Source organism: Diadema antillarum, unplaced genomic scaffold (assembly GCF_040938485.1).
Source record: "Diadema antillarum isolate AM-2024a unplaced genomic scaffold, OU_Dant_1.0 seq00000946_RagTag, whole genome shotgun sequence".
Lineage (NCBI taxonomy): Eukaryota > Metazoa > Echinodermata > Echinoidea > Diadematoida > Diadematidae > Diadema > Diadema antillarum.
In genome coordinates this window covers 1,141,011-1,213,099 of record NW_027271795.1, presented here as the reverse complement: position 1 = coordinate 1,213,099, position 72,089 = coordinate 1,141,011, and positions in this window count along the sequence as shown.

Sequence of the window (72,089 nt, the reverse complement as noted above, 5' to 3'; positions counted from 1 at the left end):
GTGTATTATACCAGCACGAACGGACGGACGGCAATAGAGGTAAAGAATAAAGTATTGTTTCCTTCACAAACTGAAATACCTTTAATAAATATTGCATTTATAAGCGCTGTCATAAACCTTCGCATATCAAACCCGATTCTGAAATAGATATGCATGCATCCCAATCATAAAAACAAATCATTTGCAATATGATAATTGATGAAATGTCGAAAATAATCTATCATATCAGGTGATTGACTAATGATACCAAAAGTATCTTCCTCTTCACATACTAGTACATATAATGTTACAGAAAACTAAAGAAATACAATGTCAATTGCGAACATAGAAAAAAAAACAACAACAGCAACAACACCGATGTGGAGCCACAGATGCAAATGCCGAAGAGACCACACTATACTGACTTATCAGAAGAATGTTCTATAATAGGTGTTACAAAAAACAGTTCCCATTTTTTATCTTTTTTAATTCAAGAACTATAAATCAGATTACATTGACATTGATATAAGCAACAGCTGAATAGTGTACAATTTTGTTGGAGGCAATTTAAAAATGATAGCATGAATCAGTTTCAATAAATTCAAGATTCATTTCTAAGTTTCAGATTTTGCTCTGTTTTCAACCCTCTGCACAAAATGTTGATTTTGCCCAGGGGTCAAATGGTGTGTAGGGAGTGTGTGGTTAACACCCTGACGATGCTCCTGAACAATGGCCAGGATTGCAATACTCTATTACATATTAGCGAGAAATACCACTATCACAGCTAGTCTTTATTCATACTGAAATGTAGTGTATGTAAGCACATTAAAACATGATCTTATTCTTTTCATGTACATGCATTTTAACATTTGCCATGAATTTAGACTAGCAGTGCCCAGGGCAATCTGTCATGAATCCGATAAAGCATTCGGGTACCCTGGAGCAAAAGTCCAGAAGTCTAGTCAGCAAGGCTCTGAAAAGTCGGTAGGGCCTATTCGTAGCATTCATGTCTATTGTTCAGGGTCATTGTGAGCACACACTCACATACACATCATAGGCTCTTGTGTAATGGTCAATTTTGTACAGAGGACTCAAATTTGACCAAAATCTGGAACTTAACTTTAAAATTAATCAAGTATTTAATAAGATTGATTCATGCTCTAATATTCAAATAACCTCCAACTAAATAGTACACTATTCAGCTATTACTCATTTCAATGTCAGTGTTATCTGATACATAGCTTTCGAACTATTAAGGATCAAAAGTGGGAAATGTTTTTTGTAAAACCGTATACAGTATATGATAACACTTGCCATTTTAAGTAATAATTCAACAACAAATCTATACTTATTATAAAAACCTAAAATTATGTCGGCTAATGATCAATATAAACATAAAACACTCAATACAGTGTTGTCGGCTAACCATTACGCCTGTTGCGCAGTCCGTCACCGCGTCATGGTCATGGTGCTTGGCCGTATATGGCCGCGCACAGAGTACAGTCTGAAAAGGTAAAGGCCGTGTCACACCTTTCCGGGCAAGCCTTGCGTGCGACTTGCAAAGAACAATTTTGACTACCCGGAGGTCCCCGTAGATGATCCGCACATGACAGTACCTAGCATGTATCTCAACCGTAGTCGCCCGGAGGTGCGCAAGCATATTTTTTTTACCCGCAACCGTTTTTAGGCCCTGTCACACCTTTCCGGGCGGCGGTTTTTTTTTAAAGACGGCACAGATTGGGGCATGGCGCGTATCAAACCTATGGGAAAAACGTTGGGTTAGAGTTTAGGGTTAGGGTTTGGGTTAGGGTTAGGGTTAGGGTTAGGGTTAGGGTTAAGGTTGGGGTTAGGGTTAGGGTTAGGGTTAGGGTTTGATGGTTAGGGTTGGGATTAGGCTTAGGGTTAGGGTCCCCAATGTTAGTGTTAGGGTCCCCAATCTGTGCCGTCTTTTAGACGGCACAGACGGCACAGATTGGGGCATGGCGCGTATGAAACCTATGGGAAACACGTTGGGTTAGGGTTAGGGTTTAGGGTTAGGGTTAGGGTTAGGGTTAGGGTTAGGGTTAGGGTTAGGGTTAGCGTTAGGGTTAGGGTTAAGGTCCCCAATCTGTGCCGTCTAAAAAAAACACGCCGCCCGGAACGGTGTGACACGGCCTTAAGTGTGCCAGCACGGACGGATAGAATCGCAGGTAAGTAGTGAGGTAAAATAAACATTTCTTTCACAAGCTGTAAATGGCTTCATACGTTTTACTTTTGTAATAAGTGTAATCCTATATATCAGCTTATTATAACACATCAATCATGAAAAAAAAATAGTTTAAGTTTTAGATATGTATTTATTTGTTTACCTGTGCGGATGCAAAAGAGTGCCAAACTGTATCATAAAATTTATCATCATTCTCAGAATTAAAACCAAATGTTGGATTAGACATAAGTACAACGAAAAACATATCGGAATTGGCAAAAGTTCCACTTAGACCTATACATGGAGACTGCAGTTACGTGGGAATGTACAGACCTGGAAGAAGAAGAGAAAGCAAAACGCAAATTTACAAACAAACGTGAAACACACACAAATCACGGGAACGCAGACGAGACACAACCAACATGGGCACACACGGCCATAGCCAGCATCTGCTGTGCCTAGATAAAACTCAGTCAGTGTTTTTTTAAAGGTTTTTTTTTTATGTAGGGGGAGGGGGTCAGGAGGGAGATAGATAGAAAGAGAGTGAGAGAGACGAAGAGGTGGAGCTACAGCGTCTAATGAAAATTAATCACCTCCGTGGTATTCATACGTTGCACCACTGTATCATAAAAGATAGTATATAAAGTTTGACAGTATGTCAAAAAAAAATTGGTGTGTTCAACTAATATTGCAGCATTAAAGGACAAGTTCACTTTCATATACACATGGATTAAGGGAAAGCAGCAATATTTGTAGAACACATCAGTGAAAGTTAGGGGAAAATCGAATAATCTGTTCAAAAGTTATGAATTTTTAAAGTATCTGCATAGGCCATGCTGGAGAGAAGACTACTAGAACGTACGATGTCACTTGCGTAGAACGATATAAGGAAGATATAAAGACAACTTCCCCAAATTTTACTCTTTGAAAAAGGTACACATGTCATATCCTCGACTCATCACTGACGTATGTTAAGGGTAGTATTATTCCCATTGCCTTCTGAAAGAGGGAAGTCAAGTGTTCTTTTATTATGCGAGAAAAGTGAAAATATATGTTGAATTTTACTGATACCAGGGAGGTGAGCACCTCCCTGCTTATACTTTCTTTCTAGCGTTGTACACATGTGACATCACAAGCCGTAGTAGTCTTCTCATCTAGCAGTGACTGAGCAGAAACTTCGAAAATGCTTAACTTTGAAACAGATTGTCCGCTTTCACACAATCTACATGTCTGTGAAGGTGAACTTGTCCTTTAACTCGTTATACGTGTGTATTACGGTTTCATTTCCCTCTAAGTTTGTAATTTGGATAAAAAAGATTGTATGCATATACATTATGCCAGGAACCATACAAATCTACAAATGTCTTGAAGAAGTTGGCAGAAATACTTTTTTTTCCTTTTTCTTGTTTTAAGATAAATAATAATTCATAAATTTGACTTTGTTGTTCCACTGTTGATCAGATAATAGTCCTAATCCCTAATCCTAATTGAATCCCTAATCGAATTTCATCCTCATGCCGTCTATTTACCTTAATTTCTATTCGTGTTTGTATATAGGCCCTACTTATAAGCACATAAGCAACCCCCAATTTCTAAAGTGGACAATACCGCATCAAATTCAGTCAAAATTCTGTCAGGTCCACTCTTAAAGAATCAATCGCAGGCTCTTAATGTAAGACAAGTTTACGTGTCAATTTTTTGTTTTGTTTTCTAATTCAGTTCCTAGATTGGTAACACGACATTAGATTTTGCTCCCGCGACAATTGCTCTGGTCTTATTTTCTCTAGGGACTTAGGGTAAGGGTTATATTCGTGGGTAGAATTTATATTTGGCTTCGCGTGCACAGTGGCTTAGCGGGGATTTGATGGGGGGGGGGGGGCAGTTAGTATGATGCGAGGGAGCGGAGCGAGCGAGGGGGCGAGAGGGGAGGGTGAGGGAGGGGGTGTCCCCCCTCCCGCAGTGAGAACTTTTTGCATTTTGATGTTGTTAATGGTGCAATTTAGTACATGTTTTGGCATGTTTTGTTTTTCTACTTGGAAACAGTCCCCCTGGTAGCATTGTTTTGATGTAAAGCATATTTTAACAATATGCCTACTTGATATCAAGTTCAAGTTCAAGTTCAAGTTGATTTATTTCACTTCCAAGAAACAAATAAGAAATACAAATAAACGCTCATATACACAGACGTCATGAAATCAGTACCACAATGCGATGAACAGAATGACATTGTAAGAAAGATATAGGTAAATTATCAACAGAGATACAAATAACTGTTACGTCACTGTGGTAAGTGCATAAACGATATTGCTGGAAATGGAGGGGACTGCTAAAAAGCAGAGCTTGTAGAATGCAGTCCCCTCATAGAGAAAAAAAAACAACAACAACAACAACAAATTTCCCTAAGCGGTAGCAAAAAAAAAGACAGACATTCTACACACATACATGCACACATATCGGTATACGGACGCACATTAACAAACACATGGCGGCTCTCTTGTAAGGAAAGACTGATGAGAGGATAGAAAAATATAGTAGTGAAGAAGGTAGTAAATCCGAGGTGGACAAGGGGGGGGGGGGGGGGGGTAGGAGGGGAGAGGAGAGGAAAATGGTGGGTCATAACCAGGGCACTGGAGGCACAGAAGCACGGGCTCGCTGATGAAGAAAGTGTAGTGAGAATTACGAAGCAACAACAACTTTGAAAATCAAAAGTAAAAAAAAGAAAAATGATTTATGCTGCGTACGAAGTTTTTAGATGATTCTTTAACTTTAAAGAAAATGTATAAAAACTTAAAGCTTCTTTTATATTATTATCCAGAGAATTCCAGAATTTTGGTCCAGAAAAGGAGAATAAAGATTTTGCAAAAACCGTCCTAGTCAAAGGCAAATGATATTCATGGGATTGACGGGTTGGATATGCATGAACAGTTTCATTCTTTAAAAACATGGAATCAAACACAAGGGGGAGAGAATGGTTGGTGAGTTTATACATGAATTGTCCTAATTGCAAACGATAAAGATCATGAATTTTCAAAATATTATTTTCGTGGAATAAATTATTAGTATGACTTCTCCACGATTCGTGACAAATGATGCGAAGAGCTTTTTTCTGTAATAATAATATTCTTTCTGTAGAAGTACAAAAAGTGTTTCCCCATGCGAGTATCCCATAATTTAAGTAAGGTAGTATCAAAGTAGAATATAACATAAAAAGTACATTTTTGGGAAGATAAGATTTAACTTTGTTTACAACACCTATATTCCTTGAAATAACACGACATACAGAATCAATATGCGAACCCCAGGTAAGTTTATTGTCCAGGATCAAACCTAAGAATTCGATGGAGGAAACTTCTTTTATGACCGTGTCTTCCAGGAAATTATTTCTCGGTAAATTTTCCAGCGAGTTACTGAACAACATGCATTTAGTTTTTTGCAAATTTGTTGATAATTTGTTCGCTCTTATCCACTGAAGTAACTTCATTAATTCACTATGTGAGAGTATCAATTAATCGATCAGAATCAGAATCAGAATCAGATAAAGACACATTGGTATCATCCGCAAATAATAAGAAAGAGAGGATGTTTGAAAAATTTAACATATCATTAACATAGAGAAAAAATAAAAGGGGACCTAGTAAGCTTCCTTGAGGAACACCACAGTTAACATTTTGTGTAGTCGATGCATGTCCGTTGATAAATACAAACTGTTTTCGATTAGTAAGGTAACTCCTGAACCACTCCAAGGCCTTTCCTCTGATACCATAATGTGATAATTTGTGTAGTAGTATGCTGTGGTCTATGGTGTCAAAGGCCTTGGAGAGGTCCAGGAAAACTCCAATAGTATGATGAAATGTGTCTATCGCTTTTGAAACCCTATCAAGGAAGGTAAGGATTGCATGAGATGTGCAATGCTTTTGCCGAAATCCGAATTGATAATCAGAAATAATTTTATGGGTGTCTAAGAACTTCAAAAGCCTGGTGTAAACAACTCTTTCTAATATTTTCGAATTTAGCAAGGATATTGGTCTATAATTGGAGACATCTTCCCTTTCCCCTTTTTTATGGACGGGAATTACTTTGGAGACTTTCATAGCCTCAGGGACAACACCATTACTTATAGACAAATTAAATACATATACAAGTGGATCAACAATATAATCAATAATACTTTCTAAAAGGACATTATCAATGCCGTCATATCCAGAGCTTTTTCAAATTCTGAACTATATCTAATAATTCATTTCTATGCAAAGGCACGAAAAACAATGAGCTTGGATTGGGGACTTCTAAATAATCTTGAAAATTCAGATGACTATGTGGAATATTTTGGGCAAGATTATTTCCTATTTGTGAAAAATACTGGTTAAAAATATCAACTATTGAAGAAACATCATCAACAAATACATCACCATGTTTGATTGATGTAATACGGGGTTTGGCCTTATTTTTGTTGATAGCCATATTGATAACTTTCCAAGTATTTTGAATATCATGTTTAAACAAACTTATCTGAGTAGTGAAATATTTCCGTTTCTCATAACGTAATATTTGTGTGAGGACGTTTTTATATGAAGTGTATTTATCATGAGATTGCTGGGTACGTTTAATTTTGTCAGCATAATACAAATTATTCTTTCGATTACTGATCGCAGTAAGGACTTAGATACCCATGGAAGTCTAGGGAATCTTTTATAATTTCTGGATTTCTTTTTAACAACAGGAACATGCTTATCCATAACCGAAATTAAAGTACTCATAAACAAGTCATAAGCCTCATTTGTATCTTCGGTATTATATACAAAAGACCAATCCACATTACCGTGGATCATTTCATATCATTTGTAATTAATTTATGGTATTTGTGCTTACAATGAATATCATGAACATCGTGTGTTTAGCAATCAAACAGAAAGAAGAGCATGAACACGAGTTCCCATTGCTGGCGATTTTATGTAACGAGGTGGGGGGGGGGGGGGACACGGAATACAAATGGAAATATTAACCGAAGGAGCATGTACTCGACCATTATGGCCGCAAGTAGGATCTTTCGTCTATTTTTTTTTTTGGGGGGGGGGGCGCTCAAGGGGGCAAAAAACAATAACCAAGTTCGCGTTTGAAAGTTAGGGTAACTTTGGATAATGGATAGAAATGGCTAATTTTGAAACTATTTATGAAGTCCATTTTAATGCAGCAAGGAAAAAAAAAAGAAAAGGAAAAGATTAATGCAAGGATATAATTATATTCATTGTATGTCCACGCATGGTACACCTCTAGCGTGTTTTTTTTTTGTCCTGTTAAAAACATGCAATTGATATACAATGTATACGGTCAAATGATACCTGCTCTAATATTGCGATCGTCCGGCGTGCGTCGATCCGACTTGATTTTTTTTTAAATATTAAAAAAAGATAAATGCTAACAGAAGTAAAAAGGAGGAACGCATGTAAAGTACTTGTCCACTATTCTCGATGGTTTCTTCTTGCATCACAAATTTATGTAGTCTTACTTTGGAAAAAGCTGAAAGGAAGCGGCTTCACATGTGCAACACGTATCTCTATTTTCCCCTTTTTTCGGGGGGGGGGGGGGCGACCACTCCCATCGCTATCCCCCCCCCCCCACCACCACCACCACCACCTCCTTGACTACGCCGGTGAGCGTGCAGATAATTCATAGGAATAATATTTTCGCTGTAGCAAACGACTGTCATGGAACCCCTAGATTATGTGCGCAACATTGCAAAAAAAAAAAAAAAAACCTTTATAAAGGCAGTGGACTGGACTAACATATCATCAAGTGGGTGATATCAAACTCACTGATTTTCAATGAATGGAATAAGATTGAAGTGAGGGAGTATGGTAATGTTGAGATTGGGATGCGCTACTAAGCAGGGTTAGGTATAACAAGGATACAAAACAGTAATATATACGCTAACAGAGGAGGACTGTTAACTGCCAGAATCGGCCAGAATGTCTGGAGAGTAATTGAACAATCATTAGGCCATAAAGCAGTTACTTTGCTTTTTTAAATCTAATTTGATATCATCTACACTTAATGCAATTTTTTTCTTTGTCCTTCAAATTGACGTGGTTGTATTTGAGCTTTCGCACATGTGTCCTTTTGTTTTCAATTGGATTAAAAAATTTGGTTGGAATTGAAACTTGAGGCTACAATTAAGGTAGATTTGTTTATATGGGTATAGAAACCGTAGAGCTTATAGTCCGCAAGATATAGAGGTTCGAATCCCTGTCATTTGATAGACATGGAAGGAACTATAATGGCAAATCTCGCCCTTATCACGTAATCAACGGATCACCACAATACTAGTAGGCCTATAGTTACAAGTATAGTTTTTGCTAAGGTGTCATCCCGAGTGCCGGCTGCCTAGCAAGCACGGTCTTGAATACGGAATAAGCTGCATACATGTAGGCCTACTTATATAGCTAAGCCATATGATAATAATTATAACACAAAATCATATACAGCTGTATACATAAATAAGGATTACTTACAGTCAACTGTCAAGAGAGTGGAGTTTGCAAAGTAGTGAAGATTCCTCAGTGTCACGTTACAGTGGTAGCGACCCTCATCTGCGTCCTCCAAGTCGGTGATGACGAGGCTGAAATTCTTGTCGATGTCGAACCGTTCCTCCATGCTCTCAAAGGTTCCATCAAAGAATCTAGCTTTGGTCGTCCGCGGTTGCTGATCTGAAGTGCCTTGCTTGATCCACACTACAGCGAGAGGCTCTTCCTGGATGTTGCAAGACAGGCGGATGTCTTCCCCTTTCCATCCCTGGACCCGGGGGGCAGTGCCTACCACTGAGGTTAGATGATGGGAAATGTGAACAAAGCAGTGAACGCATGTACGCACAATAACCACAAATAATAAGAGTATAGCAATAGAGTTACATAATAGTGAATACATGCATGAAAATAAGAAATGAAATTTTGACTCTTGAGTGGGACCCTATGTCATGCCTTTTAATGAAAAACCTGTCATGAATGAAATGAAAAACCTGAAAATAAAGTTGAACTTGAACTTGAACTTGTCTTTTAGTCGCTTCTCTTTATTTTGTTTAGCTTGCGAGTCCACATGGATGGCATAGCTAAACTATACGTGTAGATCTGTTCTTCCATGGACTAGGTCCTACATTTATTCTTAAGTTTATAACAACCGACATGTCTTTCAAATCGAAACACCTCCAACAGCCATATTCACACATTGCCCATTTGAATATGCTTTAAATGCAATATACAAAGAACCCCTACCCCTTTCCCTCTGGGCCGCTAATACACTGTATTAATCTGTTATCAAAAATGATAATCATGTTCACAGAACAAGCGATTCATTTTATAAAAATGATTGATTTTGAATAGTTCTACAACACAGTGGCAAGATATATTTTTCTCCTTATGGTCGAACCCTCATCCCCGTTTACAAGGTCATGATAACAAATGCTTACAGCTAATCGTCAAGGCATTGGAATTTAAGAGAATTCCATAGTTCCTCAACGTCACGTGACAATGGTAGATACCCGTATCTGCCACCGCCGAGTCGGTGATGACGAGGCTGAAGTTTCCGTCGATGTCGAACCGTTCGTCTATTCTCTCAAAGCTTCCATCAAAGAATCTAGCCTTGACCGTCCGCGGTTGCTGACCTGCAATGCTTTCCTTGACCCAAACTACAGCAAGAGGGTCTTCCTGGATGTCACATGGCAAAATGATGTATTCCCCTCTCCATCCCTGAACACGGGGGGAAGTGCCTACCTCTGTAGCTACACGGTGGAAAATGAGTAAAGCCAAGTCCCGATATACTGCACAATTCAATTCAATTCAATTCATTTATTTATTTTTCATACTTCTCATTTATGAACATTACAACAGAAATCAGTCAAGTTCTTTTACCTTGTGAACAAAGTGCAGAAAACAAACAATATACATGGTGATAACACAGTAATTACATGTAATGATAACTGGTCAAAATCGAAATCGAAATGGGGTTGAACAAAGAGAAGTATGACGGGACCTACATGAAAGCTAGATTGTTTGGCTGTAAGCCTCGAGTAATCAGTGTTTGTGAAAATGAAACGAAGAACGGATAGAAGATAAGACCAGATAATATAATGATGCCAAATAAGAGCCGGGTATGCCTATGCGATTAAAAGAAGAAGAAGAAGAAGAAGAAGAAGAAGAAGAAGAAGAAGAAGAAGAAGAAGAAGAATGTGAACCATTATTGTGACCGAGCTATCAATGGCTTCCGGAGAAGAACATGATTTGCGTAATCATATGGCCTACTTTGGTATATATATATATATATATATATATATATATATATACTATATCGCCAGGATATGATCAGTAAGACACTAAGAGTATCATGTAAAGCTATTAAGCCAATTGGTGCCTGCCGTCAAGCTCTGGATAGAAAGTTAGAGAGAGGAAGAGGGAAAGAGGAAGAGAGGGAAACGAAGTAAAGTGTGGAATTGCTAATGATGAATTCGGGGAGCCTGATGGCAAGACCCAACATGGAATCTGCAGCGTGTTGACAAAAAAATGTTTGATCGGACAATAACATACCACAATATTACATAGGACATTACAACTATTCAGTGTCTGCAAGATATTTAGGTAGATAACATCAGCATTTAGCATAGTAGAAAACAACAGCATTTAGGTAGACAACACCAGTGCTTCATGCGCGAATCCATGGCATGATAATGCAGTTTTGAGCAGCAGAATAGTCGAATGATATAAATGTAATGCCTTATAACATCTGATGATTACAGATTAAGATTGCATGTATATCCTGCTTGAATTGCGAATAACTTTTCGTCGAAGACGTTTAATTACTCTCTACAAAGTTCTGTGGGTTTTTTTCAGGTATAAATTAATGTCTTCTCTCAGGGTCTAAAGCTTTGGTTAAGTTTAGTCTTTATATCCCTATCTCACAAACAGTCAAACAATCTCAATCTACAATCCTCAAAAATCGACGAAGCTCGATAACATACATTGCCTATCGTGGTTTGATAACTGATGATATAGAAGAAAATGACATGTACAACGTATAACCTGCTTGCGCGCGCGTTCTCTCTCTCTCTCTCTCTCTCTCTCTCTCTCTCTCTCTTATTATTATAGGTTTTCCCGGTCAATTTCATACTTTTGTCATTCAAGTTCCTATTCCGAGCATTCGATTTCATGCATCCATGCTCGCATCACTGAATCAAAAATCAAATTCAAAATCCGGTCATTCAAATTCACTGTCGGAGCATTGAAATTCACTATCGGAGCATTGAAAATCACTATCGGAGCATTGAAAATCACTGTCGGAACATTCAAATTCACTATCGGAGCATTTAAATTTAAGAGAGGAGCACGCATTTCATCAATGTCTAGCTGGCGACGGAATCTCGTCGGTCTTTCAAATTCGTGAATAGGCAACCATGTTCCAAATAACTGCATTCAATTTAAAAGAAGTCCTGAATTTAGTTAATTTGGGACCTTGTTTGCATGTTGTTCTCATTTGGCTTTGAATATATTGGGATTCATGATGATTGTTTATTTTGCAGTACAGGTCCAGCTGTTCATTGACAATTTTGAACTCGCGCTTAGCAAAAAGGAATATTAGTCCATGGGCCAAGACCCGAAAAATGGGTTATTGGTACCACCTGAGGTGGCAAAACCTTTTTGGTGTCATTTTGTTTGCCGGGCATAGATATGCTTATCAAGCTATGATAGCATTTCCAAATGAGTAGCTTAGTCATAATAAATGATTTTTTAACCAATTTGGTCTCGTTTTTATATCCCTATACTTCTTAATCGAAGCTAACCGCTTTACAAAGAAGAGCACTGTCTTCCGTATGTCCACAGGTGTTCTGTTGCAAACGCGGTGCGCTTAGTCTTTATTCAAGGCAGCGAAGGGAATATCCAAAGGTTATGATGTCCACAGCTGTCACGCGGTGCGCTTAGTCTTTATCTAGACCAATGTACCGTTATCATATCTAAAGTTCCTCATAAAAGGGATTATCTATACTGTTTTTATACTACCTCTCAACAAATACATCAGTTTTAAACAAAAATTACTCTGTTTATTTGCAATATTATTCATTATAATGTATTGTAGTGTACCGGCACATTGTTTTTGCATTATCTTTTATTGTTGGATGGAAATAAAGCGACATTGGCGTGGCGTTAGCGTTTTCACCGTAGCGTTTTCACCGGAAAATGATAGATAATTGAAAAATGCGGTAAAATTCACGAGGAATTGTTATTGTTTTTAGATAAAAGGATACTGTATCATAAGCTTTGGATATTCCCTTCGCCGTCTTGAATAAAGACTAAGCGCTGTGGACATCATAACCTTTGGATATTCCCTTCGCTGCCTTGAATAAAGAATAAGCGCACCGCGTTTACAACAGAACACCTGTGGACATACGGAAGACAGTGCTCTTCTTTGTATAGCGGTTAGTTTCGATTCAGAAGTATAGGGATATAACAACGAAACCAGTTTGGTGAAAAATGCATTTATTATGACTAAGCTACTAATTTGGAAATGCTATCATAGTTTGATAAGCATATCTATGCCCGACAAACAAAATGACACCAAAAAGGTTTTGCCACCTCAGGTGGTACCAATATCTGGCCTGGCCCAGGGACTATACAGGGTGCCCAAAAAGAACGGAACGCATAAGATCTTTAATCTCAGCAGTATTGTTGCAAATATATCATTTTTTTTTTGCATACTATTGGAAAGGCCATTTTTTGTCCAACAGAATGACACCAAGTTCTTTAATTTTGGTTAATGCGTTATGATTTTAGGACCATTTTTGTCAACCCTTGCAATTTTCAAAATGTGATCATTTTGCACTCTCAGCGATACCGAAATTAGCGACAATTCGGCTTGTAATAAAACAAGTAGCGTTCACAGTGTGTGGAATGTGAGGCAGACGTGTGATTGTCATTGTCCGCCTTCGGACTAAAGAACCTTTGAAATAACGAACCTTCCGAATAACAAACTGTAACCAAAATATACTGCTACCTTAAACAAGTCGAACTGTTTCAATTCTATAAAACACGCAAAAAAAAAATGAATCAAACGGCACCATTTACAACATCAAAATGCAAAAAAAAAAAAGAAGTTCTCACCACCCCCGCCCCCCCCCCTCGGGCTCGGTTGCGTTCATGACTTTCAGTGTAAGAATTAATACAAGAAGTTTATTCAAATTATACCATTTTATAGTCCCATTGTTCAATAATAATCGATATCAAATTATATTGCTACCTTAAATAAGTGGGACTGTTTCAAGTCGATAAAACGTGCAAAAACTGCATGCATTAATTTGCACCATTTACAACATCAAAATACAAAAAGTTCTCACCTCCCCCTCCCACACCCTCCCCCCCCCCCCCCCGCTCGCTCATATTGCTCGGACTCGGTCGCGTTCATGATATTCAGTGTAATAATTAATACAAGAAATATATTCAACTGATACCATTTTATAGGCAAATTGTTCAATAATAATCGACATCAAAAGATATTTCTACCTTAAACAAGTGGGACTATTTCAAGTCGATAAAACGCGCAAAAACATGCATCAAATTGCACCATTTACAACATCAAAATGCAAAAATTTGACTCCATGGGAGGGAACACCCCTCCCCCCCCCCCCCCCAGATCAAATCCTGGCTACGCCGCTGACCATTATATTGCTATACTCCATGCAAATAGTTTAAGATGAAATCATAAAATGTCTTCATGAAATTGGCTCTTTGTTCCATGATTCGATTTGTAGCTTGGTCATAAGCAGGTTCCTTATGGCATTAAACAGTTCAATACCACACAAGGTTATATTGGTGTTGTTCTGGAATTCCAACATGTATTCGAGTGAAAACATATTCTCCATATCCATGTTGGTTTGACACTGGCATCTGACTGAAGAAATTTTAGTTATGTAGGCCTGCCCCAATTTACAGGAAATGTTCGTTATTTCGATAGCTCTTTAATACGAAAATGAAGTAAGGTTTGTTATTCCGAAACACGTAAATTTCGTGTACCTTGATAGTACGTTGATCCAAAAATGAAAAAGTGCTCGTTGATGAGAACGTTTGTTTCGTTATTCCGAAGGTTCGTAATAACAAAAACGAAACAAGATTCGATCGTTCTTCCAAACGTTCGTTAATCCGAAAATGAAAAGAAAAGGTCGTTATCTCGAAGGCTCGTTGATCCGAAAATGAAAATGTTCGTTTAACATTAAGAATGAAAAACCTGCATTTGTGATACAACCTGCATGCAATGCCTACTTTGTCGTTTTGAACACATTTTCCAGATGGTATCAATCAGCGGAGCCTGACACAGCTGAACAGATCTGAATAGACGTTTTCACATCAGCCCGATGTTTCGAAATAGCGCGCTAACTGGATAAAACTTAGATATTTGACTCATTAAAAGAAACAGGACTTTTAATGTTTTTTAATTTTTTTTTTCGGGGCCACCAAATTTTTCTCTCGGGCCACCAAAAATTTGAAATTGAGGATTTTGGTGGCCCCATCAGGCCACCAAACAAAAAAGTTAGTGTCGAGCCCTGCAGTGTGTATAAAAAAGTATACAAATCTAACTTTATTATTATTAATAATTGCACGCTCTGGAGAGAGCGATGTTGTGGGACCCACACTTTATGATCCCTTTGTTTTATTTTATTTTTGGATGTTTCAGTCATTCCAAACCCGATTTTCATCAAATAAACTTTGAATTCCTCTTAAAATGGTGTGCCCTGTAATAGATCATATGTGTTTTCTTAGTGTCTCGCAAAAAGTAAAAAGCCCAATTCTCATCTCCACCAATATTGTACCATCCCTTTAAGCGTTTTTGTTAATAAGTAAATCAATTAAATGTGAGTGGTGCACAACACGACAATTTCTTAGTTGATGAATATTTTCTATTTTTTCGCCAAAGGCCGATTTAAAATGTAAACCTATTATATACAGTGTGTATGAAAAGGTAATCCAACTTTGGAGGGCTATTGTTTCATAATCTATTGCCAGCTATGGAGAGAGCGATGTTGATTGTGAAGAAAGGGAAAATCTTCCCCTTTCCATTAATTACTAACTATATTGACAAATATCATACATGACTGAGGTCATGAACTTTATAGACAACAATGACAAATTGCACTTTTCAAGGTTTGATCGTTTTCGTGAACATGGTGAAAGAACAATGAATGTCTATCTCACTGAATGGATGAGATCTGTCAATGAAAGCTGTCAAACTAACAGGCCAGTCTGCACGACTATGCAGGTTTGTGTTTGTCACGTTGTCGATATTAAATCTAAGTTTTCAGTCCCAAAAAGGCTAACCCATTATCCACTTTTCTCTTTTCATGATATTTAAGACATGATACGTCGCTGCGAGCTACGCGTTGAATATGAACAAAGAAAAAGTACTGCATGGGATAGCCTTTTTTTTTAGGAGTGACCAAGTTATCGTACACGTAGCCATGTGTGGACCATGCGATGTTAGAAGAAACCCTAAACACAAACCTGCGTTCGTACAGGTAACAGACTGGCGTATTTATTTGGCCACTTTCATTGACAGATCTCATTCATTCAGTGAGATATTCATTGTTACTTCATGTGACACTCAAACTTGTCTTTAAAGTTTATGCATGACATTGTGTCAACACAATTAGCTACCAGTGGAAAGAGGAATAGTTCCCCTTCCTCACAACGAACATTGCACTCCGATAGTCTCAATAGCTGACAGTGGGATAGCAGCCCTCCAAAGTTAGATTACCTTTGTATTTTGTTTTTGACACGCAATGTATGCGTGTAATCTGACATCTTTGAGATGAATGCTATTTTGGGCAGTATAACGTTTATTGATACGTCCATGATCCCGTCCCGGACAGAATTTGTGAATTTGTGCTAACGTGACAACAATATATGGCGTAGTTTGGTCCGACAATAGAGATCATGGTTCCATTTTCTCGATTTATTTGTTAAAAAAAATGAATTAATTTTCCGAAACAAGCCATTGAATAAAAAGTTGTCTGAGTGTGTACTTAATGGTAACTTAAAATGAGGGCGTAATGATTGTAAACAATCATGACGCGGAAAAAAACCGATTGTGGAAATTTCATCAAAGCAGTTTGATGCTTCAAAGCACGATGCTGATGTACAGTACTCTACCAAAACCCGACTTAAAAGGTACTCACGACTACACACTGAACGTCAACACAAGAAGAAAAATTGGTTTTTCATGATTGAATTATTAGAGAATTATCAATTGATTTTGTAGATATAAAGCAAATGCATCCGAAACAAATCAGGCAATGTATACAATTATCAGTAATAACCTGAATTTAATAATTCATGTACTTAGTATATCAAAGATGAGGAGAGCAATTTGAATCACGTGAAACTCATTCTCATTGGATGATATTGCGAAAATAGAAATTAAAAAGAGTACACAATATTTACGAGTGCATGCTCTTTTAGAAAATGCCGATAGGTAGTTAAAATGTCATGATCATATGCTACTCGACTTTGTCGTTTTGGTCACACCTTCCAGATAGTATCAATCAGCATGGCCTGCCCTAGATTAATAGATCTGAATGAAGCTTCATGAAAATAATTGTTACACTTACCAGCTGCGCCAAAGAACACAGAAGTGGTCAGTGTCAGTAGTAAAACGAAGTTACATTTTGTATTCATCGTAGGTAGTTAAAAATTGAGCGTTTGATATGAAACACAAAGTGAGCACACGTTTTGATCACAACGAATGGCGAGCCTGTCAAATAATTACAGTGGTGATAGTCAAGCACATCCCATGATAAAAATGAACCTTGTAGAGAAACACCCGACTCTTTTGGAACAGAAGATGATGAGACATGCAGTTGGTATTAATAATCAATGTCGTGCCAACCGTGTGCTTGCCACCTTGTCTCGATGTTCCCTTATCTCGATCGCAGATAACTTGGTATTGATCATACCCTTAGTGTTGACTCTGACACATGATTCAAGATTAAATATCATAGGTTAATCCTGTTAATAGTTAATAAGTTAATAATTCAAATGTGAGTGATATTTTCCTTGTATTCGGCCAAAGGCCGATTTAAAATGTAATCCCGTTATATGCAATATGTACTCTCTAAAAAAAATCGAGTGAAAATTTTCACTCTAAAAAGAGTGAATACGAAAAAGAGTGAATTTCGAGTGAAATTGGAGTGAATTTTGAGTGAAAATGCTCATTTTCACTCATTTTGGAGTGACGTCAGGGATCACTCGAAGATTTTGGAGTGATCCCTGACGTCACTCCAAAATGAGTAAAAATGAGCATTTTCACTCAAAATTCACTCCAATTTCACTCGAAATTCACTCTTTTTCGTATTCACTCTTTTTAGAGTGAAAATTTTCACTCGATTTTTTTTTAGAGAGTATGAAAAGTATAAAAATCCAACATTGAAGGGCTACTATTTATAATTGTCCGCTCTGGAGAGAGCGATGCTGTAAGGAAAGGGAAACTCTTCCTCTCTCCAGGGAGGTGTAAGAAAAGGAGAGACAACTCCTGCTCTCCTTTGAAGTCATGCGCGGCACCGCCGAGAAGTTATGCGCTTAACTACAGATGGAAATCAGGTGCTTTGACAAAAGAGAGCATCAATAATCGGGACTAGCGCTCTCACATCTAGAAATACTTGCCCCTACTGCAATTCGCTCTCTCTTTCAATGTGACGGCAACAATGAATTTGTGTACCTTGAATTGGAGCAGCGAATCAATATGCAGTGTAGAACTGACAATTTTAACAGCAAATAATCTAAAAGCACGCTGGAACACGCTTTAGCGGAATACTTTATTTGAAAGATCAAAATATACCAGTTTAAAAGATAGAAAACTAACATGCGGAAATGTGCACACTATAGAAAAATATCAGGTTTTTAAGAGGGCCTAATTTTTGTTTCATTTTGATTTGCGCATTACGAAGAAACTAAAAATACATGTTTATAACCTTGAATTCTTTCCTAAACTATTCTAAATCAATTCGAGCATTTCATTCAACATTTTACGGTGAAATAAAGCTTGTAATTTAACGAAAAGTGAAATGCGTTCTTCGTCTACAAACTTCGTCTTGCAATTAGAGCGGTGCCGAGCATGACTTCAAATCGTAGTGGAATGCTAGACATCCCATTGTAACTCCTTGAACCCAAACATGTGTTTGCATGAATTACGAAGAGTTGCCACTCCATCTCTGTAACACCTCTACTCCCTGCTCTCTCCATTAACAACGAATATGTTTACAAATGCAATGCATGACTGAGCACATGTACTTTAAAGACAACAATGACAAATTGCACTTTTCCAAGTTTAAAGGGATCGTATAATTTTGGTTCAGACCCGATTGCAGGTTATTAACATTTTTTTGGTGAGATATTGAGAAATCTCTTTCGATAGCCGATAGGTAGTTAAAAATGTCATGATCATGTGCTACTCGACTTTGTCGTTTTGGTCACACCTTCCAGATAGTATCAATCAGCATGGCCTGTCCTAGCTGAACAGATCTGAATGAAGCTTCATGAAAATACAGTTACACTTACCAGCGGAGCCAAAGAAGACATGTGGTCAGTGTCAGTAGTAAAACGAAGTTATATTTTCTATTCATCGTAGGTAATCAAAAATATTGATATAAAACACAAAATGAGCACACGTTTTGATCACAACGCCCGGCGAGCCTGTCAAGTAGCGATAGTCGAGCACCTCCCATAATATAATTTTTGAAAATGAAGTGATAAATCAGGTTTATTTTGTTAGATTTCTCGATCTAACTGTAGATAGTAAGCTCTCTTGGAAACAACTTATAGATTGTATATACAATTTCCAGTAACATAGGTGTAATTAATAAAATAAAGTTTTTTCCCCTTTTATTATGCCTCCGCCACGAAGTGGTGCCGGAGGCATTTTGTTTTCGGGTTGTCCGTCCGTCCGTCCGCATTCGTTTACGCGATAACTTGAGTAATATCGACTGGAATTTTACCAAACACGGTCCAAGTATAAAGTATGATGGGGCAGTTACTTAATTAGATTTTGGGTGAAATTGGCTAAAGTTCAAAGGTCAAAGGTCAAGGTCAAATCATGAAATTGTGTCCGTTTACGCGATAACTCAAGTCTGGATCAAGCAAATTTCACCAAACTTTGTCCGAGGATGATGTATGATGGGACAATTACTTGAATAGTTTTTGAGTGAAATGGACAAAGGTCAAAGGTCAAAGATCAAGGTCAAATCCTAAAATTTATCTGTTTACGTGATAACTCCAAACTGGATGAAGCAGCTTTCACCAAACTTGGTCCAAGCATGATGTATGATGGGGCAATTAGTTGAGTAGATTTCAGTGACATTGGCAAGAGGTCAAAGGTCAAAAGGTCAAGGTCAAATGTCAAAAATGTTGCTATAACCCCCATATCCATGCAATGCCCGAAGGTATTTTCTTGAAACTTCGTGTAGACATGAACTACTCCATAAAGAGTCTCCAGAGCGAGTTTCATGTCATAAGGTCAAAGGTCAAAAGGTTAAAGGTTAGATGAAAATGCTACAATTTCACTTTTCTCGCAAATGGTTTATTGTATCTTCATGGAAATGGGTACATACGCATGTACTGACTGGGAATGTAGGGGTCATGGGTCAATAGTCAGGGGGTCAAAGGTCAAGGTCAACTCCTCAAATTTTACTATTTCCCTCATAGTACGCTAGTATATGCAGTGCTACATTACTATTTTTAAAACTTGACATATATATGTATTACCTAATCGAGATTCTCTGGGAAATTTCCAGCCAGAAGGTCAATGGCCACATTTAAATGCAAAACAATAACAACAACAACTTCTATACTGTAATTACACTCTTTCTTCATACCTTGAAAATTACTCAATGCATAAACTTATAAAAGGGTCGGTCAGAAGTCAAGTAAAAATCCTCAATTCCCCAATTCATGTACCTGCACTCTTAGACTATTATATCTTACCTAGTTCAAGGAAAGTGAACATTCAAGATATATCTGACAAACCTCTCATTTCAATATTTTGACAGTTATGTGAATCTGTCATCACACATTGTGAAGACATTGTACCATACACCTATTGGGAGAATCATGAATTATGGCGGAGGCATCAGTCGCCATAGCGACATTTCTAGTTTTCCTGTTAAAACGTTGTTAATGTTATATTCAACGTTAATTTTACTTTATTTGACGTATGGAATTATAGCATGGGGAAATACACATTCAACTTATTTTGATAGATTATTTTTTGTTACAAAGAAAACGCACTTCGAGTAATATGTAATACCTCCAGATATTACAATACTGATGATTTGTTAGTGAAGAATAAGGTTTTGAAAGTTAGGGATTTGTATTATTATCATCTTGGACAATTTATGTATAGTTTACATAACAATTCACTTCCTTTAGTTTTTGAAAATATGTTTAATAAGAATAAAAAAATTCATAAATACCCCACTCGTCAAACAGATGAGTATCATTTGCCCCTTACTCGAACTTTATTTACAAAATCTACGTTTATTTACAGTGGCCCAAAATTTTGGAATTCCTCAAGAAAAAGATAAAAGATTCTACTGGTTTGAAATCATTTTCTAGTGATTTTAAGAAATATTTGATTACTTTATATGTACCCCATGATTAGTTTGCCTGGTTTGGAATTGTTCTTTTTCCTTCGCCCTGCATCGAGAAAACTGACCTGCCCTTCGCTCTCTCTACCCCCCTCCCTTTCTCTCGCTCTTTCCCTACTTTCTTCTGTGTGCGTATTATGTAGGCATGTGTGTGTACTTGTGTGCGTGTGTGTATGCGTGTGTGTGTGAAAGTATGCTTCATGTTACCATCGACGTAATGAAAAGTATATACTTTCAATGATTAACTTGTACGGTACATGTATTGTAGTATTGTAAGCTATGCATTAATGTATTGTAGTAATGTAACGTAAGAGAGGGGACTGCACTATACAAGTTCGCTTTTTAGCATCAGCCCATCAATTTTCATTTCCACCAAGTCCTTTATGAAACAATAATGTCTTACATGTTACAAGATATGAAAAAATTTGACGTTTGTATTACCAATGCTGTTGATTGGAAATGAAAATAAAAACAAACATGAATGAACATAGAAATGAACCCTGTATATAGAAACCCCAAACTCCTTTGGTAAAGAAGATGATGAGACATACAGTTATTAATATGTCGTGCCAACCGTGTGCTTGCTACCTTGTCTCGATGTTCCCTTATCTCGATCGCAGATAACTTGGTATTGATCATACCGTTAGTGTTGACACTGTGACATGATTCAAGATTAAATGTTATAAGTTCAATCCTGTTAATAGTTAATAAGTTAATAACTTAAATGTGAGTGATATTTTCATTGTTTTTGGCCAAAGGCCGATTTAAAATGTAATCCCATCATCTACAGTGTGTATAAAAATGTATAAAAATCTAACTTTGAAGGGCTACTATTTATAATTGTCCGCTCTGGAGAGAGCGATGTTGTAAGGAAAGGGAAACTCTTCCTCTCTCAATTAACAACGAATATGTTTACAAATGCCATGCATGACTGAGTATATGTACTTTAAAGACAACAATGACAAATTGCACGTTTCCAAGTTTAAAGGGATCGTATAGTTTTGGTTCAGGCCTGATTGCAGGTTTCTAATTTTTTTTTTTTTTTTTGGTGAGATACTGAGAACTCTCTTATGAAATATGAAAGAGCACGTAATTCTATGAGGGATTCAACGTTTATTTGATGAAAATTGCTTTTGAAATTGCTGACATATAAAAAAGGCGGTTCTAATGAAGTGTTATAGACAGGGCAGAGCCAGGCAAAAACTGCCTTTTTTTCCAGTCAAGGTTTTTTCACTTGATTCTGGTACTTTAGACCATACTTAACAAAATAAGCTTCTGCGCCATCTTGAAATCTGTCCCAAATCCAAGATGGCCGCCAAATATCCAAAATGGCCGCTAGAGGACCTAAAAAGTTCCTTCTGTGGTTAAGATTTGTCTGGGGATGGGCTTTTTAAACTCTATTTGATGATAAATGGTAAGAGGAATAAGATTCAGCGAATTAGAATTTAAATCAGTTTCTTTTTTATTGCGAAAATCCAACATGGCCGCCAGACGCAGCTCCCGAAATTAATAAATGTCATAATAACCGGAGGGCCAAACCCTAAAAACTTGCTTACTTAACAAGTGAGTTCCACTCTCTCTACAAACTAAGTAGACCATGCTTATTTTCAATTTTTTATTGTAACAAACAACATTCCACTGGTCTACCTCAAAAAATTTGTTGCGAAAGCCTCCAAATCCAAAATGGCGTCCAAGATGGCCGCCATATTTACTGAATTTGCTATTTGAAAGATAGAATTTGATAAAAACATCAGATTTCAACAAATGTGATGTCATATGAAAGAGAATAAAATTTCCTACAAGCTGATACCATTTTTGTGGGCGATTGTGGTAACTCAATTGAGATATAAAGGAAAAACACTCATTTTTTGATATTTTTCTGAAAAAAGGAAAATCATGAAAATGCTTGATTCAGCATAAATCAGAAAAAGACTGAAGGATTATCTTGAAACGTTTTTAAGAATTTTGCTTAACATATAATCAATATTTGGAGAAAATTAGGGGTCAGTACCATTCGCGGTTCAGGAGTTATAATTTCTCAAACTTGAAAACTCACTATGTAAAAATTTCCACTTTAGCTGTGACAAGACCTTGTTAGTCGTGAAGAGAGTCTGCACGCGCCAAGACTACTACACGCACCACTAGCACTGACGCTTGTAGCAGTGCCAGTGGTGCGTGTAGTAGTCTTGGTGCGCGCAGACTTTTTTGACAAACAAGAGTTTGTGCCTGCAAACTAACTTTTCATACCAAGTGGTAGCTCAGGTGACGCTGATCGTTATTATTTCAAAGTAGATTGTTCTGATATGTTTTTATGCCTCCGCCAACGAAGTGGCCGGAGGCATTATGTTTTGCGGGTCGTCCGTCCGTCCTTCCGTCCGTACGTCCGGACGTCCGTCCCGTTTTGTTTTTGTCGATATCTCAAGAACCGTGTGGTGGTTTTACATCAAACTTGGTATGAGGGTATATCCTGGGGGATAATACTTTGTTTGGAATTTAGGGTCATGGGGTCAAAGGTCACAGGTTAGTTTGTGAAAAAAAAGTTGACATTTCATGTTTTTCTCCATATCTCGCATATGGTTAAAGGTATCTTCATGGAACTTAGTATATATATGCTTGTACCGATGGGCAGTGATTATCTAGAAAAGTTGGGGGTCATGGGTCAAAGGTCGGGGGTCAAAGGTCAAGGTCAACTCCTCAAAATATCACTACTTATATTTATGCAATGCCTGAAGGTTTGCTTTTTTTAACTTGATGTATGCATGTATATATTCTGTGGGAAGTTTTTGCCAAAAGGTCAAAAGTCAAAAGGTCAAAGGTCAAGTAAAAGTGCTTAATTGCACTTTTTCCTCCATATCTCGAAAGTAACTCAAGGTATCATCATGAAACTTACATATTTATGCATGTTCTACCTGACAGTGATTCTCTTTGGAACTGTGAGGTCAAAGGTCAAAGGCCAGGTTTAGATAATGCCAATTTACCTTTTGATACTGAAATTATACTTTTTCTCAATACCTGGAAAATTACTCAATGCATAAACTTATAAAAGGGTCAAAAGTCAAGTAAAAATCATCAGTTCCCGAAATACCTGCACTCTGACGTTTTAATCATTCATCCAATTGAACCTAGTTCTAGGAAAGTGAACATTCAGCACATTTGTGGCAAACCTGTCATTTTAATATTTTGCCAATTGTGTGAAACTGTCATCACACATTGTCAAGACATTGTACTATAGACCTATTAGGAGAACCATGCATTATGGCGGAGGCATACCAGTCGCCGTAGCGACATTTCTAGTTTTTATACTAAGCTGTCAACAGTTATCAATGTTATGGTGATATCTCCGTATGTCTTAGGCTTCATTATATATATATATATATATATATATATATATATATATATATATATTTTTTTTTTTTACATGGTAGAATGTTTTGTGATACAACTAATCTGCACGATCTCTTCCAATGGTAAACGATACCTTTAGTGTGTTGCGTCAGAGTCAAATTTTCATTAATTATTTGATATGTTTTTAGAATTTCTTGTATTGTTGTCTATCATATATATTGTCCTTGTTTAAACCATATTGAGGGTTTATTTATTATTCTTTTTTTTTGGGGGGGGGGGGGGGGTGGAGCTCATTTTAGTGTTTGGGTAAGGCCCGATCTTTGATTTAAAAAAGAAATGCTTCTGTATCAAAGATATGCTTTTGTACTTGTACTCTGCTGTTGTAGAAACGTGAATGATGATGGCATATGTGTAATAATATCTGATCCGTACATGTCCATGAAAGCCCTTCTGATCCGAGCACCCCCCCCCCCGAAAAATCCGACATGGCGGCAATTTCTCAAAGTTGCTTTTAAATGTGTTGTGCGAAATTACTTTTCAGTATATTGTTCAAATTACACCGTCCAAAATTATTATTCATGCTGTATATTCACATTTCTGAGGGGCCCACATTCTACAAGACTTGTCTTTTTAGTGGGTCCCTCCATTTTTCGAATTATCCACAATGTTTACTTACTTCAAATCACTCGAGTTTTATGATAATCTGTAATAATTGTAAGGTGTTACAATTATTGTATTCTTTTCATCCTACATAGTTTTGAGCACCTGATTTTCTGTTACCCAAAAAGAAGAAGTGATGTTTATATGTTCTTGTCGAAAAAATGAAATAAAACATTGAATTGAATTGAATTGAATTGAATTGACAAATAAGCATGCTGAAAGTGTATTCACTGTGAATAGATTTGTCTTACATCGTTTTAAGCTGATTTCATGTGGGTTATAGTGTCAAAATTGAATTGAACTAATGCCATTGGTAGATGCTTTCACATTTTAGATATCAGGATCACTCGAGAGTGGAAATGTTCATTTTCATTCCTTTTAGAGTGATCTCAGGGATCACTCAAAGAGTGACGAGTGATCCCTATAAGGTCACTCTGAAATGAGTGAAAATGAAAATTTTCACTCAAAATTCACTCCAATTTTACTTTAAATTTACTGATTTCCGTTATTAACTCCTTCAAAAATGAAACTTCCACTCGATTTTTTTTTTCTTTTTCGGAGTAGAATATCACTGGTTTTAAAAATATCTCCATAAAAACCCATGACGGTTTGAAATAGCACTACAATGTTCAAAATATATAAAAACTATAAATAGATAGCACAACAGACAAAATTGTACCAAAATTAAGATAATACATTTAATTTGGCGCAATAAACTATGTCAGCTTTGATGGCCTGCAATCTTGAAGTTTTTGAGTGATTGATCCAAATTTTGTTTTAAACTTTCTATAGCATGGTTGTTTCAAGCTTCTATCTCTATCTGAAAGACATTTTTTGCTTCATCTCATCTGCTCCAGAACAATCTACTTTGAAATGATAGCGATCAGCGTCACCTGAGCTACCACTTGGTATGAAAAGTTAGTTTGCAGGCACAAACTCTTGTTTGTCAAAAAAGTCTGCGCGCACCAAGACTACTACACGCACCACTGGCACTGCTACAAGTGTCAGTGCCAGTGGTGCGTGTAGTAGTCTTGGCGCGTGCAGACTCTCTTTACGACCAACAAGGTCTTGTCACAGCTAATGTGGAAATTTTTACATAGTGAGTTTTCAAGTTTGAGACATTCAAACTCCTGAACCGCAAATGGTACTGACCCCTAATTTTCTCCAAATATTAATTATATGTTAAACAAAATTCTTTAAAACGTTTCAAGATAATCCTTCAGTCTTTTTTCTGATTTATGCTGAATCAAGCATTTTCATGATTTCCCTTTTTTGAGAAAAATATCAAAAAATGAGTATTTTTCCTTAAAATCTCAATCCAGTTATCACAATCTCCCACAAAAATGGTATCAACTGTATTAACTTGTAACATCACATTTGTTGAAATCTGATGTTTCTATCAAATTCTATCTTTCAAATAGCAAATTCAGTAAACATGGCGGCCATCTTGGACGCCATTTTGGATTTGGAGGCTTTCGCAACAATTTTTTTTAGGTAGACCAGTGCTATGTTGTTTATTACAATAGAAATTTGAAAATAAGCATGGTCTACTTAGTTTGTAGAGAGAGTGGAACTCACTCGTTAAGTAAGCGAGTTTTTAGGGTTTGACCCTCCGGTTATTATAACATTTATTAATTTCGGGAGCTGCGTCTGGCGGCCATGTTGGATTTTCGCAATAAAAAAGAAACTGATTCTAATTCTAATCCACTGAATCTTATTTCTCTTACCATTTATCATCAAATAGAGTAAAAAAATCCCATCCCCAGACAAATCTTAACCACAGAAGGCACTTTTTAGGTCCTCTGGGGGCCATTTTGGATTTTTGGCGGCCATCTTGGATTCGGGACAGATTTCAAGATGGCGCAGAACCTTATTTTGTTAAGTATGGTCTAAAGTACCAGAATCAAGTGAGAAAACCTTGACTGGAAAAAAAGGCAGTTTTTGCCTGGCTCTGCCCTGTCTATTAGACCCACACTTTATTATGATCCCTTTGTTTTCCTTTATTTTGGATGTTTCAGTCATTCCAAACCTGATTTTTATCAAATAAACTTTTAATTCCTCTTAAAATGGCATTTTCTGTGATAAATCATAAGTGTTTTCCTGGTATCTAGCAAAATGTAAAAAGCCCAATTCTCATTTCCACCAATACTGTACCATCCCTTTAAGACTTTTCGTTAATAAGTTAATAAATCAAATATGAGTGGTGCAAAACACGACAATTTCTTAGTTGATGAATATTTTCTCTGCTCTCGCCAAAGGCCGATTTAAAATGTTAACCCATTATATACAGTGTGTATTAAAATCTAATCCAACTTTGGATGGCTACTATTTCATAATTTATTATCCGCTATGGAGAGAGCGATGTTGATTGTGAAGAAAGGGGAACTCTTCCCCTTTCCATTGATTTATTAACAAATATCATACATGACTGAGCTCATGAACTTTAAAGACAACAATGAAAAATTGCACTTTTCCAAGTTTGATTGTTTTCGTGAACATGGTGAAAGAACAATGAATGTCTATCTCACTGAATGGATCAGATCTGTCAATGAAAGTGGTCAAACTAACAGGCCAGTCTGCACGACTATGCAGGTTTGTGTTTGTAGGGTTTCATCTATAACCTTTCATGGTCCATAAACTTTAACATGGTCACGTTGTCGATAATCTAAGTTTTCAGTCCCGAAAAGGCTAACAAATTATCCATTTTTCTCTTTTCATAATATTCAAGACATGATACGTCGCTGTGAGCTATGCGTTGAATATGAACAAAGAAAAAAGTACTGCATGGGTTAGCCTTTTTGGGAGTGACCAAATTATCGTACAGGTAGCCATGTGTGGACCATGCAATGTTAGAACAAACTCTAAACACAGGTAACAGGCTGGCCTATTTATTTGGCCACTTTTATTGACACATCTCATCCATTCAGTGAGATATTCATTGTTACTTCATGTGACACTCAAACTTGTCTTTAAAGTTCATGCATGACATAGTGTCAACACAATTAGGTACTTGTGGAAAGAGGAATAGTTCCCCTTCCTCACAACGACCGTTGCACTCCGATAGTCTCAATGCTGACTATTATAAAAAGCAGCCCTCCAAAGTTAGATTACTTTTGTATTCTTTTTTTTTTTTTTGACACGCACTGTATGCGTGGAATCTGACATCTTTGAGATGAATGCTATTTTGGGCAGTATAACGTTTATTAATACGTCCATGATCCCGTCCCGGAAAGAATTTGTGAATTTGTGCTAACGTGACAACAATAATATGGCGTAGATTAGTGCGACATTAGAGATCATGGTTCCATTTTCTCGATTTATTTGTAAAACAATGAATTAATTTTCCGAAACAAGCCATTGAATAAATAAAGTTGTCTGAGTGTGTACTTAATGGTACCTTGAAATGAGGGCGTAATTGTTACGTCAAGACGCGGAAAACCCCGATTGTGGAAATTTCATCCAAATTTGATAATTCAAGGTACGATGCTGATGTACAGTGCTCTACCAAAATCGACTTAAAAAGTACTCATGACAACACACTGAACGTCAACACAGGAAGACAAATTGGTTTTTATAATTGTATTATTAGAGGATTATCAATTGATTTTGTAGATATAAAGCAAATGCATCCGAAACAAATCAGGCAATGTATACAATCATTAGTTTAATCAATTTAATAATACATATGTACTTAGTACATCAAAGATAAGGAGGGCAATTTGAATCACACGTGAAACTCATTCTCATTGGATGATATTATAAATATAATCAAAAAGAGTACGTAATTTATTAGTGCATGCCCTTTTAGAAAATGCCGATAGATAGTTAAAAATGTCATGATCATATGCTACTCGACTTTGTCGTTTTGGTCACACCTTCCAGATAGTATTAATCAGCATGGCCTGTCCTAGCTGAACAGATCTGAATGAAACTTTATGAAAATACAGTTACACTTACCAGCGGAGCCAAAGAACACAGAAGTGATCAGTGTCAGTAGTAAAACGATGTTATATTTTCTATTCATCGTAGATAGTCAAAAATATTGAGCGTTTGATATGAAACACAAAGTGAGCACACGTTTTGATCACAACGAATGGCGAGCCTGTCAAATAATTACAGTGGTGATAGTCAAGCACATCCCATGATAAAAATGAACCTTGTAGAGAAACACCCGACTCTTTTGGTAAAGAAGAGGATGAGAAATGCAGTTATTATTATGTCGCGCCACCCTTGTGCTTGCTACATTGTCTCGATGTTCCCTTATATATCTCGATCGCAGATAAGTTCATACAGTTTGTGCTGACACTGTCACATGATTCGAGATTAAATGTGATAGGTCCAACCTTGTTAATACAATGTAGTTAATAATAGAAATGTGAGTGTTTCTTAGTTGATTAACATTTTCCTTGTTTTCGGCCAAAGGCCGATTTAAAATGTAAACCTATTACATACAAGTGTGTATAAAAAAGGTAATCCAACTTTGGAGGGCTACTATTCATAATTGTCCACTCTGGAGAGTGGACCTGTGTTCGTACAGGCCGGCCTATTTTTTGGCCACTTTCATTGACAGATCTCATCCATTCAGTGAGATATTCATTGTTCCTTCATGTGACACTCAAGCTTGGAAAAAGTGCAGTTTGTCATTGTTGTCTTTAAAGTTCATGCATGACATTATTGTCAGCATTATTAGATACCAATGGAAAGAGTATGAGTTCCCTTTTCCTCACAACCAACACATGCGCTCACCATAGCTGATAATTATGAAATAGTAGCCCTCCAAATTTGGATTACCTTATTTATTTATTTTTTTTTTTAAATACACACTGTTATGCGTGTAATCTGACATAATACACCATCATGGTATGGTGAAAAAGGGGCACCACTTGAACCTTGAACCACTAGTTGACTTCACTTAAACAAGCTGACTGTACTTACATACTCCAAACTAACACAGTTCATTCCAGTTGAAGCAAATGAAATAAACTGGGATATTTTCTATCAATTAAATTTTTTCGGACATAACTGGCATATTTACTACTTGATTCTAATTAAAAGAAACGAGATAACGTGGCATACTGAAATATCAACCATTTGATTCCTATATAGAAACAACTGGACAAAAGTGGGCCCTTTAATAATCATATCACTTGAAATCGACTGGACGCAACTGGCAGATTTACTAGTTGATTCCTCTGGCTAACCAAAGCTGATGATTATGAAATAGTAGCCCTCTAAATTTTGATTACCTTTTTCTAATTTTTTGATACACACTGTATGCGTGTAATCTGACATAATGCATCGCAATGGTATGATTGAAAAAGGGCACCACTTGAACCTTGAACCACTAGTTGACTCCACTTAAACAAGCTGACTCAACTTACATACTCCAAACTAATAGACAGGGCAGAGCCAGGCAAAAACTGCCCTTTTTTCCAGTCAAGGTTTTCTCACTTGATTCTGGTACTTTAGACCATACTTAACAAAATAAGCTTCTGCGCCATCTTGAAATCTGTCCCAAATCCAAGATGGCCGCCAAATATCCAAAATGGCCGCCAGAGGATCTAAAAAGTGCCTTCTGTGGTTAAGATTTGTCTGGGGATGGGTTTTTTTACTCTGTTTGATGATAAATGGTAAGAGAAATAAGATTCAGTGGATTAGAATTAAAATCAGTTTCTTTTTTATTGCGAAAATCCAACATTGCCGCCAGACGCAGCTCCCGAAATTAATAAATGTCATAATAACCGGAGGGCCAAACCCTAAAAACTTGCTTACTTAACAAGTGAGTTCCACTCTCTCTACAAACTAAGTAGACCATGCTTATTTTCAAATTTTTATTGTAACAAACAATATTCCACTGGTCTACCTCAAAAAATTTGTTGCAAAAGCCTCCAAATCCAAAATGGCGTCCAAGATGGCCGCCATATTTACTGAATTTGCTATTTGAAAGATAGAATTTGATAGAAACATCAGATTTCAACAAATGTGATGTTATATGAAAGGAAATAAAATTTCCTACAAGTTGATACCATTTTTGTGGGCGATTGTGATAAATAAATTGAGATATAAAGGAAAAACACTCATTTTTTGATATTTTTCTGAAAAAAGGAAAGTCATGAAAATGCTTGATTCAGCATAAATCAGAAAAAGACTGAAGGATTATCTTGAAACGTTTTTAAGAATTTTGCTTAACATATAAATAATATTTGGAGAAAATTAGGGGTCAATACCATTTGCGGTTCAGGAGTTATAATGTCTCAAACTTGAAAACTCACTATGTAAAAATTTCCACTTTAGCTGTGACAAAACCTTGTTGGTCGTAAAGAGAGTCTGCACGCGCCAAGACTACTACACTCACCACTGGCACTGACGCTTGCAGCAGTGTCAGTGGTGCGTGTAGTAGTCTTGGTGCGCGCAGACTTATTTTGACAAAAAAGAGTTTGTGCCTGCAAACTAACTTTTCATACCAAGTGGTAGCTCAGGTGACACTGATCGTTATTATTTCAAAGTAGATTGTTCTGATATGTTTTTATGCCTCCGCCAACGAAGTGGCCGGAGGCATTATGTTTTCGGGTCGTCCGTCCGTCCGTCTGTACGTACGTCCGGACGTCCGTCCCGTTTTGTTTTTGTCGATATCTCAAGAACCGTGGGGTGGTTTTACATCAAACTTGGTATGAGGGTATATCCTGGGGGATAATACTATGTTTGGATTTTAGGGTCATGGGGTCAAAGGTCAAAGGTCACAGGTTATTTTTTGAAAAAAGGTTGAAATTTCATGTTTTTCTCCATATCTCGCAAATGGTTAAAAGTATCTTCATGGAACTTAGTATATATATGCTTGTACCGATGGGCAGTGATTATCTAGGAAAGTTGGGGGTCATGGGTCAAAGGTCATGGGGGTCAAAGGTCAAGGTCAACTCCTCAAAATATCACTACTTATATTTATGCAATGCCTGAAGGTTTGTTTTTTTTAACTTGATGTATGCATGTATTACCAAATATATATTCTGTGGGAAGTTTTTGCCAAAAGGTCAAAAGTCAAAAGGTCAAAGGTCAAGTGAAAGTGCTTAATTGCACTTTTTCCTCCATATCTCTGAAGTAACTCAAGGTATCATCATGAAACTTACATATTTATGCATGTTCTACCTGACAGTTATTCTCTTTGGAACTGTGAGGTCAAAGGTCAAAGGCCAGGTTTAGATAATGCTATTTTACCATTTGATACTGAAATTATACTTTTTCTCAATACCTTGAAAATTACTCAATGCATAAACTTATAAAAGGGTCAAAAGTCAAGTAAAAATCATCAGTTCCCCAAATACCTGCACTCTGACGTTTTAATCATTCATCTAATTGAACCTAGTTCTAGGAAAGTGAACATTCAGCACATTTGTGGTAAACCTGTCATTTTAATATTTTGCCAATTGTGTGAAACTGTCATCACACATTGTCAAGACATTGTACTATAGACCCATTAGGAGAACCATGCATTATGGGGGAGGCATACCAGTCGCCGTAGCGACATTTCTAGTTTTTTATACTAAGCTGTCAACAGTTATCAATGTTATGGTTTCTTGAAAAGAAATGGTGATATCTCCGTATGTTTTAGGCTTCATTATATATATATATATATATATATATATATATATATATATAATTTTCCCCTTGGTAGAATGTTTTGTGATACAACTAACCTGCACATATAAATCGAATGTTTTATCTCTTCCAATGGTAAACGATACCTTTAGTGTGTTGCGTCAGAGTCAAATCTTGATTAATAATATGATATATTTTTAGAATTTCTTGTATTGCTATGTATCATATACATTGTCCTTGTTTAAACCATATTAAGGGTTTATCTATTTTTTTTTTGGGGGGGGGGGGGGGGTGGAGCTCATTTTAGTGTTTGGGTAAGGCCCGATCTTTGATTTAAAAAAGAAATGCTTCTGTATCAAAGATATGCTTTTGTACTTGTATGTAACTCTGCTGTTGTAGAAACGTGAATGATGATGGCATATGTGTAATAATATCTGATCCGTACATGTCCTTGAAAGCCCTTCTGATCCGAGCACCCCCCCCCCCCGAAAAAATCCGACATGGCGGCAATTTCTCAAAGTGGCTTCTAAATGTGTTGTGCGAAATTACTTTTCAGTATATTGTTCAAATAACACTGTCCAAAATGATTATTCATGCTGTATATTCACATTTCTGAGGGGCCCACATTCTACAAGACTTGTCTTTTTAGTGAGTCCCTCCATTTTTCGAATTATCCACAATGTTTACTTACTTCAAATCACTCGAGTTTTATGATAATCTGTAATGATTGTAAGGTGCTACAATTATTGTATTCTTTTCATCCTACATAGATTTGAGCACCTGATTTTCTGTTACCAAAAAAAGAAGAAGTGATGTTTATATGTTCTTGTCGAAAAATGTAATAAAACATTAAATTGAATTGAATTCACAAATAAGCATGCTGAAAGTGTATTCACTGTGAATAGATTTTTCTTACATCGTTTTAGGCTGATTTCATATGGGTTATAGTGTCAAAATTGAATTGAACTAATGCCATTGGTAGATGCTTTCACATTTTAGATATCAGGATCACTCGAGAGTGGAAATGTTCATTTTCATTCCTTTTAGAGTGATCTCAGGGATCACTCAAAGAGTGACGAGTGATCCCTAAGGTCACTCTAAAATGAGTGAAAATGAAAATTTTCACTCAGAATTCACTCCAATTTTACTTTAAATTTACTGATTTCCGTTATTAACTCCTTCAAAATTGAAACTTTCACTCATTTTTTTTCTTTTTCGGAGTAGAATATCACTGGTTTTAAAAATATCTCCATAAAAACCCATGACGGTTTGAAATAGCACTACAATGTTCAAAATATATAAAAACCATAAATAGATAGCACAACAGACAAAATTGTATCAAAATTAAAATAATACATTTAATTTGGCGCAATAAACTATGTCAGCTTTGATGGCCTGCAATCTTGAAGTTTTTGAGTGATTGATCCAAATTTTGTTTTAAACTTTCTATAGCATGGTTGTTTCAAGCTTCTACCTCTATTTGAAAGACATTTTTTGCTTCATCTCATCTGCTCCAGAACAATCTACTTTGAAATGATAGCGATCGGCGTCACCTGAGCTACCACTTGCTATGAAAAGTTAGTTTGCAGGCACAAACTCTTGTTTGTCAAAATAAGTCTGCGCGCACCAAGACTACTACACGCACCACTAGCACTGCTACAAGGGTCAGTGCCAGTGGTGCGTGTAGTAGTCTTGGCGTGTGCAGACTCTCTTTACGACCAACAAGGTCTTGTCGCAGCTAAAGTGGAAATTTTTACATAGTGAGTTTTCAACTTTGAGACATTATAACTCCTGACCCGCATATGGTACTGACCCCTAATTTTCTCCAAATATTAATTATATGTTGAACAAAATTCTTAAAAACGTTTCAAGATAATCCTTCAGTCTTTTTCTGATTTATGCTGAATCAAGCATTTTCATGATTTTCCTTTTTTCAGAAAAATATCAAAAACTGAGTATTTTTCCTTAAAATCTCAATCCAGTTATGACAATCTACCACAAAAGTGTTATTAACTTGTAGGAAATTTTATTCTCTTTCATATGACATCACATTTGTTGAAATCTGATGTTTCTATCAAATTCTATCTTTCAAATAGCAAATTCAGTAAATATGGCGGCCATCTTGGACGCCATTTTGGATTTGGAGGCTTTCGCAACAAATTTTTTGAGGTAGACCAGTGGTATGTTGTTTGTTACAATAGAAATTTGAAAATAAGCATGGTCTACTTAGTTTGTAGAGAGAGTGGAACTCACTCGTTAAGTAAGCGAGTTTTTAGGGTTTGGCCCTCCGGTTATTATATTTCGGGAGTTGCGTCTGGCGGCCATGTTGGATTTTCGCAATAAAAAAGAAACTGATTCTAATTTTAATCCACTGAATCTTATTTCTCTTACCATTTATCATCAAATAGAGTAAAAAAAAAAACCCATCCCCAGACAAATCTTAACCACAGAAGGCACTTTTTAGGTCCTCTGGCGGCCATTTTGGATTTTTGGCGGCCATCTTGGATTCGGGACAGATTTCAAGATGGCGCAGAAGCTTATTTTGTTAAGTATGGTCTAAAGTACCAGATTCAAGTGAGAAAACCTTGACTGGAAAAAGAGGCAGTTTTTGCCTGGCTCTGCCCTGTCTATAACATAGTTCACTCCAGTTGAAGCAAATGAAATAAACTTGGCTATTTTCTACCAATTAGATTTTCCCGGACATAACTGGACAAAAGTGGGCCCTTTTCACTCTAATTGACGGGACGCAACTGGCAGATATACGAGTTGATTCCAATGGAAAGCAATGGAATGGATTGGCACATTGAGAAAGCATACAAGTTGACTAATGTCGATTTGAACAAATTGACCAAACTGAGAGAGTTCATACGAGTACCAGCTGAACTCTATTGGCGAAAATAACAGATTAACCAGTTGCTTCCCCTTTAAAAATATTGTGTAAATTGGAACATTACAACCTATTGGTTGATTCCAGTAGAAAAAAAAAGTGGACCAAAGAAGGCCCTCTGACAAAGTGGAATCAACTGGACAGAACTGGCAGACTTTCCAGTAGACGTTGCATATCCACAAGAAAGAAATGGTATAAACTGGCATAGGACAACTAGTTGATTCCAGTAGAAACAACGGGTGCACGTAATGAGTTCGACACCCCTGAATTACTCAGTATACAGTCAACGAATCAAACAACCCATGATCAGCGATGATTGCGACACTAGGCGAATAAGGCCCATGACTGTGACACATAGGAAAATTAGGCCCACGAGACTTTTACATTAAGCCCCATGGTGCAATGTCGAACTCGTGCAGAAAAATATATATATTTCGGTGTCACTTCTGGTTTTAATCAGCTTACAAGCAACAACAACAACAACAAAAAAGCCACTTCCGGGTTTCATCGGCTGACAAGCCATTAAGAAAAGAACTGCTTGAGCGCTTTTTTTTTTGAACGACACTAAAATGGGTTACAGCTCGTTATTCCGAAGGTTCGTTCTTCCGAAGGCTCTTCAGTCCGAGGATTCGTTATTCCAACGGTTCGTTATTCCGAATTTCATTTTCGGATTAACAAATCTTCGGAATAACGCCACAAATGTTCGGATTAACGAACCCTTTTTCATTATCGGATTAACGAACCTCTTGTGTGTTTCGGATTAATGAACGAACCTTCGGAAAAGCGAATCTTCGGAATATAGAACAGCACCCACTAAAATAGAGAAAGGAAAAAAAGTCGAAAAACAAAGAAATAAGAAATTCCAAAAAACAATGAAATACATAAGAAGAATGACTTGTGGAAGCTCTAACGTGTATTATGTATAATTGTTGAATATGTTACAACATAGTACATACAAATAAAAATAGACTCTCAATGATTTTGATTTGGCTTAAATGAGATCTTAGGCCTAATTTGCACAATTAAATAGAATAAAAAAATTGATAATTTCACAAAGACACAATCTTAAATTACGACGTGGTTGTCACGCATGCCAAATTTCGCCACGAACGCATCATTGATGGTTGAGATCGCGGGAGGGGGGGGGGCGGATGATCTCTTCTCCAGTTTTAGCATCTACAGCCAAAGAAGCCCGGCCTGATTAGGGTTAAACAAAATAATCAATTATTATATAACATTTAATTCGTTTTAGAATCCATTGACATTGTGTTTGATGTCTACAAATTCCAACTGCGGCCTAAAGTTCAGTTTAGTTCAGTTTGATCTTGTTTGTTTGTTTTTTTGTTGCATTTTTTCAATGAAATCACATATAAAATGACAGCTCGTGTATCTGACAACTTAATAGAAAAAAAAAACAGTTTTACAATCATAGTATAATAATCCCAAATTAATCTAAAGTTTAAACATAACGACAATGATATCAAAGGAATCAACGATACACACATTTCCAGGTAAAGAGGAAGAAAAATTGCAGGAGCCTGCTATAGATAAGCAAGCGCTTGATGGTTATGGCAGCCTCAATGAGTAAATAAGAAACATGATGATACATCAACATACAAAATGAGCAATTACCAATTGAACAGTCTTGTGCTAGCTTTTTGGCTACCCAAAGGGAAGTTAGGGTTGAAAAGGAAAAGAAAATGCAATCCAAAGGGAAATCAACTTTATAGATCAAGATTAAAAAAAAGAAAAAGAAAAAAATGTTTCATCACTTTCAATATGGATGATATTATGAAATAAGATATTTCTTTAAAAATTAAGGGAGTGACATAACCTCAGACTATTGGGTAAAGCATTCCATGCATCAGGTCCGTGATGTCTGATTGATCGTTGAGCTCAAATAAGTTCAGGATTATTCAAATGACGTTTGGGATAATTATGTATATTTGAATTAATATCTTACATATTTTGAAACACAGACGGGAGTTGATTGGACTTATATTTAAATATGAATATACCTGTTTGTAACATATGAATATCTTGTATTTTTAATGTACTTAGATGGTTGAATAATGGTTCTGTATGGAACGAGTAATTATACCGGTACATTCGTGTAATAAATGTTTTTACTATAATTATGTGTTTGTGTGTGTGTGTGTGTGTGTGTGTGCGTGTGTGTAAATCCAATAATATTTAATAATAGGAGTGTACGCATAGCAGGTAGGATGTTTTTTCATAGAGATTTATTTGATGCAGGAATAATTACAATACAAGATATATTAGATAACGGTCATTTGAGATCTCAGTCACATTTTCAAAGCTTGGGTCTTGGTTTTAAGGTAGAAGAATTGCTTAAACTGAATGATATATTTAATGCTATACCTCAGAAATGGAAGGATTCTATGAGAGCAGGTACACTTCAGCAAGTTGATTCCACAAACTTTGACTTAAAATTGATTTTTTTCTGGTCAGAGAGTAAATTTGCATGTTTTAAAATCGAGAAAAATATATGAGGCTATGGTGGAAGATTTACAGTCATCTTATGTTTTACAAATCAAAGACGACCACAGTAGCTATGATTATACAAACAAAGAAATAAAAGATCTTTTTATTAAACCGAGTAAGTGTACATTGATAAGAAAATATAGAGAATTTCAATTTATGATGTTACATGGCGTAGTTTACACTAAGGAGCGTTTAATGAAGTTTGGTTTTGTAACAGACAGCCTTTGTTCCTTCTGCCAACATGAGCCTGAAACTTATCTGCATTTATTTTTACACTGTGTTAAAGTGAAACCGTTATGGGAATTCATAATTAATTATTTTGATATAAATGAGTTAAGGAATATGAATTGGAGAGATATATTTGGGGGAATCTCTGGTTATTCAAATAGATCAAAATGTGTAAATACTTTGATTATCTTAACAAAATACATCATTTTTAAATCTAGAACGGGAAATAAGTTACCCACTGGAGAAAAGATGCAAAAGATTATTGTTGAATTAATAAATGAGGAAAAAATCCTTGCGACCAAGGCTGGGAAGCTACATGTACATTTACAAAAATGGGAATATTTTGAGACTTCGTTGAATAAACCAGTCTGAAGCTACGTGCAACGTCTGTGACTTCTATGAAAATAGTAATGTTTCCATAGTATTCCACTCTTTCTTTTCTTCATTTTATTTCCTTTCCTTCATTCCTCCTCTTCTTCTTCTTCTTCTTCTTTTTTTTTCTCTTGTGTTGTTTTGTATTTTCTCCCCCTCCTTTCCCATGCGTTCCTGTCAGCCTGTTGGCGGGCTGATTATATAACTATATTTACTATATTGTGATGTGTAGGCAAGAGCAGTTAACCAAATTAGGTGCATGTGTATGTGTGTGTGTATGGGTGTATTTGTGTGTGTTTGTGTGTTGCATGTGTACAGATAGGGGTGGGGGAGGAAACAGGAAGGGAGGGAACTGGTGGGGGTGGTCATAGGGACTCAGTAAGGGATATGAGTTAGTAGGTGGGCGGGTATTGGTTGATAAATAATATGGTTCCATTATTTATTACTGTATAATTTTGCTGCATAATTCATTTGGATGATTATTAAGATTAATGCTAGAAGATTTGAATTATCACTGTTAAATTTAAGCAATTTTTTTTGAGAGCATAGGGGAAGTGACTGTATGTAAATTGATAATTGTTCATGAAAATGTAATTTTTGTTATGTCATTATGTACAGCAATAGCAAATTTGCTATTATGATCACAAATGTATATTTTCGTCATTTCAATTGTAGCAAATGAAAATTGTTATTTTTTCTATTACTTTGAATGGAACAGAATAAACATCGTTGAAAAACAAAAAAAAAGTGTGTGTACGTGGGTATGTATGTGTTTGTGTGTGTGCGTGTGTGAGTGTGTGTAAACACTCGGTTAGTACTAATATATCCATGGCTACAACTGACTAACTTTTTTCCAGTTTAAACCTCATCTATACCAAACTCGAAAATGTGAAACAAGTTGATTCCAGTTGCACAAACCGTCTTTTGTATTGCTTTCTGTAACGATCGTAAATATTCATGAGAGAGCACAAAACATGCGGAAAGTAGTGGAAATAGATATAAAATATAAAAACTCGTATATGAGATGGGTTTAAACTTTGAAGTGTGTTAAAAATTGCATCTTTCATTCACAACAATTCTAATTTGTGTTATGAAGATGTATACAATTCATTAGGACGAATTACAAATGTGTGAGTTGTAGTTAGTAACCACGTTTTCATATATTAGCCCACATAATAGAACTGATACACAGGAAAAATGTAGTACCCGTATGCTAAGGTAGATGAAGTAATACCTCTTAGTTACTAATTCAGGTCTGGAAATAATCATATGCTATACTATGTGATTACTACTGGAATAACACCACCAAAAATTTACTGTATTCCAGTATATTATCATGTGCATAGTAATTTTACCGCAGTAATACCATGCATCTATTATGTTACACGGTACGTGGTAATTTCGCCTCAGTATTACCATCGTGATTTCGCCGCTGTAATACCATGGTAATGTACCATAGTTTTACACAAATTAAATTAGCAAGTTCCATGGTTTATTACCACACCATCATATTACCATGGTATAGTTATGGTACTTTTTTTTGGGGGGGGGGGGGATGCAGGAATGTTAGTACACACGGTTTTAGGAAAGTCGGACAATCTATTGAAAAGCTGTGATATTATATTGTGAAGCGTCAGCGCAGCCACTTCTGGATGAGAAGACTTAACACTTTGTGACGTCATGTATGGAAGACCACGTAAAGAAAATATAAAGAGAATTCCACGTTTTTTTTTTTTTATAAATGAAAAATACACATTCCCTCTACTATACATACCACTTACATTGACCTCAGTAAAATACACATTCCCGTGATCTACTATACATACTACTTACATTGACCTCAGTAAAGCTTTCGATTGTGTTGATCATGAAATCCTTCTTTACAAACTGAAACGGTATGGTGTGAGAGGAATAGCTTATCAATGGTTCTCATGTTATCTTTCAAATAGAAAACAATGTGTCCAGGTTAAAGATTCTCTATCTACCCTTGCACCAATTTCAATAGGGGTCCCACAGGGAAGTATTTTGGGACCTCTTCTCTTTTTGATCTTTGTCAATGACCTTCCGAGAGTCTCAAAGTCACTCACAATGATACTTTACGCCGATGATACCACCATCTTTTTTGCAGATACAAGCTTAGATAGACTTTTGTCTGTAGCAAATACTGAGTTAGAAAAGGTTTCAAACTGGTTTCAAACTAATAAATTGCAACTCAATGTATCAAAGACTAAGTATATGTTGTATAATATGAAGAATAAAACTGCCTCTGCAGATGTAAAACTGAAACTCAATAACGATGATATTTCGCAGGTTGACAATGTCAATTTCCTCGGTTTAATTACTGTTCAGAAATTATCCTGGACCAGTCATAATATATTTCCCGTAAGATAAGCATGAATATTGGTGCTCTGCATATGCTACGTACTATGTTACCATTAAATGCCCTGCATGCACTGTACAACACAACTATATTACCTTACCATTTTACTACTGTAACCTTACATGGGGTCGTGCATCTGCCTACCTTTTAAAGAGACTAGTGGTGTTACAGAAACAGGTTATTCGTCTTTGCACTTGCTCACATTATCGTGCGCATGTCATGATCTATTTCGACGCCTCGGCGTCTTATCTCTGTCTGATTTGGTTTTGTACAAGACTGGAATTTTTGTGTATAAGTTTATTCACTATACACTTCCATCTGTTTTTATGGATTATTTCAAACGTTGTAATGAAATTCACTCAAAAAACACACGGCATCAATTCAATATTTATCCATTCTGTTTCCGAACAACTCGTGCCCAAAAACAGTCGATAAGGTTTCATGGATCTAATATTTGGAACTCCGGAATTCCGGAAAATCTTAAAAAGCTGCCTCTGAACAATTTCAAGAAAAAAATTTCGATATGCTCTTGCCTTCTCCTCATTTTAGTCAAAATAGGAAATTTGAATTACATTTTTTTATTATGTATTTTACATGAGCTGCAATCGGTAATGTCTTCTCGTACTATTTACACGTATTTTTGTAGTCTCGTTCTATACCTCGTTCTGTTTTGTTTGCTTTGCTTCATGTGATGTTATTTGTTTTGTTTTGTCCTCTGTCTTAGTATGTTTTATTCTCTCCATGTTCCCTTGATGTTATTGGTAATTTCTGTTAATTTCAATTTTGTGCTTGTTTTAATATGTTTCATTCTCTCTGTGCTCCTTTTATCTTTTGATATTTTAATGTTTAAATTGCAATATGTGTACGATTTGTTTTCAAGGATACATTCTATTTTAACAAGCCTCTGGCTTTCTCAAACTGTACCTGCTACGTTTTGTAAACATTTTATATCGAAACGATTTTTCTTACTGAATAAATACATGAACTGAATTAAATACCGACAAGGGCCGTATGCATAAAAACTAGCAATTGCTTGTGCTATAAGCTTTTGCGTGAATCTGTAGGCCTATGCTCGTCAGCTTGTTTTAAAAATGTATGCATAAAACGGACATTTTGCTTGCTCTTGCTAGCAATAATTGCTAGCCTACCATTCCCCAAGCTCTGTAAAATTAGCTTGAGCTTTAGTTTAACTGGCACATGCACTTTTAAGCATCATTTTCATATTCATAAAAGTGAGCCAAAATTTGTGCAGGGGTGGTATAAATCTACATGAAATTTCTCCTAAGGTGCATAAGAAACTTTTTGTTTCAACGAGGGGTATGTCCAGTGGTTAGCACGCAAAATGTGATGAATAACCGGTAAGATGTCCGACATCTGTGGAGAGCAAGCTTATACGGACACCTCTCTCCACGTGCGACCTGGCTAAATGATCTGGGCTACTACTGTAGGAGCAGGGGTAGTAATGGGAATCAGCATGTACGTGTGTGCGAGTATACTGTGTCCAGGCATGTGTGCGTTTATGAGTGTCATTTCATAGCTCCTTTTATATGTCAGGAAATGTTTCTACACACACATGCCTTTCAATCCTGTCCTGTCACACCTGCTCTTGTTCCTGTGTCCGCAAATTGTTGTCTGACCTCTTTATACGAGTGAACATTCTTATTTTGATCAACAAGAAAACTTTAATTCCTTGAATTAATTTATGCTGTATCAATTTCACCATGTACACTTTGTTATAAAATACTCCACAGTGTTCAGAAGAACAGAAGAACTGAGAAAAGAAAAACACAAAGAGACATGTCACTTATTGCTTAGCCATACATTCAGAATGTACGTGTATTTTATTACACATAATCTTACTTTTGCTACGAAGGCAACCTCCCTATAACAAACAAAAAACGAACAACAACAAAATGGCTGTTGACACACATTCAGACATGGAAGGTTATTTCTTATCAGTACATTAAATTCATGTGGCATACCACCTCACAAGTTTGTGGCATGTCAAAGAGATTCAACACAACATGACATGCATTTGTATGTGGATATGACACACACACACAAAAATAACACAGTGATGTAATAAGCTAGATGCATGATCAAGTAAAGTCTGCAGGTCAAAAGCAGTATGTGTATACATATGCAGAAAAATTCTGATGCCTCTGGCTTACATGCATTGTCCCTCGAGGGCTATACTGTAAAAGTGGATATTTTTGCGCGACTAATTTTTCACGCTCGACTTTTTTTTTGTGTGTATTTAATTCCATGGAATCAAGACATTAAATACTGGAACATTACGGCAAGCAAAAATATTTGCGTGTTCTCATTTAACAATTTTGTGGGACCACATTAACATTTGTATAACATTTGCAATAGTTTGTCCCTGTAAGTTATGGTAACATTAAAAAAGAAATGACAAGACATCTGATTTTAATGAGTCCATGCTTTGTGATTGTTTGCCAGGTCATGTACTCAATTATATAGTGTCACAAAAATATTGGCAAAAAATTGGATGTACACCATATGCCCAAGCTGATGGACAAACATGGATATGAACATGAAAATGTGTGTGTGTGTGTGTGTGTGTGTGAATGTATGTACAGTATTATTATCTCTTTTTGTCTTTCCATTCTCATTAGCAGGTGGAGTATTGCCCTAAGATGATGTTGAGTGTCCAACACACAACGTTATATTCTGCTGAAATTCTCCTGTCAAAAATGCATAACACTATATATTATCTCTTACAGATGTGAATTCAAACATTCTACATAATTTAAAATCAAACTACTTGACTTACATTGCAGCATTGTCACAGACATAAAAGAGAGAAAGAGAAAAGAAAAATAATGGCTTGTATCCTCTTTCCCATCTCTTTGTAAAAAACCACCAAACTTGTAGACAAAAAACTATAAACAAACAAAATAAAGAAAAGAATTAAAAAATGATTTTCAGGAAATGGAAAATTGTTTTGGAAAGTATTTATGTTCACCTGCACACAATAATTTTACAATTGTTTTCCCATTTGTCAATGTCACTTTCTCGATGTTAAATTTCTCTCTAATTCTTGATGGTTGCAAACCCGATTTGTATTAGACGTATGTATAACAGAATGTGTTAAAAAACAAATGAAGCTTAAAAAACTGCAAGTGGTTTCAAACACAAATATTACAGGGATGTCAAAGATATACTGCATACTGACACACATACAGGCATTATTCAAAATGGTTGGAAAGAGCACTGCTTTCAGTGGCGGATCCAGAGTAAGGGGGGCGCAAGAGGCGCACGCCCCCCTTTATTTATCGTTAAAAACAAAAGAAATAAAAAGAAAAAAATGAAATGAAACCCGAAAGTGGCACCAAAAATAATATTTACGCCCCCCCCCCCTTTACAGAATTCCTGGATCCGCCCCTGGCTTTGTTTTTACCTAATTTCTACTAAGGCTCCCTGTATTGTATTTACCCTGTTAATTGCTGATACTGTATTTGAAAAGATTTCAACTGAAAAAACACTAAGTATTCTGCCTGTTACAGAACATGTTATTTTGCCCATGTGGGATCAAACTGATACAGGGAAGTTGACAATGTGTGGATAAATGAATTGAGCAAGCACTAACGCGCCACAAACACTCTTGCGCATAAGAATACATGCTGTTTCTGCCTTGGTTACCTTACAATAAACTTTTGGACATTTCTGTTTACAAGCGACGAGAGAAAAAAAATACACGCCCACTTCAATAACTATAACACCAAAACACACCAAATCTTCATCTTACCTTCCCGAAAACTATTCCCAATAAAAATGATCAACCCAAACAAGTCATCTCTCTCAGTCTACCAAAAAAAAACAAACACAAAAAACCCCCCCAAAAAACTGATATCAGTGAAGCTGTCAAAGATGACTTGACAAACTCTACAAGTAGCATGGAATGTACATGTATTTTATCTCTCATATTCCTTCACTTTTTTTTTTCTCTGCTCTAATGATGGTCGGACTCACTACTATTAGCACTGCTTGGACAATTTAATTTTGGCTGCTTGCTATCTGATATCTTGTCACACCGTACTATTTCTCTATTTATTTATTTATTTATTATATATCAATTAATTTATTTATTCATTAATCTATTTATTTATTTACTTACTGATTGATTGATTGATTGATTGATTGATTTATTAATCTATTTAGGTATGTATGTATGTATGTATGTATCTATCTATCAATTGAAGGGGAATGGGATATTACGGGAGGAAAACAAGACCACGTGACATACAAATCTGAATATTACTGACTATCAATGCCGCGCCATATGTGTAAAGAGTACTTTCTCGGATTATGTGTTATACTACAGTGAACATGTGCATGACCAACAAGAGAAGAGAAATATTTTATGCCGCTGATTTGAGCCGTACCATGCCAACATAAATATGCATGAAGTCATTTAGACCTTGCACTGTTTTTAATATAGCCACTCAACTAGACTGTGTCACATAATACACATACATCACTATACATTTTATTTGTCCCTTGAAAAACTGACGAAATTTTAGTATTGAGGCTTACATATATCTGGTATGCTATGTTACCACTGAAATTAACATAAAAATTCTTTCTCAATCACACATTAAAAAAAAAAAATCACATTTGTAGTACCGCTTTCAATGCTTAAAATGACCACTACAGCTGCCATCAAATAATTTGTGCTCATCAGTCTTTCAATCTTAGAACACAGCATGTTCTAGTGTCATTTTCAAAAATTTAATGGGAACACATTGCATATTTCAAAAAGAAAAAGTCTCACTAATTAATACTTTGATTCCAGTACTTCATAAAGAATGGGGAAAAAAGAAAAGAGCAAATCAATTGAGACGATAGGTGGAAGATAGAACAGGTCTTACAAAAATATACACATAATTTTTTAAAGATAAGATTTTGGTCATCATATGCATGTACATTATCTCATATTTACACAATGTATTCTTTGCTTGCTCCGTACTGTCAAGGAGTGGGCAAATTAATGACACGAGAAGCTTGAATTTAAAGACTAAGAAATCTCTTTTTAACCATAAGAATCAACCTGTGTATGGCCTGAAAGATATTATCTACTTGATCTACTTGCTAAGAATACTACTGATCTAAAGAGCTCTACATAGATAAATGGCATGCAGCTTGTGGTGAGGTTACAGCGTACAATGTACGTTTGGCTATGGTGAGTGCAGCACTTCTACAATGCGTTGTTACAGGCTTGTACGTAGATTTTTGTATGGTCCAGAGCATAAGGTTTCTTTTTTTCCCTTTTACACGTACTACATCTTGGATGAGTTTTTCGGTCTTGATTGTGGTGATGCACATTTTGGTTCAGTTTGTGTCTGCGCATAGTCAGGCAAAATGGGGCCAATTTTGCATCTTGCTCAGACCGTGTGACGGTTGTAAAGCTGATTTCTCCTTATATCCCACACATGAAGTTTACTCTAATGCGAAGTGAATTAAACTAGCCTCAATATAAACTTGCGACTCGCCATGACCTTTGTTACATCTGGTAGGGCAGAGTTCCAAAATGGGAGGGTAGTGCAGGATCATTAACCCGACGCCCATTTTTTTTTTTCATCCACACTGAATGCATGCGTAAAACTTTATTGAGTCTGTGGCCTGGCGTCTCTGCCAAGGCCTTTGATCTAAATCTCTAGATGTTGATCTTTGATCTGGATGCACATAACCAATAACATCACCAGCTCAAAACATCGCCACTGCCAGCCTGCATCTGATCTACACCGGCTGTCTCGTAATACTAATATACACCCTTTGGAAGCTCTAATTAACTTAAAAATCTAAAAACTACTTGCCCTAAAGTTTGCATACTCGCAGGAAAATCTCATTATAATTTCACTCTCAATGTACATGGATATATATAAAAAAAACCCACAAAATCCTTCATTGCACACATTATTCAACACATTACTCATTACCATAGAACATAAACGCGCAAACAACATGATTCATTAGGTAAATTACAAGACAGATTAGATAGTGCAGACGGGTAGACAGCTGTTGCCAAAGAGAAAATTTCTCTCATAGGCTCTGTACCAGTGTAGGGTGAAAATGCGACATCTAGCTATTGCATGTTTCTAAAGCAATTTCCTACCCTACAGTGTACTGATGTTTGTAGAAATGACCCCAAGTAAGGTAAAAAACAAGAATTTAAAAAGTAAGAAAATTGCCAAAAAAAGGAAAGAATTACAGCCTTGATAATTCTTTGGAACAGACCTTGAGTACCAGTGAAAAAAAGAAATCTAAACACCTGCACAGGGTTGTTGGTGGGACATTGTGACCGTGTGCGCAGTATCACTACAGAGGTCTTTTAAATTTGCAGAATTCATCTGCAGTGAAGTTACCGTAATATAACTTGGGTTTCCACTGTTATATACGCATACAATGTCACGGTAATGTCACAATGTGCAATATCTGAACCCCTGAAAAAAAGCAACAAACAAAGAAAGTAAATAAACCATTGATTGAAAGAGTAAATATGTCAAGGTCTAAATAATAACAGCACACTGTATACGTCATATATTTAGTCAGTCTAATTTTTTGCCGACCGGGAGTTCGCGACAATTTCTCGATGGCCAAATTAGCGATCGCAGAGAACAGCGATCGATGTAGAAAATGTACACACACATCTTTCATTCATGTCCAGCTTAGATCAGAGTTAGCAATTTAGTGTGTTGTTAAATTCGCGAACAGCGCCCAACTGGCAATATTTGCGCATATAAAACACCTGCGAGATATATGGCGTATACAGTATCCCTTTTATAGCTGCATTTGCAACCAATGTAGCTCAAAGTTCAAAGGACGATCATTTGATAACATCACTTCTGCATCACAGGTAGCTACTATATATGCGAAATAAAGAAGACAGCCGAGAACAATTTGGCAAAAAGAAAAGAAAAATTACACAACAATGATGAAAAGGAACAGAAGGTACCTCAAAACGTAATGCATATTATGCCTCCTCCTTTTTCCTCATTAAATTCAGGAGAGAAATAAATAACAAAACTTTTTTTTGAAACTATATACACTATTGGAGTAAATTTACATATGTTACAATGAGTAAACAATGTATACAGCATAAATTCTATCTACATTACCCCTCAGCTGTACATCTTCATTCCGAGTTTGATACAAAAACGGAAACAAAAATATTGTATATAGTCCATTATTAACGCTTATGACATTGACAAGACAAATTTGCAAATTATTATAAATGGAGTACTTGCGATTATCCACTACGATAAAATTTTGGACATAAAATATAACAGCTTACCATACACATTACGTTGAAGGATTGTGGGTACAGTTGTATCCACGGAAACACAAAGAGATATCATTCTTACCTACTTACTAAATAGTGCTTAAGGGCATATACTCCTACATTCACTGGCAAGCATTAATAAGTAATGAAATCATGCAACAACACTTTGAAACATAGGCCTATTTAACTCCGATGGGAGATAAACAGTCATTACACTTGCATATATTCTGACAACACCAAGTAATGCAATATCACCGTAACAAGAATACCCCAGACCCCCTTACCCCCAAGACATGCATATACATGTAGTATGGGTCTACGAACACCTTCTCGGACAGATCGACACAGAAAACTTATGTGACAAACTTTACACAAGAAAGGCCTTCTTAATGAATAACATCTACCACCGTGCAGTACAAGCTATCATTGTGTCTTCATTGTGCTGATCTTGTAGCTATTAGCTCCGTTTGAAGAGAGAAGAAAAAAAATCATACCCTTGTCTGTGTGATACTCACAATTACCTACTCCAAATCCTATACCTTATGTGTGACAGGGCGATATCTTCAAACGTACAGTATTTCATTACCATTTGCGATATATCTACATTGAAGCCTGTGACTAAAACATGATCTTTATTTGTCCTTACACTTATTAAAGGGTAAAACAATGTGTCCTTTCTTTCTTTCCATTTTTTTTTTAAATTTCAATCTGGAATATACAACTTCAAAGTGGAATGGCTAACATATATTGTCATTGTGAATTCTCAGCATACCATCCATGTGTATGAACTGTTTGAATGTGAAAAGAATTTTGTGCGCAAAAGCAAAAAACATATACCAAATATAAGTTTGCCTTTTTCTGTCTCTTTTTTTCTTCACAGAGAGAAATAAAGAGACGGTTGGTGAGAAGAACTCTGGTACAGTTTGTGGCATTTGCTTGAATGTACCAGGTCTATTAGGAGTTACTGATGGTAGTGGCAGACTGACACACTTTTCTACTAAAAAGATCCACAACACCAATTACCAAATTACATTTAATAGGTCAACTATACTATGAGACAGCCAGTAGCAATCTACAAGTAAGGACGTTGGGGGTGGGGGTTTCCCCTAGATCATGTGCTCTACATTTAGTGCAGGATTAACGATGACTTTGCTTTAAACTATGTGCAAGTGGAATCACTGTCTTTACACAAGCTAATCTTGCCATACGGCAAACCATTCACAGAGCCTACTGGAAGATCATTGGCTGAGAAAAGATCACATGACATGTTACAGGCATAATGCTTGTATTTGCTGAACTTTTGCTTGTTTAGTATTTTTGCTTTAGCAAATCATTTTGAAAGACATGTTTATAGCACAGTCAAATACCAGACCTCCAGTTAGCTGACCAGGACAGTCGGGAGGATTGTTAACCCATTGAGGACGGGCTGATTTTGCCATGATATACATTTCCCATACACACCTGTCTGACTATACTCGGGACTGGTCTTCAATGGGTTAACCCTCTCCTATCACTTTGGACTTTCTTCCAAGGTCAGAACCTCGGCTCCATGTCTCTTATGAACCATAAAAGTTTGCATATATCTAAGTTTTCTCTACCATCTGCACTGTACACATGGTATAGATTCCCTCCGAAACGTTAATACTGTATTGCTAATGCGATTTTGTTTTTTTACACTACCTCTAGAGACTTTGCACATGTAAGATATTGTTCAAAAAACTTCTCAAACATTTTTCTTTGACATAATCATTATGAACTACTGCTATTTTCTCTCCCTATATCTACCATCAACAGACCCAAATATGACTATGTTGTCTATCCATTTCTCGTGTTACAGTATCACGAAGTGTTGTTCATGCAATGCATGCTTTGCCATCAACAAAACGATGTCTGGAGCCCAAAAAAAAAAAAGAAGAAAAAAAGAATAGAACACTAAATTCATCGTTCTTCCTCTTGGGAATACTGCCTTGCCTATCAAATTGCCACAACCTCAACAGTCACTCAGGCAAACTCTTGGCTGGAACGAAACAAAACAACACGACACTGACATGATAAACCAACTGAAATCTTCTTTTCCCTATGTCTGGATGCTTAGTCTGTCGTGAAGTGTTTTGTTTTTGCCTTTTTTGGTTCCTTGGTTCCTGGCAACTTCTCCTCGAGCCACAGACACAGACGATCCTTCGAGGGAAATGGACATCAGCTTACGTCCACCACTCGTACTTGGTGCTGCCGTCAGTTTTATGCATTTGTAAAATATACCAACCAAGAATGTCCATCTCTTCTTTGCATATATTTTTTAAAGTTTCAATCCTTTCTCTCAATTGCAAAATAAAATGCAGTTTTGCTTCTCGTTCATATCTCTGTCTCTCCCTTTTTGTGCCCTGGGCACTCGAGCTCCAAGAGCCATCAATCTGCTTGGGGCTCTGCCGTGCAAATGAGGTCACCATGAGCTGCACTTCAGGTAACGAGTGAGAGAACGAGTCCACCTCTTCAGGGCTTGCCTAGTGAGGGCGCTGTTCCCGCTCTGGTGCTGGGCACAAAAAATGGGAAGTGGATTTTTATTCTGGAATGCTGGTTTCTGGGTTCCCGGTCAGGAACGTGACAAGGAAGGTCGGAACAAAGCACCAGGGAGTATTAAAGAGAGAGGGAAAAAAATGGAGATGAGGACCAAGACAAATAACACATTAAAAATTTGCTCTACAGAAGTCACAGAAAAGTTGAAAATTCTCTGTCTCAGGGTATTCTGAGAACAAACCAGCAAATGGCATGGCTCATTCAAATAAATCAGTGCAGAGTGACCAACATAGCTACAATAAAGCCCTGTAAGGTACCAATAGATTGTTACTTACGTAACATTACAAATATCTTCGAACTTGCATTATATCATAAATTCGATGAAACTTTACAAACCATATTTTCTTGTACAAAACTTAACACTTGACTACATAAAGGTTGAAAGCAGATTTTACCTCATTATTCAGATCATATTTATAGAAAGTGTTCACAATCTTATCTAATTGACAAGAGGAGCCAATAAAGTGGTATTTCATTTTGCAGATATTCCCTGGGGTTCTTAATCTAAGAATTGCATGAGAACCAAAATATGGAAAAGCTATAGTGTCTGTAAGAATGCATTTCTTTTGATCTCTTGACGTACACAGTGATGTCTGCATCTTTAAGGCTGTGTGTATGCAAAACATATAACTCTTTTTCCCCCTCGAATTTCACCGAAATCAGGGGAAGGCGCATGCTGCAGGAGGATTGAACTTACAGACATGTTCATCAAAACTCCAAAGAGCCAAACATGTTTGGTTAATATCTCTTCGTATGCATACATACGTGGTAAAGTGTACTGAAATTGTTGCAGTTACCTGTAGGCCCTATAACACACTCATTCACGCCACGAGTTGAATATTGTAGATACAGTTCGTCTGACGGGTCATCCCCCGTCGAGCTGCGGCCATTCTGCGACGCCAGCGGCGCCTCCTCCGGCGGCGCCTCCTCCGGCGGCGCCTCCTTCAGCGGCGCCTTCTCAAATTCGTTTAGGCTTTTCCTGAAGGGAATGGGAGGATATTTTTGAAAAGAAAGCATTTTTTTTTTTAGTGATAACCCTCATAAAACGGGCAATAGGAGTCAATTTGTCATCTCCTCACTTTTAAAGAGTTTTTCAGTTGGCTCGCAACTTGCTGTAGACTGTATACGTGGCGCATATTTTCCTCATATTTCCCTTTTCAATATTCCCCTGAAGAGCTTATTGTGTAGGCTCAGCAGGGAGAAGTGGGAGAGCAACCGTATTGCACTGTACTACTTAAAATTCAGACAGAATAGACACAAAACAGAGAACAGATATGTGTGTCTACGTATGAAACACAGACAGAGAACACTTTCTCAAAAGACTTGAGGTCTTAAATATCTTTTAAAAGGGCGCACTTGGAAATATTTTAGGGCAAGTGCATGTAGTGGACTTAAAATTAGTTCTGCATGTGGCATATTGATATTGAAAACAGGTAAATTTCTGGAAACCTTATAAAATCCTCTGCCATGTCCACCATAAAACACACACACACACACACACACACACGCACGCACACACTCCACATACATATGAATATGTATTACTATTATGTAGAAATATCTATATATAGGGCTCGACAATAACCTTTTTGTCTGGTATAAGACTGTTTGAGTTCTGCATGTGGCATATTGATATTGAATGAATGAATGAATAGATAAATAAATAAATAAATAAATAGATAAATGAATAAATAAATAGATAAATAGATAAATAAATAAATAAATAAGTAAATAAATGAATAAATACATATATATATTTTTTTCTTTTTTCATTATATCAGCTTCGATGCCCACAAGAGGACTGATGTCAGCCAAAAGGCCACATTGGAGTTTCTAACAGAGGCGGTGCATGCCGCCGTCGTCGATTTACCATCGACGTAAAGCAAAACAAAACATTTGGTGTACTCGCCTCCTTCGTTCATTCCATGACTTCCTCCAGCAAATCAGGGTGGTACCTGCTAGGATGATGCAGAGACACGCCAAGATGATGGTGATGATCCTGGGGTTGAAGACATTGTTCTGTGGTCTCCCAGCTGGGGAAGGGCAGTTGCAAATGGAGAGATAGACACAAAAATGAAGCTAGAGATGCAAGCAGAATATAACACATGCATGAAAGGGATTATAGAGATGTGAGATTTGCATCCGCTGTGATTAGATTGTCAGAAGAATGGCATCGTCGTCATGGAAACCGGTTAAATATGATTTTTTTTTTTCGTTGGATGCTGATCTATTTCAATGCGAAGGGTAGCAGAAGAAGCAGATTGTATGTTGTTCAATATTGTAAGATGATTTGTGTTGTTTATTATTGATTTTCGTTGTTAGAGATGAATGCTGAATTTTGAAGTATAGAACAAAATAATGAATAAGTGAATCTATAGACTTTAGTTCAGATAATAGTTATTGATTTGGTATATTGATAAAAATCAATGGTGGTGTTACTTTTTTCAGGCACGTATATTTTGATACATTATATGATATATTCATACTTATAGAAGGTCCATTTTTCTTTATAAACTCAGTAAGTTGGGGTTTTTTTTGTCATCCTGGTTGCAAACTAATACATTTTACTATTGTGTTATGTTAATGTTATTTGTTGTGATTGCTACGTTGCATGTATGTGTTTACAGGGTTCCTTCAGATTCCTTAAAAGATGCTAAATTTATCAGGATTTCATGAATAAGGCTGATGACAATGACTAACTGCAAATTGAACCAAGTGGAGAGCATCTTTTGTGGAACCAGTAACCATAGAAACGATGCTCTGTGATGGCATCACATTCCTCTCTTCTTACAAAAACCTTGAAGGTGGATGCCACGATGTGACTAAAAGTGTGAGCGTGGAATGTGTTTGCTACACCTTTGTCCAGGCAAGCCAGGTGGGGAAAGGGACAGTAGAAGGAAAACAGCATAGAAATTAAGATCTAGGCTATAGAGGTGGAGAAAAGTGGTCAGAAAGAAAAGACAGTATATAATAGAAGGGAGACTCAGCTGATCCACGGCACAATAGCTAACTCAGAAAGGGAGAGCTGGCAGGAAAGAATAGGTATTAAAACATGGAGAGATAGTTGGGAAGAAAAGGGACATTAAAAAAGGGAGGGGAAGCTCGTTGGAACAAGTTTAACCACTGTAGAGGGTGAAGTAGAGGCGAAAAGGGAAGTAGATTTGGAGGTAAAAATCAGTTTGATCTGAACATCTGTCAGAGCAGGACATGGGTATGCTCTTTTAACTCACTGGTGATAGGGGTGATATGGGTAGAGATGTAGCTGATCGGCCTACAACGCAGCGCTGCATTTCAGGCAGAAGAGTAATGGTACTGAAACCCTATAATAATGCATATGGGCAGGGTACGCGCAAGACATGCTGCAGGCAATGACAACAAGCAGAAGTCTCTTCCTTACCATTATATCATGGTATAAACACCAAATTGCAGATGTAAATAGCTGTAACAGTATTATATATATATATATATATATATATATATATATATATATATATATATATATATATATAGTGAAAACTTTGAGCAAAGAAAATGGGTTTTCATCGGGATTCGAACCCGAGACCTCCGGATTACTAGACCGGTGCTCTACCGACTGAGCTATTGAAAGCCCTATAGTTCGGTGTTCGTCCCAAACCCTTAATTCTCTTATATATATAATTATATATATATATATATATATATATATATATATATATATATATATGTATATGTATATGTATGTATATCTATATATGGGTCTAGGGCAATTATCCCCTGGGCAATTACCCCGCACCCTTCCCCTGGCCCTAATCCTAATCCTAATCCTGAACCTAATCCTATCCCTAACTCAAACTCCTAACCCTAACCCTAACCCTCACCCTAATCTTTACTCTAAGCTTAACACTAACCAGTATTTAGCCGGGGGGTAATTGCCCTCTGGGGGTAATTGCCCGGATACGTTTATAATTATATATATATATATATATATATATATATATATATATATATATATATACATATATACTATATTCTGCATTTATTTTTTCTGTATCACATGTAGATATCTTATGTTCTCTGTTTCAATATGTGATTTGGTATGTTACAGCATAGATTCTGCTGTATGTCAGATTAGATTATGCTGTCATATAATATGCCAAAACATCTTAGCTTTGGTAGAAAGGCAGGCCAAGCAAGTGGTATTCATATATCTAAATTGACAGTATAATATATACAGTGTATTCTTTTTTTGTCGTTGTATCAGAAAAGAACATTCCAGGTTCTATTATTCATAGAAATGTGAATTAAAGGGATGGTATCAACGTATTGGTGGAGATCAGGATTGAGCTTTTAACTTTTGGCGAGATAACAAAAAAAATACACTTATGAAATAGTACAGAGCATAAACTATAAGGAATTCAAAGTTTGTCTGATGAAAATCAGTTATGGGATGGCTGAGACGTCTAAAAACAAAGTAACACAAAGTTATCATAATAAAAGGTGGGTCCCACCTTTTATTCAGATTGCTCTATTTTGGATATCTCGACCATTTCAAAACCAATTTTCATCAATGAAAGAAATGAATTACATCCTCTTTCACATTTCAGAAGAGGTTTCTCATTATCTCATCAAAATGTTATAACCTGAAGATATGTCTCTACCAGAACTATAAAATCCCTTTAAGGCCAAAAAAAAAAAAAAAAAAATGTTGTATTGGCGTAACATGAGATTTTCAAATAGGGTCGGGCGGGCGGATTCTTTTTTTTTTTTTTTTTTTTTTTTTTTTTTTGCTACCTGTATTTTACGTGTAAAACTCATATTTAACAAAACCCCATTCGATACAAAGGGTCTGTTGCATCCAAAGTTTGTTATATCACCGGTTTAAAAGCCAGCACGACATACCGGTCAGAATACGAACGAACAAATTCCTGGGCTAAATCACCCAGCGCCACAGACCAATTGATTTTCTGAATAATATTAAATAAAATCTTCAAACCGGACTTGCTGGTCGCCGACACGCTGTACTGCGCGGCCATTTTCTGACACCAGCTGTTGTTGTTGTTGTTGTTGTTTTTGACAATTCGCAAACCCGTATCGCGCCCTCTTTCGGTAAAAACAATGTATTTCCATCTTTTTTTTTTTGAAAAGTTCGGGGTCGGGGGTTTTTTTAGGGTCGGGCGGGTTACGCCAATACAACAATTTTTTTTTTTTGACCTAAGCTAGTATTTTTGCCAATCAATACCTAGGAATGGACACGTGATCGATGAAAGAATTAACGTGACTACGACGTCGTGATAGTGTATATGTTACCATGATATTCATACCCGCTAATAGTATGATAGTATTAACCTAAGTCATCTTAGGGAATATATCATGGTAACCTATACACTGGTTACAGCTCGTTATTCCGAAGGTTCGTTAATCCGAAGGCTCTTTAGTCCGAAGATTCCTTATTCCGAAGGTTCGTTATTCCAATTTTAATTTTCGGATTACCGAATCTCCGGAATAACGCCACAAATGTTCGGATTAACGAACCTCTAGGTATAGGGAATTTGTGTGTTTCGGAATAACGAACCTTCGGAATAGCGAACCTTCGGAATAACGAACAGCACCCGAATCGTTACACCTATTGTGTAGTCAATCACATCACAAATCGTCGTGCTTAATTCAGCCGCTCAATTTTTAAAGGTAAATGTACCATTTTAAAGGGGTAAGTGTATTATACCAGCACGAACGGACGGGCGGCAATAGAGGTAAGAATGGAGTCAGTATTGTTTCCTTCACAAACTGAAATACCTTTAATAAATATTGCATTTATAAGCGCTGACATAAACCTTCGCATATCAAACCCGATTCTGAAATAGTTATGCATGCATCCCAATCATAAAAAGAAATCATTTGCAATATGATAATTGATGAAATGTCGAAAATAATCTATCATATCAGGTGATTGACTAATGATACCAAAAGTATCTTCCTCTTCACATACATATAATGTTACAGAAAACTAAAGAAATACAATGTCAATTGCGAACATCGAAAAAAACAACAACAACAGCAATAACACCAATGTGGAGCCACAGATGCAAATGCCGAAGAGACCACACTATACTGACTTATCAGAAGAATGTTCTATAATAGGTGTTACAAAAACAGTTCCCATTTTTTATCTTTTTTAATTCAAGAACTATAAATCAGATTACACTGACATTGATAATATAAGCAACAGCTGAATAGTGTACAATTTTGTTGGAGGCAATTTAAAAATGATAGCATGAATCAGTTTCAATAAATTCAAGATTCATTTCTAAGTTTCAGATTTTGCTCTGTTTTCAACCCTCTGCACAAAATGTTGATTTTGCCCAGGGGTCAAATGGTGTGTATGGGAGTGTGTGGTTAACACCCTGACAATGCTCCTGAACAATGGCCAGGATTGCAATACTCTATTACATATTAGCGAGAAATACCACTATCACAGCTAGTCTTTATTCATACTGAAATGTAGTGTATGCAAGCACATTAAAACATGATCTTATTCTTTTCATGTGCATGCATTTTAACCTTTGCCATGAATTTAGACTAGCAGTGCCCAGGGCAATCTGTCATGAATCCGATAAAGCATTCGGGTACCCTGGAGCATAAGTCCAGAAGTCTAGTCAGCAAGGCTCTGAAAAGTCGGTAGGGCCTATTCGAAGCATTCATATCTATTGTTCAGGGTCATTGTGAGCACACACTCACATACACATCATAGGCTCTTGCAGGGATGCCAAGTTCAAAACATTTTTATGAGTGAGATTTTCATGACTCGGCATCTTGGCGAGCGAATGTGCGCGCGAGCGAGGGTGTGGGAGGGGTCCCCCCCCCCCCCCTGTGGCCTCCCACGGTAGGGAGCTTTTTCAATTTTTCGCTCTTAATGATGCGACCAGGTGCATACTTAAGTGACTATTTTCTACTTATTTTGAAAGACAAAAGGAAAATATACCTTCAATTGCAACTATCATCTTAATTTTTTGAGCTACCTGGTATGCTCATTATTATAGGCCCAAGTTGCAGACTTCGCCCGATGCGTGAGAAAAATGGGTGCCACGCGTGAGATCGTGAGACGGCCCCTAAATGCTTGAGTCTCACGCAGAATGCGTGAGACTTGGTAGCTCTGCTCTTGTGTGATGGTCAATTTTGTACAGAGGGCTCAAATTTGACCAAAATCTGGAACTTAACTTTAAAATTAATCAAGTATTTAATAAAATTGATTCATGCTCTCATATTCAAATAATCTCCAACTAAATAGTACACTATTCAGCTATTACTCATTTCAATGTCAGTGTTATCTGATACATAGCTTTCGAACTATTAAGGATCAAAAGTGGGAAATGTTTTTTGTAACGCCGTATACAGTATATAACACTTGCCATTTTAAGTAATAATTCAACAACAAATCTATACTTATTATAAAAACCTAAAATTATGTCGGCTAATGATCAATATAAACATGAAACACTCAATACAGTGTTGTCGGCTAACCATTACGCCTGTTGCGCAGTCCGTCACCGCGTCATGGTCATGGTGCTTGGCCGTATATGGCCGCGCACAAAGTTACAGTCTGAAAAGGTAAAGGCCGTGTCACACCTTTCCGGGCAAGCCTTGCGTGCGACTTGCAAAGAACAATTTTGACTACCCGGAGGTCCCCGTAGATGATCCGCGCATGACAGTACCTAGCATGTATCTCAACCGTAGTCGCCCGGAGGTGCGCACGCATATTTTTTTACCCGCAACCGTGTTTACGCCCTGTCACACCTTTTCGGGCGGCGTTTTTTTTTTAAAGACGGCACAGATTGGGGCATGGCGCGTATTAAATCCATGGGAAAAACGTTGGGTTAGGGTTTAGGGTTTGGGTTTGGGTTAGGGTTAGGGTTAGGGTTAGGGTTTGATGGTTAGGGTTAGGGTTAGGGTTAGGGTTAGGGTTAGGGTTAGGGTTAGGGTTAGGGTTAGGGTTAGGGTTAGGGTTAGGGTTAGGGTTAGGGTTAGGGTTAGGGTCCCCAATCTGTGCCGTCTCAAAAAAAAAAAACACGCTGCCCGAAACGGTGTGACACGGCCTTAAGTGTGCCAGCACGGACGGATAGAATCGCAGGTAAGTAGTGAGGTAAAATAAACATTTCTTTCATAAGCTGTAAATGGCTTCATACGTTTTACTTTTGTAATAAGTGTAATCCTATATATCAGCTTATTATAACACATCAATCATGAAAAAAAAATAGTTTAAGTTTTAGATATGTATTTATTTGTTTACCTGTGCGGACGCAAAAGAGTGCCAAACTGTATCATAAAATTTATCATCATTTTCAGAATTAAAACCAAATGTTGGATTAGACATAATAAGTACAACGAAAAACACATCGGAATTGGCAAAAGTTCCACTTAGACCTACACATGGAGACTGCAGTTACGTGGGAATGTACAGACCTGGAAGAAGAGAAAGCAAAACGCAAATTTACAAACAAACATGAAACACACACAAAACACGGGAACGCAGACGAGACACAACCAACATGGGCACACACGGCCATAGCCAGCATCTGCTGTGCCTAGATAAAACTCAGTCAGTGTTTTTTTTTAAAGGTTTTTTTTATGTAGGGGGAGGGGGTCAGGAGGGAGATAGATAGAAAGAGAGTGAGAGAGACGAAGAGGTGGAGCTACAGCGTCTAATGAAAATTAGTCACCTCCGTGGTATTCATACGTTGCACCACTGTATCATAAAAGACAGTATAGTTTGACAGTATGTCAAAAAAATTGGTGTGTTCAACTTATATTGCAGCATTAAAGGACAAGTTCACCTTCATATACACATGGATTAAGGGAATGCAGCAATATTTGTAGAACACATCGGTGAAAGTTAGGGGAAAATCGAATAATCTGTTCAAAAGTTATGAATTTTTAAAGTATCTGCATAGTCCATGCTGGAGAGAAGACTACTAGAACGTACGATGTCACTTGCGTAGAACGATATAAGGAAGATATAAAGACAACTTCCCCAAATTTTACTCTTTGAAAAAGGTACACATGTCATATCCTCGACTCATCACTGACGTATGTTAAGGGTAATATTATTCCCATTGCCTTCTGAAAGAGGGAAGTCAAGTGTTCTTTTATTATGCGAGAAAAGTGAAAATATATGTTGAATTTTACTGATACCAGGGAGGTGAGCACCTCCCTGCTTATACTTTCTTTCTAGCGTTGTACACATGTGACATCACAAGCCGTAGTAGTCTTCTCATCTAGCAGTGACTGAGCAGAAACTTCGAAAATGCTTAACTTTGAAACAGATTGTCCGCTTTCACACAATCTACATGTCTGTGAAGGTGAACTTGTCCTTTAACTCGTTATACGTGTGTATTACGGTTTCATTTCCCTCTAAGTTTGTAATTTGGATAAAAAAGATTGTATGCATTGTTTGCATACATTATGCCAGGAACCATGCAAATCTACAAATGTCTTGAAGAAGTTGGCAGAAATACTTTTTTTCCTTTTTCTTGTTTTAAAATAAATAACAATTCATAAATTTGACTTTGTTGTTCCACTGCTGATCAGATTATAGTCCTAATCCCTATAATCCTAATTGAATCCCTAATCGAATTTCATCCTCATGCCGTCTATTTACCTTAATTTCTATTCGTGTTTGTAGGCCCTACTTATGAGCACGACGTCGTAAACAACCCCCAATTTCTAAAATGGACAAATATCGTATCAAATTCAGTCCAAATTCTGTCAGGTCCACTCTTAAAGAATCAATGACAGGCTCTTAATGTAAGACAAGCTTACGTGTCAATTTTTGGTTTTGTTTTCTATTTAGTTCCTAGATTGGTAACACGACATTTGCTCCCGCGACAATTGCTCTTTTCTCTAAGGACTTACGGTTAGGGTTAGGATTGTGATGGGTTTTAGGTTTAGTATGAAATGAAGATTAGGCTTGAGGGTAGGGGTTATGTTTGTGGGTAGAATTTATCTTTGGCTTAGCGTGCACAGTGGCGTAGCGGAGATTTGATCGGGGGGGGGGGGGAGCAGTTAGTATAATGCGAGGGAGCGGAACGAGCGAGGGGCGAGAAGGGAGGGTGAGGAAGGGGGTGTCCCCCCTCCAGCAGTGAGAACATTTTGTATTTTGATGTTGTTAACGGTGCAATTTAGTACATGTTTTGGCATGTTTTGTTTTTCTACTTGGAAACAGTCCCCCTCGTAGCACTGTTTTGATGTAAAGCATATGTTAACAATATGCCTATACTTGATATAATTTTAATCAAAATTATGGTATTTGTGCTTACAATGAATATCGTGAACATTGTGTATTTAGCAATCAAACAGAAAGAAGAGTGTGAACACGACTTCCCATTGCTAACAATTTTATGTAACGAGGCGCGGGGGGGGGGGGGGGGACACGGGGACACGGAATACAAAGTAATTAAACCCTCATAAAAAGGAAAATATCAACCGAAGGAGCATGTACTCGAGCATTATGGCCGCAAGTAGGATCTTTCGTCTATTTCTTTTTTTTTTTTGGAGGGGTGGGGGGCGCTCAAGGGGACAAAAAACAATAACCAATTTTGGGTTTGAATGTTAGGGTAACTTTGGATACTGAATAGAAATGGCTAATTTTAAAACTATTTTTTTAAAGCCCATTTTAATGCAGCAAGGAGAGAAAAAAAAAGAAAAAGAAAAGATTAATGCAAGGATATAATTATATTCATTGTATGTCCATGCATGGTATGCCTCCAGCGTGCTTTTTGTCCTGTTAAAACATGCAATGGATATACAATGTATACGGTCAAATGATACCTGCTCTAATATTGCGATTGTCCGGCGTACGTCGATCCGACTTGAATTTTTTTTCTTTATAAAAAAAAAGGATAAATGCTAACAGAAGTAAAAGGGAGGAGCGCATGTAAAGTACTTGTCCACTATTCTCGATGGTTTCCTCTTGCATCACAAATTTATGTAGTCTTACTTTGGAAAAAGCTGAAAGGAAGCGGCTTCACATGTGCAACACGTATCTCTATTTTCCCCTTTTTTCGGGGGGGGGGGGGGCGACCACCCCCATCGCTATCCCCCCCCCCCCCCCCCCACCACCACCTCCTTGACTACGCCGGTGAGCGTGCAGATTCATAGGAATAATATTTTCGCTGTAGCAAGCGACTGTCATGGAACCCCTGGATTATGTGCGCAACATTGCAACAACAAAAAAAAACCACCTTTATAAAGGCAGTGGACTGGACTAACATATCATCAAGTGGGTGATATCAAACTCACTGATTTTCAATGAACGGAATCAGATTGAAGTGTGGGAGTATGGTAATGTTGAGATTGGGATGCGCTACTAAGCAGGGTTAGGTATAACAAGGATACAAAATAGTAATATATACGCTAATAGAGGAGGACTGTTAACTGCCAGAATCGGCCAGAATGTCTGGAGAGTAATTGAACAATCATTAGGCCATAAAGCAGTTACTTTACTTTTTTAAATCTAATTTGATATCATCTACACTTAATGCAATTTTTTTTCTTTGTCCTTCAAATTGACGTGGTTGTATTTGAGCTTTCGCACATGTGTCCTTTTGTTTTTAATTGGATTAAAAAATTTGGTTGGAATTGAAACTTGAGGCTACAATTAAGGTAGATTTGTATATATGGGTATAGAAACCGTAGAGCTTATAGTCCGCAAGATATAGAGGTTCGAATCCCTGTCATTTGATAGACATGGAAGGAACTATAATGGCAAATCTCGCTCTTATCACGTAATCAACGGATCACCACAATACTAGTAGGCCTATAGTTACAAGTATAGTTTTTGCTAAGGTGTCATCCCGAGTGCCGGCTGCCTAGTAAGCACGGTCTTGAATATGGAATAAGCTGCATACATGTAGGCCTACTTATATAGCTAAGCCATATGATAATAATTATAACACAAAACCATATACAGCTGTATACATAAATAAGGATTACTTACAGTCAACTGTCAAGAGAGTGTAGTTTGCAAAGTAGTGAAGATTCCTCAGCGTCACGTTACAGTGGTAGCGACCCTCATCTGCGTCCTCCAAGTCGGTGATGACGAGGCTGAAATTCTTGTCGATGTCGAACCGTTCCTCCATGCTCTCAAAGGTTCCATCAAAGAATCTAGCTTTGGTCGTCCGCGGTTGCTGATCTGAAGTGCTTTCCTTGATCCACACTACAGCGAGAGGCTCTTCCTGGATATCGCAAGACAGGCGGATGTCTTCCCCTTTCCATCCCTGGACTCGGGGGGCAGTGCCTACCACTGAGGTTAGATGATGGGAAATGTGAACAAAGCAGTGAACGCATGTATGCACAATAACTACAAATAATAAGAGTATAGCAATAGAGTTACATAATAGTGAATACATGCATGAAAATAAGAAATGAAATTTTGACTCTTGAGTGGGACGCTATGTCATACCTTTTAATGAAAAACCTGTCTTTTAGTCGCTTCTCTTTATTTTGTTTAGCTTGCGAGTCCACATGGATGGCATAGCTAAACTATACGTGATAGATCTGTTCTTCCATGGACTAGGGCCTACATTTATTCTTAAGTTTATAACAACCGACATGTCTTTCAAATCGAAACACCTCCAACAACCATATTCACACATTGCCCATTTGAATATGCTTTAAATGCAATATACAAAGAACCCCTACCCCTTTCCCTCTAGGCCGCTAATACACTGTATTAATCTGTTATCAAAAATGATAATCATGTTCACAGAACAAGCGATTCACTTTATAAAAATGATTGATTTTGAATAGTTCTACAACACAGTGGCAAGATAGATTTTTCTCCTTATGGTCGAACCCTCATCCCCATTTACAAGGTCATGATAACAAATGGTTACTTACAGCTAATCGTCAAGGCATGGGAATTTAAGAGAATTCCATAGTTCCTCAACGTCACGTGACAATGGTAGATACCCGTATCTGCCACCGCCGAGTCGGTGATGACGAGGCTGAAGTTTCCGTCGATGTCGAACCGTTCGTCTATTCTCTCAAAGCTTCCATCAAAGAATCTAGCCTTGATCGTTAGCGGTTGCTGACCTGCAATGCTTTCCTTGACCCAAACTACAGCAAGAGGGTCTTCCTGGATGTCACATGGCAAAAGGATGTATTCCCCTCTCCATCCCTGAACACGGGGGGAAGTGCCTACCTCTGTAGCTACACGGTGGAAAATGAGTAAAGCCAAGTCCCGATATACTGCACAATTCAGTTCAATTCAATTCAATTCAATTCAATTCAATTCAATTCAATTCATCTATTTATTTTTCATACTTCTCATTTATGAACATTACAACAGAAATCAGTCTAGTTCTTTTACCTTGTGAACAAAGTGCAGAAAACAAACAATATACATGGTGATAACACAGTAATTACATGTAATGATAACTGGCCAAATCGAAATCGAAATGGGGTTGAACAAAGAGAAGTATGACGGGACCTACATGAAAGCTAGCTTGTTTGGCTGTAAGCCTCGAGCGTGTCGAGTAATCAGTGTTTGTGAAAATGAAACGAAGAACGGATAGAAGATAAGAACAGATAATATAATGATGCCAAATAAGAGCCGGGTATGCCTATGTGATTAAAAGAAGAAGTGTTGAGTGTGTGCACCTAATGAGGTAGCCCCTCTAAGTAGCTCCCAGTTGATACATTATCTTTGTCATTCTGCACTTGCAAAGCGTCGTCAAAATATGTGTAACGTTGCAACTTTGTCTCAGGATACTGCTGGGAAAGTTTCTTCCAGTCTGATTGTGTGAATCTCAAGAATTCTGAGTTTCAAATTTTGGAGTTAATTTTGCGATAGCTGAGACTGTCTAGCTGCCATGTTGTCCATACATGCAAGCCTGTTTCAGAGCCACACTTGGATGACCGTCCAGGGATGAATAGAAGCCCTGTTATTCATGCTACATAGAACCCAGATTCTTGGACTTGGATCACAATGGCATCTAAGAGGATTGAGTCTATTATCCTCTTCTGCCTTCTTTTGTGTACCCTGGCCGGTGAATGCAATGGAAATCCCTGTGCAGTACTAATGGCAAACTTGTATACCACCTACAAGGGCCATGTTGGGCAAGCTGAGTATTCATATACTACCAAGTACTCTGGACCACCAGTACCATATTATGCGAACTCTTCAGCGAATTTTCGCCCATCTCTTTTCACATGTGGTGATGTAAGCCCCAACCCGGGACCTTCACGTGCATCTCACATACATCACCATGACCAGCAGGCTGAGCCTCAGTGGCAAGATGAAAGTAATGTATGTCATCAAAGGTCTAAACTTTTCCTCGCAGGTCAAACTGCAATTCGTCTTCATACTCCGAAGCTCGACCGTGAAGTATGGAATCGAATCCACCAACTGGGCATTGCTCGCCGACGGAAAACCCACCGTGGCTCAAAGGGCAGAAGCAGGAAGAGACCAGATGAGAGAATTAGTGGTATACCGAAAATTGGGGAATGCCGTGCAGAAGGTCACAAACCCTGCCATATTGCCACTCGTGTCTCATGCCGCCCTGAACCAAGCATGCGACCGGTTCAACGGAGTGTAAGTCACCATAATCTCGTTCAAATCATCAGAGAGGTCAAGCCATTTCATGTGAGTTATAATTTGCCACGCCTTCTTATGAGCAATGTGAGATCCCTTAGTAACAAGTTTGATGAATTAGAGCTGATACTCCGAGATAAAGACATTGATGTGTGCGCTGTGACTGAATCTTGGCTAACCTTAGATACTGTTGATTACTTCTCAGTCCATGGATACTCGCATTTCTCTAAATGTCGGACTAGTCGAAGAGGAGGAGGGGTGTCCTTGTTCATTAGACACGAGCTTAATCCTTCTCCTGTTACGGACATCACTGTGGCCAACGACCTTGAAATCGCCTGGGTGCATATTCGCCCCGGCGCCTCCCTCGCAAAATCTCCAGTATATACATTGCAGCTTTATACTCGCCCCCAAATAGTGGCACCGAAGAACAGATGATCGATCATATCGTTCAATCAATTGATGACCTGCGATTGAGACATCCATCTAGTGGGTTGGTTGTGCTGGGTGACTTTAACCGGCTGGATACAGATGTCATTTGCGCCAATCGCTCTCTTCGACAGGTAGTGGACAAACCCACAAGATTTGGCTCAATCCTGGATAAGATCTTAAAAAACCTCGGGGACTTCTACAAACAAGTTGTCATACTTTCCCCCCTAGGAAAAAGTGACCACAATGTGGTAACTTGGATTCCCAAGGAAGTATTTCCCCGAGAGCCCAATGTGTTGACTAGGCGTGTCTTGAGACCTATCCGTGACTCTGACGCAAGATGCTTTGGTAGGTGGATCTCAAATCAGTCCTGGTCCAATGTTCATGATGCCCCAGATACCCAGACTAAATGTGATGAGTTCTACTCCACCCTTCACCAAGCCCTGAACACATTCTTTCCTCAGAAGGAGGTACGAATCCACCACAGAAACAAACCATGGATTACCCCTGAAGTGAAATCGCTGATAAGTAAACGACAACATCTCTTTGTGAACGGCCCCATAAGTGTTTGGAAAGCCTGCCGCAATAAAATCTGCAGGAGCATTCGCCGAGCGAAGAAAGAATTCTATCATGATCGTGTTGCCAAATTGAAGAATGATGATCCTGCGTCATGGTAGAAAAACATTAAGCTCATGACGTCACGTAGCCAGTCAAACGAGACAATCCATGTTCCGGATGTTGATCAGTCGAAAGCAGATGTTGTCGCCGAAACCATCAATTCGCATGTTATCAGCATCTCAAGTGGTATAGCATCCCTTGACATGTCCAAACTTCCACCGTTAACGTCTGATACCCCACCACTTCCAAAACTCGAACAATGGGAAGTGATGCGCCAATTGCAGAAAGTGAGTCCAGAAAAGTCTTGTGAACCTGATGGAATCCCGGCGAGAGTGATAAGGATGTTCTCACTTGAATTAAGCTCCCCGTTATGTCACATTCTGAACAGTTCCTATACTGAACGTGTTGTGCCACATCAGTGGAAGCAAGCAATAGTAGTTCCTGTCCCAAAAGAGAAACCAGCCAGAATCGATAAGCTTAGACCAATAGCACTTACAGATCATTTTGCAAAACTTGCAGAGCTGTTTATCACTAAGTGGTTGGTGTCTACCATTGATCCCTCCCTTGACAGTAAACAATTTGGTAGTAGAGCTGGTATGTCATGTACACACTGCTTAGTGGATATTGTCAACTTTTTGTCCAAAAATGCCGACAAGCTAGGTACTACGTCCGTAGTAGTTACAACAGATTTCTCTAAAGCTTTTGATAGAGTGGACCACTCAATAATCATATCAAAGCTGGTTACATTACAAGTCCATCCTTCTCTCATATCTTGGATTGCCAATTTCCTCACTGACCGATCCCAGCGTGTTCGCTACCGTGGTTGTCTGTCCTCAAGTAGATCACTCTATGCGGGAGTACCACAAGGAACACGTTTAGGCCCAGTATTATTCCTGATCCTCATTAACGACGCCTTGATGCCATCCAGTATTGAACACTGGAAATATGTCGACGACATGACGATCGCGGAAGCAACACAACGAGGATCGGTCGGTGAAATGCAAGGTACCCTTCAGAAATTAGACAGATGGTGCATCACAAATAACATGCAACTGAATGCTTCTAAATGTCATGTAATGAGGGTTGATTTTGGTAAAACCCAGTTGCCTTAGTCTAAATGGTCAGACTCTGACAGAAGTGGAAGTAGTAAAAATTCTAGGTGTATTGGTGCAGTCTAACCTCAAGTGGGACAGCTACGTGAGTGCCATGCTGTCAAAGGTCAGTAAGAGATTGTTTATGTTAAGATCATTGAAATCTTTTAAACTCCCGATGAAAGATTTGTTAAAAGTGTACACAGGCTACATCAGACCCCTGGTAGAATACGCCGTCCCGGTGTGGCATCCGGGTCTAACACAACAGCTGTCACTCCAAATTGAAAGGGTGCAAAAACGAGCCCTACGAGTGATCTTAGGCGAATCCTACGGCACATATCTCAGATAACACAACTTCAGTCTCTTGAGGCTCGCAGGAATGATGTATGCTGCAAATTTGCAAAGTCACTGCTAAAGTCACAAGAATTCAGGCACTGGTTACCAGCACCTCGACAGACCAGGTACTTTTCATCCTTAAGAAGGTCAATACAATATCCCACTGTGAGGTGTAGAACAGAAAGGTACAAAAGAAGCCCAATTCCGTATTTCATCGAGTTATTAAATACTACACAATAAGTTTGGAAAGGTTCAATGTTTTAAAGGTATCGTTGTATAAGACACTTTTTGCGTCTATACCCGATAAAGCACTGCTATGGTAATGACAATTTTTTTTTGAAATTTTTAAGCAATTGCGAAGTAATTGAAATTAATATTGGTGAATATTGTGGTATCGAATATGAATGTGAAATATATGTTTATTGTGTCTGTCATGAAAAGTGTTGCCATGGTAAGCACTTTTTTGGGAAATTGATTTCAGGCCTGCTATGTATAATGATCTGAGGTGTAATTACGCATACTGTTACATTGTACTTGTGTTCACAACCAAGGAGGTGTTGTCATGGCAACTGCAATTGTTTCAATTATTTCATCACTTTCACGGTAGTGAAGTATCGGTAATTGTAATAAATGAATAATAAGTAATAGATAAAATTATGAGTGGGAGTTATGTTAAAAATATGGGTGTATGTGTTTAAGGCAAAGGTTAAGTTTAGTGTTTAATTTTTTTCGTGTGTAATACCGGAAGTTATTTTTTTGAGAGAATATTTCGGGTCAAAGGTCAAAGATCAAAGGTTAAACGGCATTTTTTCTCTTTTTTTTTATATCTCGAAAATGGTTCAAGGTATATTTATGGAATTTAGTAAATATGTCTGTACTTATTGTTTTGGAATTTAATTGTCAAAGGTTAAGGACAGATGTTTGATATTTTTTTTTCTTATTTGCTTGTGCAATACCGGTATTTCCAGAAGTTTGGTGTATATTTGTATTACCTTATAAAGAAAATATTTCGGGTTATGAAGTTAAAGGTCTACGGTGAAAGGTCAAGTAAAAATGTATTTTTTTATATATTTATGAAATGGTTCAAGATATATTGATATGGAATTAAGTGAAAAGTTATGTACTGATTGACAGTGATTTGGAAACTTTTGCCGTCAGATGTCCACGTCAATTCAAACTCTCATTATTTTCGTATGTATGCAGTGCCTGAGGATTTCTTTTTGTTGTTGTTGAATGGTTCTTGTTTTGTATGTGTGTTATTTTGATTTTCTAGTTTTACATTCGTATATTTATGTAATACTGTGTATGTATATATTGTTCATTTTTGTAAAATCATTTGTAATGAATGTCGAATGATATAAATTTAATGCCTTATAACATCTGATGATACAGATTAAGATTGCATGTATATTCTGCTTGAATTGCGAATAACTTTTCGTCGAAGACGTTTAATTACTCTCTACAAAGTTCTGTGGGTTTTTTTTTCCGGTATAAATTAATGTCTTCTCTCAGGGTCTAAAGCTTTGGTTAAGTTTAGTCTTTATATCCCTATCTCACAAACAGTCAAACAATCTCAATCTACAATCCTCAAAAATCGACGAAGCTCGATAACATACATTGCCTATCGTGGTTTGATAACTGATGATATAGAAGAAAATGACATGTACAACGTATAACCTGCTTGCGCGCGCGTTCTCTCTCTCTCTCTCTCTCTCTCTCTATTATTATTATAGGTTTTCCCGGTCAATTTCATACTTTTGTCATTCAAGTTCCTATTCCGAGCATTCGATTTCATGCATCCATGCTCGCATCACTGAATCAAAAATCAAATTCAAAATCCGGTCATTCAAATTCACTGTCGGAGCATTGAAATTCACTATCGGAGCATTGAAAATCACTATCGGAGCATTGAAAATCACTATCGGAACATTCAAATTCACTATCGGAGCATTTAAATTTAAGAGAGGAGCACGCATTTCATCAATGTCTAGCTGGCGACGGAATCTCGTCGGTCTTTCAAATTCGTGAATAGGCAACCATGTTCCAAATAACTGCATTCAATTTAAAAGAAGTCCTGAATTTAGTTAATTTGGGACCTTGTTTGCATGTTGTTCTCATTTGGCTTTGAATATATTGGGATTCATGATGATTGTTTATTTTGCAGTACAGGTCCAGCTGTTCATTGACAATTTTGAACTCGCGCTTAGCAAAAAGGAATATTAGTCTATGGGCCAAGACCCGAAAAATGGGTTATTGGTACCACCTGAGGTGGCAAAACCTTTTTGGTGTCATTTTGTTTGCCGGGCATAGATATGCTTATCAAGCTATGATAGCATTTCCAAATGAGTAGCTTAGTCATAATAAATGATTTTTTAACCAATTTGGTCTCGTTTTTATATCCCTATACTTCTTAATCGAAGCTAACCGCTTTACAAAGAAGAGCACTGTCTTCCGTATGTCCACAGGTGTTCTGTTGCAAACGCGGTGCGCTTAGTCTTTATTCAAGGCAGCGAAGGGAATATCCAAAGGTTATGATGTCCACAGCTGTCACGCGGTGCGCTTAGTCTTTATCTAGACCAATGTACCGTTATCATATCTAAAGTTCCTCATAAAAGGGATTATCTATACTGTTTTTATACTACCTCTCAACAAATACATCAGTTTTAAACAAAAATTACTCTGTTTAATTGCAATATTATTCATTATAATGTATTGTAGTGTACCGGCACATTGTTTTTGCATTATCTTTTATTGTTGGATGGAAATAAAGCGACATTGGCGTGGAGTTAGCGTTTTCACCGTAGCGTTTTCACCGGAAAATGATAAATAATTGAAAAATACGGTAAAATTCACGAGGAATTGTTATTGTTTTTAGATAAAAGGATACTGTATCATAAGCTTTGGATATTCCCTTCGCCGTCTTGAATAAAGACTAAGCGCTGTGGACATCATAACCTTTGGATATTCCCTTCGCTGCCTTGAATAAAGAATAAGCGCACCGCGTTTACAACAGAACACCTGTGGACATACGGAAGACAGTGCTCTTCTTTGTATAGCGGTTAGTTTCGATTCAGAAGTATAGGGATATAACAACGAAACCAGTGTGGTGAAAAATGCATTTATTATGACTAAGCTACTAATTTGGAAATGCTATCATAGTTTGATAAGCATATCTATGCCCGACAAACAAAATGACACCAAAAAGGTTTTGCCACCTCAGGTGGTACCAATATCTGGCCTGGCCCAGGGACTATACAGGGTGCCCAAAAAGAACGGAACGCATAAGATCTTTAATCTCAGCAGTATTGTTGCAAATATATCATTTTTTTTGCATACTATTGGAAAGGCCATTTTTTTGTCCAACAGAATGACACCAAGTTCTTTAATTTTGGTTAATGCGTTATGATTTTAGGACCATTTTTGTCAACCCTTGCAATTTTCAAAATGTGATCATTTTGCACTCTCAGCGATACCGAAATTAGCGACAATTCGGCTTGTAATAGAACAAGTAGCGTTCACAGTGTGTGGAATGTGAGGCAGACGTGTGATTGTCATTGTCCGCCTTCGGACTAAAGAACCTTTGAAATAACGAACCTTCCGAATAACAAACTGTAACCAAAATATACTGCTACCTTAAACAAGTCGGACTGTTTCAATTCTATAAAACACGCAAAAAAAAAATGAATCAAACGGCACCATTTACAACATCAAAATGCAAAAAAAAAGAAGTTCTCACCACCCCCGCCCCCCCCCCCTCGGGCTCGGTTGCGTTCATGACTTTCAGTGTAAGAATTAATACAAGAAGTTTATTCAAATTATACCATTTTATAGTCCCATTGTTCAATAATAATCGATATCAAATTATATTGCTACCTTAAACAAGTGGGACTGTTTCAAGTCGATAAAACGTGCAAAAACTGCATGCATTAATTTGCACCATTTACAACATCAAAATACAAAAAGTTCTCACCTCCCCCTCCCACACCCTCCCCCCCCCCCCCCGCTCGCTCATATTGCTCGGACTCGGTCGCGTTCATGATATTCAGTGTAATAATTGATACAAGAAATATATTCAACTGATACCATTTTATAGGCAAATTGTTCAATAATAATCGACATCAAAAGATATTTCTACCTTAAACAAGTGGGACTATTTCAAGTCGATAAAACGCGCAAAAACATGCATCAAATTGCACCATTTACAACATCAAAATGCAAAAATTTGACTCCATGGGAGGGAACACCCCTCCCCCCCCCCCCCCCCCAGATCAAATCCTGGCTACGCCGCTGACCATTATATTGCTATACTCCTTGCAAATAGTTTAAGATGAAATCATAAAATGTCTTCATGAAATTGGCTCTTTGTTCCATGAT